This window comes from Thunnus maccoyii, chromosome 2 (assembly GCF_910596095.1).
Source record: "Thunnus maccoyii chromosome 2, fThuMac1.1, whole genome shotgun sequence".
NCBI lineage: Eukaryota > Metazoa > Chordata > Actinopteri > Scombriformes > Scombridae > Thunnus > Thunnus maccoyii.
This window is the reverse complement of record NC_056534.1, coordinates 11,189,375-11,250,322: the sequence shown is the minus strand read 5'-3', so window position 1 is coordinate 11,250,322 and position 60,948 is coordinate 11,189,375. Positions and strand designations below refer to the sequence as shown.

General features: G+C 39.9%; 5 protein-coding genes and 2 non-coding genes across 11 annotated transcripts in view; 5 read left to right on the top strand and 2 right to left on the bottom strand.

Annotated features, from left to right (window-relative positions):
- Nucleotides 1-323: 323 nt before the first annotated feature.
- brat1 (BRCA1-associated ATM activator 1) lies at nucleotides 324-9,626 on the bottom strand. 3 transcript variants are annotated; one of them, XM_042432538.1, is made up of 12 exons: nucleotides 9,142-9,626; nucleotides 7,861-8,009; nucleotides 7,581-7,728; nucleotides 6,530-7,001; nucleotides 6,330-6,440; nucleotides 6,108-6,199; nucleotides 5,917-6,020; nucleotides 5,621-5,810; nucleotides 5,191-5,264; nucleotides 3,794-3,878; nucleotides 3,387-3,673; nucleotides 324-2,666 (listed from the first exon to the last, which is right to left on the bottom strand). In XM_042432538.1, exons 1-12 carry the CDS (start codon nucleotides 9,257-9,259, stop codon nucleotides 1,758-1,760), a joined length of 2,739 nt encoding a protein of 912 aa, XP_042288472.1. In that variant the 5' UTR covers nucleotides 9,260-9,626; the 3' UTR covers nucleotides 324-1,757. The 3 variants fall into 3 exon arrangements, with proteins under 3 accessions (XP_042288472.1, XP_042288481.1, XP_042288488.1); XM_042432547.1 differs by having other exon boundaries at nucleotides 5,917-6,017; XM_042432554.1 differs by having other exon boundaries at nucleotides 6,330-6,437.
- Nucleotides 9,627-9,742: 116 nt separating this feature from the next.
- eif3ba (eukaryotic translation initiation factor 3, subunit Ba) lies at nucleotides 9,743-18,608 on the top strand. Its single transcript, XM_042432560.1, has 19 exons — nucleotides 9,743-9,939; nucleotides 12,127-12,319; nucleotides 12,424-12,543; nucleotides 12,634-12,691; nucleotides 12,841-12,969; nucleotides 13,057-13,214; nucleotides 13,737-13,868; nucleotides 13,979-14,045; nucleotides 14,135-14,181; nucleotides 14,277-14,487; nucleotides 14,581-14,653; nucleotides 14,755-14,877; nucleotides 14,984-15,062; nucleotides 15,292-15,430; nucleotides 15,545-15,670; nucleotides 15,932-16,009; nucleotides 16,439-16,547; nucleotides 16,636-16,748; nucleotides 18,040-18,608. Exons 1-18 carry the CDS (start codon nucleotides 9,840-9,842, stop codon nucleotides 16,734-16,736), a joined length of 2,043 nt encoding a protein of 680 aa, XP_042288494.1. The 5' UTR covers nucleotides 9,743-9,839; the 3' UTR covers nucleotides 16,737-16,748; nucleotides 18,040-18,608.
- On the top strand, nucleotides 15,117-15,198 carry LOC121888846. The gene has a single exon (XR_006093338.1). It is a non-coding gene; the product is annotated as a small nucleolar RNA SNORD60 (small nucleolar RNA).
- Nucleotides 15,730-15,817, top strand: LOC121888836. Its single transcript, XR_006093335.1, has one exon. It is a non-coding gene; the product is annotated as a small nucleolar RNA SNORD60 (small nucleolar RNA).
- A 5,936-nt stretch (nucleotides 18,609-24,544) lies between the features above and the next one.
- Nucleotides 24,545-33,822, top strand: LOC121911223 (carbohydrate sulfotransferase 12-like). The gene is made up of 6 exons (XM_042432525.1): nucleotides 24,545-24,739; nucleotides 28,610-29,263; nucleotides 29,482-29,624; nucleotides 31,520-31,648; nucleotides 31,811-32,003; nucleotides 33,186-33,822. Exons 2-6 carry the CDS (start codon nucleotides 28,715-28,717, stop codon nucleotides 33,456-33,458), a joined length of 1,287 nt encoding a protein of 428 aa, XP_042288459.1. The 5' UTR covers nucleotides 24,545-24,739; nucleotides 28,610-28,714; the 3' UTR covers nucleotides 33,459-33,822.
- A 208-nt stretch (nucleotides 33,823-34,030) lies between these two features.
- On the top strand, nucleotides 34,031-49,508 carry ern2 (endoplasmic reticulum to nucleus signaling 2). 2 transcript variants are annotated; one of them, XM_042432513.1, is made up of 24 exons: nucleotides 34,031-35,047; nucleotides 35,935-36,052; nucleotides 36,142-36,175; nucleotides 37,006-37,078; nucleotides 37,225-37,297; nucleotides 37,969-38,091; nucleotides 38,193-38,294; nucleotides 38,936-38,995; nucleotides 39,144-39,360; nucleotides 40,084-40,162; nucleotides 40,338-40,488; nucleotides 41,777-41,928; nucleotides 42,123-42,311; nucleotides 43,166-43,301; nucleotides 43,786-43,890; nucleotides 44,007-44,094; nucleotides 44,620-44,809; nucleotides 44,987-45,083; nucleotides 45,251-45,450; nucleotides 45,578-45,725; nucleotides 46,202-46,329; nucleotides 46,622-46,745; nucleotides 46,834-46,901; nucleotides 46,996-49,508. In XM_042432513.1, the coding sequence occupies exons 1-24, from the start codon at nucleotides 34,958-34,960 to the stop codon at nucleotides 47,176-47,178; spliced, it is 2,928 nt and encodes a 975-aa protein (XP_042288447.1). In that variant the 5' UTR covers nucleotides 34,031-34,957; the 3' UTR covers nucleotides 47,179-49,508. The 2 variants fall into 2 exon arrangements, with proteins under 2 accessions (XP_042288447.1, XP_042288439.1); XM_042432505.1 differs by having other exon boundaries at nucleotides 44,004-44,094.
- Nucleotides 49,509-57,623: 8,115 nt separating this feature from the next.
- Nucleotides 57,624-60,948, bottom strand: part of gna12a (guanine nucleotide binding protein (G protein) alpha 12a) — a 24,215-nt gene continuing 20,890 nt past the window's right edge. For both annotated transcript variants that reach the window (XM_042392224.1, XM_042392234.1), the window contains one exon: nucleotides 57,624-60,948. This exon is cut by the window's right edge and continues 499 nt beyond it. The gene's annotated coding sequence lies outside the window, so the exon portion shown is untranslated.

Genomic DNA, 60,948 nt, shown 5'->3' with positions numbered 1-60,948 from the left:
CCTGATTGAGATCTTTGTTTTATGCATTTAAATGTGGAGGTTTGAATGTTATGGTCTGTATTGTAATTATTGTATCTGTATTGTGTTTGTGTTTCAGGGATGGGGCGGTGGGGGAGATGTAGGACAATAAGGGGAGGAATATTTTGTTAATAGTGTTATTTAAGTTGCATGATTTGAAATAACATAAATGTGATGAATTTATTATCAAATCCAAATAAAAAATACATATACAAAAAAGGTTTATTGCAATTCTGTCTTAAAAGTGACAAAATGGAAACAAACCAAAATCTAGACAGGTAAAAAATTCAAAACAATTAGAACAATTTCATTTAAATTGTATATTTATTCATAACAATTAATGTATGTATAAAGAAACAGATACACAAAGTTTTAGATCTCAGTAGAAATGAACAACAATGTCGCTACCGGTCAGGACATGATCATGTGAGAAAGAGTTTGTCAGGAATTGTGTCGAGTAGCAGAACCTTTACTCACAAACCAAAGAATGTGGTTTTGGTTGAGTTCAGTTTTGGTGAATTTCAAATGTAATTTATACATTTTTTGAAGAGAAAAAAATCTATTTTTCTCCGTCTCGAGAGGCTGTTGACATGTTTCAGCTGCATTTGTCAGTTTGTCCATCTCATCTGCATCTGACAGAACAGATGTGTTTGGGTTTTACTGAATACACCAGCTACACCTGCTGATCAGACAAAAGCTGCTGCTGCTATTGTGCTGCTATTGCTTTGCGTGCCAGTGTGTAACTGTGCCAAACGTCCGCATCCATGCGTGGAAGCCCAGTAGAAAGAGCCAATAAGCTGCATTAGTCTGGCAAGCTAACGGTCAGTAATGGAGAAATACAGCTTTGGGTTTCCAGTTGGATTCAGTGCTGGATCAGGTCGGGTCAGTATGGTCAGATTCCAGTTTTAGAACACAGCAGAACTCGACTGTCGAGTTGTGGCTGCCCTCTGCTGGAAGTAAAGACAACTGAGTGTAACTGTACTTTATCATTGAAATCATCATCATTGTATTGTATCATCAGTGTAATATATTGTTTGCTTTTTCTTCATTATATCATGAAAAAGCAAACAAACATCTTGCTTTTTAATTTTATTTAATGATGAGGTTTTAATCAGATGGCCTTTTCATTGATTAATTTCTTTCAGCCAATAAATGGTGATCATATTGTGTGTTCACAGTGCAAAAATGTTGACATCACTCAGCCCTAGAGTCCAGATCATGTGGCTTCCCAAAACAACACAGACAGATCTATCCATCACCACATACGAGGGCGGATCCAAAAGTTCCCAGAATTGTTAAATAAAACATTATAAATCATGTCTCAGCACATCTCCCACTCTCAGAAACATTTCCTGTAGTCATATTTCGTAACTGTGTCCAGAGCCGGCTGCAATTCTTCATGGATTTCTTCCCAATTTTGGTTTCAGCAAGCTGTAGGAACACGCTGCCTAACAGCAAAACCCATAACTACAACCTACTCCAGTGCCATTGATGACTTCTGCAGATTTTAGGGTCCCCCCTCGCACATGTATGTATCAAAAATACCAAAACAGCATAAAGTCATACAGTATGAACCCTGATTGAACAGTGTAGTGTTTGTTACTGATGACAAACCAACATGTTGCTCTACTCACAGAATAGTTTTGTGAGGCAGAAACCGCTTTTCACTGCATATCGATTTACAGTAAATTACCTGAGAAACAAAAGATTTTTCTTATAAAACAGTGTATGTGTGTGTGTCAGTAACAGTCCACTATGACCTCTTGCCCTTCTTCTGTGTCTGGATGTGTGTGAGCGGCACTAGCGGTCAGTATGTCCTGCAGCAGAGAGAGGAGGGAGTTGTGGACGTGGTCACTGCTTTGAGTGAGAACGTCCAGCCTCTCGTCTAACCCCAGAGACCTCAACACCTCACACACACTGACACACGCACCATCGCCTCTATCGCTCTCACCCTCCTCTTCTGCTTCTCCAGAGTCAACCTCGCCTGTGCAGGCAGCGATGTCTGCCTCTTTTGTCTGATTGCACTTCTTCCTCTCCAGTATCTTTCTGATCTCCTGGCCCCAGCCCCATCCAGGAAGCTCACATGACACTCTGGCGACTGTTGCCATGGCAGAAGTTGCATCCTCGGCCCCTTGCGACAGGGGGCAGACTGTCTCTCTGAGTGTTATCAGGAGTCGACAGGCCTTCAGACCCACAGGTCTATCGCAGTCAACCAGACCGCTCAACAACGCTGAGAGGACTCCCTGCTCGACCAGATTGCTCAACACGCCGGCTGAATCTGAACCCTCCATGTTTGTCCGTTGAAGACTGTGTGTGTGAAGTGTGTAGGCCTGGTCAGACACCACAGCATAGGGGTGTAGAGAAGCAGGATCTGTGTCTGAACTCTTCTTGTAACCCCGGTGACCGGAGAAGGCTTCGTCCAGCAGCAGCTCAGCAAGCTGCAGCGTGTGAACCTTGACCTCCCAGTCCAGGTCGACGCTGCCTTTCGAGAGGACGGAGCGCACAGAGTTCATGAGGAGAGACGACGATGGAGGCGTGTGTGAGGAGCGTGAAGAGAACCAGGCGATGAAGTACTGTACGACCGCCCGCCTGGCGAAGCCCTCTGTGTCCTCAGAGAGAATTTCCAGCAGCCGGCTCACGATTTCAGTCTGACAGAGACACAGACAGAGATGATTATTAATGAATAAAAGTCAACATTAATGTATGTAGCAGCTGAAAACATTGTACCGCCATTTTATCTTTAAAGGCCCAACACAAACACTGAATTCTTCACTTCATTCTGTCTGATTTGTCTCTGCACAGGTTGAAGTTGGGTAGAGTTACACTGGGAATTACATGACAACACCTCCCTCTACGTACCAGTTACAATCATAATGGTTTAAGTTTGTTCCATCTTAATATGTGCAAGAGGAAGATGTCAATCAAGCTCAGTCTACAAATTCCCACACAGTCTTGAGAAGAGGTCTAATCAGGTAAAATAACACCTGTGGGGGTGTAGAGCCTTTAAATTGAACTTGCAAGTTGGATATATTCAAGTCCAGCAAATCAAAACCCACTTTATAACTATTACAAGACATGATACATTGAATATATAGATAAAGTAGTATATCTAACTTCCTCAAAATTGGACTTAAATGAAGCTATGGATCAGCAATACCTATGACTACATGGAAAATATGAAAACCCAGTATGTACGGAAGGTTGAACACGACAAAAACATATGAAAAAGTAGAAAGGAAGAAGCAGCTTATGTAAAATCATCCAAAATCTAACACAAGTGGAAGCAGAGGAACCAAACTCAGATATTGTCTATATGACAGCAAAGTTCTTCCCCTGCAGAGAGACGCCAACGGTTTTTTTCTGCCTACCTGCTCCTGAGTGAGCGCTGCCCCCTGCTGCCAGCTGTGTGCCAGCGTCTGTGCCAGTGCAGAGGTGGCGCTGGCTCTCACATAACTCTCCGGATCCTGCAGCGCCTCTTTGAGGAGAGGATTGGTACAGCAGCCACCCAGCAGCGCCTCAGAAGCCCTGCATGACTCCTCCTCAGCTGACTTCAAGAAGACACGCACACCTGCCAGCTGTCCCAAAAACTCCACGGTTGAGTCTCTCACCTCCCAACGCATGTCACACACACGTTTCTGCACAACCCTGATGAGATCTAATAAGGGTTTAGATACAGTATAATGTTATTAACACAGCAGGATGTGTTCACTATGTGGATTCATCACACAGAAGAGTATTTATGAGCTTCTATAAGGAGGCTGTCGGTGTACATTACCTTGCCTGAGCTGGTCTGTTATAGAGGAGACATCTGCACAAACACTCATCCACTTTATTAAGGCCTTGTAGGACTTGTGAATCACCTGAGAAAAAGAGTTCAAAGATTTAAAAAAACAAACACATAAGATAATTCATGATTCACAGTTCTTTTAGCTAACGTTTCTAAACCCACTAGGCTAGTTATCAGACTGTAATCACTTCATCACTGTGACTGTGTGACTTTATGTGGAGCAGGCAAAGTGAGACACTGAGACAGTTTGATACACACAGTGAAAAATCCAAAGCATGGTGACACACATAGTGAGACACTTCACCACTTCCTGCCACAGGACGAGGGCAAGGAAAGTTTATTTGTATCACACAGTTCAAGCAACAAGGCAATTCAAAGTGCTTCACATCAAATATAAAAGGCATTAAGACAAAATGTAAAATCATTTAAATATTTGATTTCATTACATTTAAATAGAATTTAAGAGATAAATGGACAAACAGAAAGCCTTTATTTAAAAAAACTGAGAGTTGCAGCAGACCTGAAGTTTTCTGGGAGATATGAGAGAAATAAAAACTGATTGCTGAATACTAGTTCTATACTAGCAAAAATTATTTTCATTATCAATTAGTCGTTAATGTCTGTGTAACGTCAGAAATTTCAAAACAATGTCTGTCACAATTTTTCAGCCCCCAAAGTGATGTCCAGAGATTCATAATTATATCAAACTGAGAAAAGTAGTAAATTCTTATGTTACAGAAGCTTTAACCAGCAAATTTTGAGTGTTTTTTTCCATTAAAAAAAGACATTAATTGATTATCAAAATGTTGATTCATTTTCTGTCAATCATTAATGGACTAACTGTTTCAGCTCTTGTATGTACAGTCTTTAGGTAACATGATGACAACTGAGCAGACTTCATTCACTGATGGAGGCCATGAGATGTGGTTGAAAGGTCTGGAAGAGGCTGGTGAGTGGACCTTTAGTAAAGATTATTTTGTTGTATGACTGTTCCACTCTCAAATATACAGTAGAGCCTCTTCACATGAGAGTATGTATCTCTAAAAGGGTTTAAAACTAAAGATAAAGAAGTTTTTTCTCATAATATTATGACTTTGTTTCAAAACTTTTTTTCCTCAAAATATTTAGTTTTACTTTTTCCTACAATATTATGACTTTTTTCCTAAAAATATTACATCTCCGCAAAATATTTGACTTTTTCTTTTGTAATACTAAGTTTTTCTTCTCTCAGACTATTTTCGACTTAAACCCCTTAAAATCTCTTTGAACATGAAGTGAAGGACAATCAGTGAGTGATGGTGTCTTCTGCTAGAATGTCAGTGACAAAATAAAATAAAATATGTTGTATTCAAGTATTCATGGACACAAACACACACATAACTTACAGTGGGGTCAGAATCAGGATTGTCCAGATATTGTATCAGAACCGTGAACACCTCTTTCATCTTGTCCTTCGCTCCTGAAACAAACACAAGATGGAAGCTACGTGTTTCATCCTGTTACACCTTTACAACAGTCACCCAAATATATATAATAATATTCATTTTTTAATTTTACTTACTTCCTTCTATTTATATTTTATTTAATTAGGATAAATTTACTTTAATACTTGTATTCAGTACCACAGAAGTGTCTTTTAATCTTTGATAATGCCCTGATGAAGCAAACAATGTCACATATAATTCACCATCTACTTTATTTGCAAGTACTGTTTTTTCCATTCTGTTCTCCATCAAAGTTCAGGAAAAGTGCTTTGGGAAGGAAAGAGGACTTCTCTTTCTATTTCTATCATCCCACATGTTCACACAGGTTTACCTGGGCTGCTGCCGAGAGCTGTCAAAGCCTCTAGAGCACATTTCTGAACCTTGCCGCTGCCTATCACATTCCTGTAAACTTCTCTGCAGCCGGTGGATGAAGAGGAAGAGTCACCGCTGCAGATCCTTAACAGTGACAGAACTGCAAGTACGACAGAAACCGGAGGACATGTGAGGAGGACGTCAGGAGGCTGAAGGAAAGAGAGAGGGAGAGAGAGAGAGAGAAGGAGAGGTTCATGTTTGACTCTTTCCATTCGTAAGAAATACACCTCATTTCTGTTTTCCTTACTTTCTTACCATGAGTGTGATCTGTGGTGTGTTTGTCAGACAGATACAGATCATGGAGATGCAGGAAGTTTTATTCTTCAGCTGCTCCACCATTAAAAACCGATGCTCATCTGCTGCAGGAACAAAGAATATATTTACTTATAAAAGACGCTAAATAATAGATTTCTTACTTTTTCAATGTGTAGATCTGTGTGTGTTACCTGCAGTATCTGTGCCCAATAGAGTCTGACCAGTAATAATGTTGAGGGGTAACAGCAGCATCCTCACAGCCTGAGCCGTGTGGACAGTGTCCCTGAACAGAGGAAGAAGAAGAAATGAGCACACATGGGAATTTGTAAATAAATACTAGTTTGCTAAAACTTCCTGTTAACAGAAAACAAAATCTCTGCAGACAGAACTTGCAATGGTGAAGGGATGCTTACAGACGGCCTCTGCGGAGAAAAGCAGCTGCAGCGTGAATGAGGTCGGCAGGTTTGTTGATGTTCAACATGGATGAGAGAAGATGGGCGACGCGTTCATCGGTGCCGGAGCTGCTAACATGGAGAGAGTTTTAACACTGAAAATGCTCATTATAAGGACCGAGGGTGTCTTATGTTGTACAGATTGTGAGATACGGGGGTACCTGTTTGCAGCCAGAATGACGTCCATCAGCGGTAGTGTGAGCTGACTGTAGCCTGCTGTCGCCAGTTCCTTCAGAGAGTCGGCGACTGTCTGGAGCAGCGTGTCCCAGAGGGGAGGCCTGGCCTGGGCGAGGAGCAGAGCCAGCAGTTTGAGGATCTGCAGACTCTGATGGAGCTGTGTGTTTTCTTTGGGCACCAGTGACTCCTTTAGGTATTCTGAGATCGCCATGACAACAGCAGTGTACCTGGTGCTGGCTTCCATGGTGAGGGCTGGGTGTTCTGGGTCCAGAGTAATGGGTTCTTTGATACAACCGTATGTCCGTTTTGCATACTCGTCTTTTTTATCAATCCCGTTACATCGTGCAGGTGAGACAGGTTGAAAGAAGAGCAGGATGTGGGCGAGCATTTGATTGGCGGCTGACGCAACAAACAGACTTGTGTCTGTCTGAAGTTGTAGAAGAGTCTTAATGAAATCTGGAAAGATAAAAACAAAAGACAGATGTGAATCAGCAACACCTCCTGCCACAAGTGGTAATTACACGACACTAGCGCATTTAATTATGTTGATATCTGAGCAGCAAGAGTATCGTACTTTTATAACGGGAAGGAAACGCTATTTGAAGGGGAACAAACTTAAACACCGATCAGGACAGAGAGGATGGAAATATGTCTTCAAATAAGATGAAATTAATTTACTTTTGGTTCTACTGTTGTGACGTTCCTCGACAGGCTTATAGCAACATCTTCATTAACAAAAAGTAGGATTTAGCAGCCAAAACAAAAGCATGGGTGGGTTTGGTATATTATTTTTATTGCTTAGAAATCTAACTTTTGTTTTTTATGAGAAAGAATTTACTTTTTGTAAAAGTTACATAGTTTTGTTTAAAGTGGAAAAAAGTCATGAAATGGTAAAATTCCCAGTTTGAACTATGAATTAGGACCTATAATACATCTTTATTCCTTGATATTTGTTGCCTCCCTCTCATCAAATTTTCTTTTTTATGATACAAAGTGTTAGTAGAGTTGGTCTTATTTCCTACATGAAAAGGTCACCTGATTCTACAAAGAAACTGAGAGCCTTTGGGTGCTGCAGCGTGCTCCTTAATCCCTGGATCCAGCCAATCCGTATGCAAGGATCCTCCCAGAGCCCTGCTTCCTGCCAGCGCTGAACATTGAAGACCAGATCCAGAACTGAGCACTCCTGCAGGAGGACATCACCACAGTCGGGTTATGTACTCAGTGCTTAACAATTCATAGTCAGCGTTGGTTGGCTTTCAGATGTTTAGTGATTGAAATTTAGTAAAAGTGCAGTACAAGGTGTCATGAGCTCTACCTGAAGCATTTTGAAGCCGTCTTCAGTGGCAGCCATTAAGCCGGAGAGTCTGAGAGTGAAGGAGAGGACGCTGGGGTCTGAATCTGTGTTGTTGATCACAGTGGATATGAAGTCAAACAGACATGGGCAGGTCTCCAGCAAAGATCCACCTTCAAGAGGAGAGAAGATATATGAGAGAGTGGTACAGATTAACTCGCAACGATAAACAGCGGCAAGATTGAGCTGTGCATTATCTCATATATCATTCAACTGGCAGAAATGTGTGTCAAGAGCAATTCAACTAATCCATTAATCGACTAATCATCGCCATGCTAGTAACTTTTCAAGCAGAAATGCCAAATATTAATTTGTTACAATTTCTCAAATGTCTGTCTTATATGTCTTATATGATACTATACTTAATATGTTAGATTTTTTTGGACTGTGGTAGCAATTTGAATATGGGCTCTGGGAAACTGTGATGGGCATTTCCCACTGTTTTATGACATTTTATGGACAAACTGACTAATCAAGGAAATAATCAGCAGGTAAACTAGTTTAGGGCTGCAACTAATGATTATTTTCTCATAATTTTCCAGAGTCAAAGGTGACGTCTTCAGATGTCTTGTTTTGTCGGATCAACAGTCCATAACCAAAAGATTTTCTGTTTACTGTCATGTCTGACAAAGGCAAGTTTATTTGTATAGCACATTTCAACAACAAGGCAATTCAAAGTGCTTTACATAGAGCATAAAAGGCTCTAATAATTAAAACCGCAAAGCATTAAATCATCACAGCTGAGAAGCTGACACCAGCAAATGTTTGGCATTTTTGCTTAGAGAAATAACTGAACCGATTCATCGATTATCAAAACAGTGACAGATAATTTTTCTATTCTATCAATTGACTAATCGTTGCAGTTCTAAATTAGTTACGAACGTAATTGTTAGTTGCAGTCCTATTTCACTTTAGTGGCTTTTATTCCCAAACAAAGCAGCAAATAATTAAAGTATTTGCTACACCATGAAACTTGAGCCTTTGGAGCCTATAAAAGTCTAAGATTTTGCATTTACCTGCTTTACCCTGTTAGTGATCTAACTACTTTCTAGTTTAGAGTTTACAGTTCACCTGATCGACTGTAGCTACAGTTTGTCTCTGCAGAAATATGGAAATCAAAAGCTCACACTTGTAAACTCTACCTTGAGAAGTCAGAGAGAGAGAGAGAGAGAGAGAGGAGCAGCCAGAGGAGGATGAAGGAAGGATGAAAGCTGACCAAACTATCCCACCAAGTTCAGTACTAACCAGCCTCGGTGAACCAGTCCAGCAGCTTCTCCAGGCTGGTGTCATCGGGCAGAGACTTCCCGGAGTCCGCCAGCACCTCACACACACGGGGCAGTAGCGACACACACTCTCGGTCCATGCTGTTAACGTGTGTGTGTGTCAATGAGCTCTCAGGCTGGTTTACAGCAGATATGTTACTGATAACTTTACTACTAAAGTGTTACATTGAAGCCTACATGGCTAACACTAACTTACATTTAAGGACATTTAGCTACAAACCAAATGATGTGTAACTGACGTAGATGATTTGGCTAGCTGTAAAACAAAATGTTTTTTTTTTCCTTGTAGTTTTTCTAAACGTCAATCTCGCGGGAAATTGTTTCGCATCTACCGGCGTCTGACTTCCCTCGTCTTTCTTCTTTCAGTGAAACATTTGGGGGTCATAAAAAGGCGGCTGCACCGTTTACTGATCTACAACTGCTTGGATAAGATGAACTGTACGTGTAGACCCAGTGTACTTCCGGTCCCTATGTTCTACAACTTTAACGTTCCGCCGCAGCGCTTCACTCGTCTGCGAGCAGGTTCCGGTTACGTTTCCGTTGCATCGTCCATTTTTCACGTAATCGCACATGGTGCCGCACCGGCCGAGGACCGTCAGCCTCTCAATTTTTTCAATTTTGCTCCGTTGTAGCGAGAAATCCGTCTCGTAGTCCTGTTAAATGCAAGATACGGTGGATATGGTGGATGACCCCGAGTACGAAGAGGAGGAGCCCTCCTTCAGCGACCCGGAGGACTTCGTGGATGACATCGAGGATGAGGGTGAGCGGCAGCAGGAAAACCGCCGGCTTTCAAGGCCTGCAGCTAACGGGCGGCGGTACCACGGATGCTATAAAGCTAGCTAGCTAGCTAGCTTGTCATTTTGCCCTCCGGAACTTAGTAATTAATAGTTGTTAGGCACACATATCTAGATGTCAAGGTGTAATTTGTAGAAATTTAACAATAACACGACAATTTTCCTTCTAAGTATCCCTAACATCAGATCACATTAACGGTTTTATCATCACGCCTCCTGAAGCCTCACCCAGACAGACACTCACGGTGGCCTTGTCGCTGTCATTTAGACAGTTTCAACAGCTAACCAGAGAGGATCAGCTAACAGAAAACATTTTCACGGTTCTGTTTGGATTATTAGAGCCGGTGAAACCTTCAGTCTGTGGTTTTGCATGAAGCAGCTGTTAACCAGAGTTAAGAAGGGGAGTTGGCTGCACAAAGCTCTCAGCTCTGCAGATAAAACGTGTAACAGTTACAAATGGCACGACTTTCACTATAATGCTCCACTTTAATAGGCTGCTTTGTTGATATTTCGTATCAGTACTCTCCTAAACAGACATCTGGGATTTCTGGAAATTTCCCAGCAGGAGGAGTAAATGCTTAATGATCCCCTCAGGACATGATTTTAGGATATACAAAAATAATCTGCTGTTAAAAAAAGAAAAAAAAAAGGTTGATATGTTTTGGGGGGTTTTTTCCCACAGAAAAGTTAAATACATCTAGTTAAAATCCTTAAAGGACGGGTTCACAGTTTTTCAAATTAGTCTTAACACAACAGCCAGGAGCCCAAACGAAACATTGAAATAGGTTTTTCTTGGTGTAATCATTCCTCTTGTTCATACTGATCAGTAGAAGATCCCTTGATAATGCACTTAACAGTTTATGTTAAGCTAATATGAAGCTTCAGCTGTCCAAATAAGTCAAATCAAATAGATATCTTTCAACATTACAGTCTTTTTAGTGCCAAAGTCCCTCTTTTTGTTATTATTACTTCCACTGCAGCTCAACAGGGAAACACAAACAGGGAATTTGAAACTAAAAAGATTTTAAATGTGGTAGATATCAACTTGATGAGACTATTTTGTCCCCTTCACTCACATTGAAAACACATTTAAAAGGGATCTCTTAATTGCAGGTATGAACAGGAGGAATGATTACAGCGAGGAAACCCCTCTTTCAGTGTTCATTTGGGCACCTGACTGTTGTTTTAAGACAGACTTGAAAAATTGTGAACTTGTCCTTTAATTTCCTTTCTGGACCACAATTGGCAGACTAGTTATGATGTCACATATGCTCGTAGGTACACACCTTTTAACTCAGATTTAAGGTGAGCGCAGAGAAACTTTCCTCCTTCAGCAGATGAATGTGAAAACAGCTTTCTAGTGTCAAACTCTGCACATGCGTCATTCTGCACAGTGAAGCTCAAACATTCAACTGAAGGAACAAAAAGCAACACTCATTTTTGAGTTGAGGTGGACTTTAATACTCTGCTGGCAGTTTATTAGGTCATTTAGCTAAAAATGAATGCAGTCTTACACATCAGCCCTGCAACAAATCCTTCCTTCATGGTTATAATGTGCAGTTTTTGTTGAGACTATTTTTATTGGGGTATTGAGTCAACTTTATGGTCATTTTGGCGGCTGTATTTTATGGTGCTGTTGAACTGAATTATATTACACTGAGATGTATTTCTGCTTTTTTGTCAATCCCATTTATATCAGAGAGGCAGGACTAAACATTAGAAACACCTCTCTCTATAATGTAGAACATTTCAACGGCACCACAATCTACAGCCTCCGAAATCACTATAAAGTTGAATCAGTTCCTCTCTAAAATAGTTTCAACAAAACCTGAACATTATAACCTTATTAAAGTAAGGAGTTCTTGTGTTAAACTGTATTATTATCAGCCAGGTGTACCTTTTATAAACTGGTGACTGGTTACAAATTATCATTCACTTTTTAAATTTTAGCTAATTAAGCTATGAGTGACTATTTTTATCATAGTTTACCACCGCTGGGATGAGATTTTGACAGATAAAATGCGATACCTTCCATTAAAATCCTGAAGACAGTAAGAATTGGGAATTACAGGCTAACATACATATCAGACAAGTGACCAATGTTGCTGTTGCCCTTTCTGATTTTTTCCTGCCCTCCTTTCTCCTCTTTGCAGAGCTTCTGGATGACATCCTGAGGGAGAAGCCCCAGGAGGCTGACGGCATAGACTCGGTGGTGGTGGTGGACAACGTCCCCCAGGTGGGACCAGAACGTTTGGAAAAGCTCAAGAACGTCATACACAAGATCTTTTCCAAGTTTGGCAAAATCACCACTGAGTTCTATCCCGAGGCTGATGGCCTGACCAAAGGGTATGATCCTGTTGTATCACAGACACATTTTGTCTCTTTCGTGTCTGCTTACTCCTTTTTATTGTTTAATTTAAGATGTAAAACAAACTAAATTTTTAATGCAGATACATCTTCTTGGAGTATGCTGCTCCTACCCAGGCCCTGGAGGCAGTGAAAAACGCAGATGGGTACAAACTCGACAAACAGCATACTTTCAGGGTCAACCTCTTCACCGACTTTGACAAGTAAGTGTGCAATATCTAACAAATGTGACAGATGCGAAGATTGTATGTTTGTGAGACAGGAAGAGTCATTTTTATTGCTAATTTTCACAGGTACATGAACATCAGTGATGAGTGGGAAACTCCAGAGAAGCAGCCTTTCAAAGACTTTGTGAGTGTCCATGGTCACCATCCCCGTTATCTTCATCTTAAATAGTTACTAAACATGCTGCATGAATTTGGTTTTGACCCCATAAAACCCAACAGCAGTACAACTCGTATATTGTAGCCTCTATTAACTCTGTACGTTTGTCTGTCCAGGGTAATATGCGCCATTGGATCGAGGATCCAGACTGTCGTGACCAGTACAGTGTGATCTACGAAGCTGGAGAGAGGACAGCCATTTTCTCCAATGATGCTAAGGAGCCAATCACAGCTGAAGAGAGAGCAGTAAGTCATTGGACTTATAGGTTTTTATTAAATATAATCGAACAGTGTTGGTTGCAGATTAATTAAGTTTCTGTGTTTTCCCTGCAGCGCTGGACAGAGACTTACGTGCGCTGGTCTCCCAAAGGCACCTACCTGGCCACCTTCCATCAGCGTGGCATCGCGTTGTGGGGTGGCGAGAAGTTCAAACAGATTCAGAGGTTCAGCCATCAGGGCGTGTCACTCATCGACTTCTCACCATGTGAGAGGTAATCAATGATGCTGTAACTGCTACAACAATCCATTAATCTGTCAGTTATTCTCTGGATTAGTTGTTTGGTCTACAGAATGTCAGAAAATGTTGATCGCTGTTTCCCAAAGCCCAAGATGCAACCTGAAATGTTGACATTTACAGTTTACTTTCATAGAAAACTAAAGAAACCTGGTCATATTTCAGAAGCTGGAAACAAATAATTTAAGCATTTTTTATTTTCTAAAAATGACTCAATGATTAATCCATTATGAAAATAGTTGGCGATTAATTTTCTAACGATAAATAATTGATTAATCAACAAATTGTTGCAGCTCGTGTCCACTTTAGAAACATTTATTAGCTATTTGATAGAAATAAATAACATTGCATTATATCTTCTTGTATTGTGTGTTTTTATGGGCATGACAAGGGTATTACATGTACAGAAAAAGTATCCTGAAGACATACAGAAGTGGTCTAAATGACGGATATCGTTAGATGAAATGTGCATTATCTGAGCTGTTGTGATGTCTTCCAGGTATGTTGTGACCTTCAGCCCACTGATGGACACCAAGGAGGACCCACAGGCCATCATCATCTGGGACATTCTGACCGGACAGAAGAAGAGAGGCTTCCACTGCGAGAGCTCCGCACACTGGCCCATATTCAAGTCAGTACACTCTGTTCGTTGTCTAAAATCTTTTTCACTGCATTGTCGTTGTCACATTCGTTTCTCCTGCGGTGTTTGAATGTGTTATAATGGTTGAAATTTGTTTTCAGATGGAGCCACGATGGGAAGTTCTTTGCTAGGATGACTCCAGACACGCTGAGCATCTACGAGACTCCTGTAAGATGATTTAACCAAAAAAAAAACATGCAGTTATATTTATATAAAGTGTTCAAGTGACACTAAAACTGTGCTTCTGCTGCTTTTAGTCTATGGGCCTGCTCGACAAGAAGAGTCTCAAGATTACTGGAATCAAGTAAGAGTCCTTTATGGTTTTCTCCTCATTATATGTCTTCTGTAGTGTCAGTGTTCAGTATGGAGATTTTGACCAGTATCTGTTTGCGTCTACAGGGACTTCTCATGGTCTCCTGGTGACAACATCATAGCATTCTGGGTACCTGAGGACAAAGACATCCCAGCCAGAGTGACTCTGATGCAGTTGCCTTCCCGCCAAGAGATCCGGGTCCGCAATCTGTTCAACGTTGTTGACTGCAAACTGCACTGGCAGAGAAATGGAGATTATCTCTGCGTGAAAGTGGACAGGACTCCTAAAGGAACGCAGGTACGCCGAGGGAGATGAAGACAGGGAAACTAGCAGAGACCTGCTGTGGCAAAAAAAAATCAAATGCTAAATGTAGTTTTCTGTCTTTTTCAGGGAGTGGTCACCAACTTTGAAATCTTCCGCATGAGAGAGAAGCAGGTTCCTGTTGATGTGGTGGAGATGAAGGGTAAGAACATATATATGTACATACACACAAAGCAACTGATTGTTTCCCATAGAAACAAGAAAGAAACTCATCTATTATCTGTTGTGTCTTTGTTTTTCCAGAAAGCATCATTGCGTTTGCGTGGGAACCCAACGGCAGCAAGTTCGCTGTCCTCCACGGAGAGTCTCCCCGAATCAACGCCTCCTTCTATCACGTCAAAAACAACGGCAAGATCGAGCTCATCAGTAAGTCGATCAGACAGACGTATTCTCTAATTAATACATCTTGTGTCTCTCAAACCATCTTGGCATCTGTAAACCTCAACTGAATGTGACACTTTGTCTTCTACAGAGATGTTTGACAAGCAGCAGGCCAACAGCATCTTCTGGAGCCCCCAGGGACAGTTCTTGGTGCTGGCTGGACTCAGGAGGTCAGTTTTATTTATCTCTGTGTGTGTGTATGTGTGATAGTGAAGGACACAAGAAGCCGCTGATGACAAACTAAATAACTTTTCTGACACCTCGTATGAGAGCTTAGCTCCTGATTCTAACTCTGATCTGAGGCTCACAGTGTTACACATTTGCAGTTGTGTGTGTCTGAACGCCTTCATGTGTGTATAACCTTCTCCTTTTTTTCTCTCTCTCTCTCCCTGTGTGCAGTATGAACGGAGCTCTTGCCTTTGTGGACACATCAGACTGCACCATGATGAACATAGCCGAGCACTACATGGCCTCTGACGTGGAGTGGGATCCGACCGGTCGCTACGTCGTCACCTCCGTCTCCTGGTGGAGCCACAAGGTTCGTGCCGCGCCGTGATACCGGCGATACCCGACTGTTCCATGTGCAAATTCATGCTGAGCTCGTCCTGTCCTTCGCTCACATCTTTCCTCCGCTTTTATTTCATGTGTGTAGGTGGACAATGCATACTGGCTGTGGACATTCCAAGGCCGTCTTCTTCAGAAGAACAACAGGGATCGCTTCTGTCAGCTGCTCTGGAGGCCAAGACCTCCAACCCTGCTCAGCGTAGATCAGATCAAGGTACCATTTTATCTATACATACTATATATATATATATATATGTGTGTGTGTGTGTGGGGAGCCAGTGATGACAAACTAAATAACTTTTCTGACACCTCGTATGAGAGCTGCTCTGCAGTTCCTGATTCTAACTCTGATCTGAGGCTCACAGCTGCAACAATCATGTGTATTCATACAACACATACTTGATATTGTTCTTTGTTATTTGATTTGTGGCTGTGCAACCTTCCTTTCCAATAACTATCCCTCCATCTTTTGCAGATGATCAAGAAGGACCTTAAGAAATACTCGAAGATCTTTGAGCAGAAGGATCGTCTGAGCCAGTCAAAGGCTTCTAAGGTTAGACTAATATTTTTTTTAACTCATCCAGGCTGTTCACATCTATATTTGACCTGAATATAGTGGAGTTTTTGAGGAATGGTGCTCTCACAACTATTTAGGCTCTTTCTGCTACCTCATTTCTAGGTTAAAACCATGTTTGTGTGCGTTTTTAGTGCAATTTTTTGCAAATTGTCCTCAGGCTTATCAAACAAGCTAGCAACACAGTTTTAATTTGTGCGTGCAGTCATCTTAATGTCTCTCATGAAGAGATTTACAAGCTCTCAAATCACTTTGTAGCATAATTGCAGTGTCCATAGAGACAGTTTTTTTCATAATTTATTGAGACTTGATGATTAATATATTTCAGTAATAAAAATGCAACAAGCTGTATATCAGAAGCATAATTAGTCTGTTACGAAGCTGAACATTTTTTATCTGTGCGAGTAGGAGCTGGTGGACAAGCGCAGGGCCATGATGGAGGAGTACCGCCTCTACAGGGAGGCAGCGCAGCAGACCTATTTGGAACAGAAGGACCTCCGCCTCGAGCTCAGAGGAGGTGAGACTCCCCTCCTCTTTTCTATTTCCCCCCTACAGTCTTTATCTTGAATTAAGAACACCACTGACATTGTCTTTCTGTCATCCAGGAGTGGACACTGATGATCTGGACAGCAATGTGGACGACTGGGAGGAGGAGACCATTGAGTTTTTTATCAACGAAGAAATCATTCCCCTTGGAGATCTGTAGTCCCCTACGCAGGTGACGCTCACACGCAGACAGTCTGATAGCTCCAGCACACAATTAGGATTTATTGTAACAACTTTGTGTAGTGTTTTTATTGTGTAGTCTGCTGCCAGTTTGATCCTCTCTGTGCTCTATTATGAGATCCTGTAACACTCAGGTCATCCTTTACAAGCCAAATTCATTGCATAACATCTGAATTTATTCTCGTGTGTGTATAAAAATACACAATTATTAGCGATTCCACATAATCTGCATCATCTTTTGGCATCATTAAAGCAACATGAGGGGAAAATGAGAAGGTTTCAAACAGCATCTGCATTGTATTGTGAATTGGAAACCTGACAACCACTGTTGGTGCGTCAGTGCCTCTTGCTGATGATTAGGACAGCCGCTTTTTCAGAAAAAAGTTTAAACTAATGATAACCAACTCAAATTTTTCAGTCCACGTAGCCTAATCCTAAACTATGTTGTGGAATTAATGTTCAGTTTCCTGCTCGGCTGCCTGACTGAGTGATAAGCTGTGTTTTTCTGTAAGGCAGCAAACAGACTCACCTTTATCCACAGTTCTTCCATCTACGGTGCCAAATCCAAAGTGCTTCCACACATCACTTCTCCAGTCAGCACAGCTCACTAGTTTTCCTCCATTTTGTTTTAACAATAGATTAGTTTACAGCACTGAGGGCAACAATAGATCAGAGTGACGGTGCATTTTTAGGAGACACCTGCTGGAGCACAAAGCTCAGCTTGTTGCACTTATACACTGTAAATCATTCAGTCAGATCATTGCCAATCCAATGTTTAATTTTTTTCCAACATTCAAACAGTAGTTTAATTCAAATATAAAGTGATAAATGAAGGATGGGTCATATGGCTGAAATCAATATCCGCTTTTCAGATATTTATATACACAGATTTGGCAAACATCCTCAAAATTTCATATGAATAATAAATGTCCAATGTAATGCATTAAAGTAGTTTTAAGGTTCATTATTAACCTTACCTTATTAACCTACTGGACATTTTTCTGGAGGTTTCATCTACTTTGAACAAATTATGTTGGTTTTTAATAACAATGTGGTTAGAAAGTTATTTGATACAAAATAATATTCAACATGATTTTACACAATATAAAGGTACAAATAATTTAAATATTATACATTCATCTCATTATAGAACAATGTACATTCAAGTTGACTTGTATGTCGTGGCTCATAGTTGGACTGAATAATTATCTCTGTTATTAGCACTCAGACGACACACACACATCCTCAATCTGTATTTAACTCGTCCTCTCTCTCTCTTTCAGTCCATCCGTTTTTGTGTGGAAGGAGGAGAGAAGAACTGTGTCATTGATTGGAGGACGACGACCACGCTGTGAATCTTGGGGTTCATCTCGAGCCTCAACATTCAACCCTAGTGACATCATCAAAGCACGCCTTGCGGATCAGCGGCCACATTGAGGAACAAGAGACGATACTTTCAATTAAATATTTTCTCTTTGTCTCTCATTACCATCCGCCCCATTTTTATTTCTCTGTGGAACTTGATATTTAGTAAAACTGCCTCCTTTTTTTCTATTGATTAATTGGAGTCACTCGGTTTCTAATCTGAGCCCCATCTCTTATTGGAACTGTATCTGGGGGTTGTTTCTCAAATAGCCTTACCATGCTAGTGTGTTATCACAGGGCAGCACAGAGTGCCGTACCAGTGGTGGGCAAAGGTGTTGTGATGAAACAAGTAGCCTTGTTAGTAAATGTGCTGATGTGGCGCTATAGTGGCCTGTATCCTCCTCCTTTCAGACTAGGCTTTCACACAGGGAGGGGGTGCGCAGTGGGAATAACTTTAAATAAACATTCAAAGTCAGTACTACCTGGATCTGTCTTAGTGTTTGGTTCTTTATCATAGAGGGAAGCATCTCTTCTGCTGTCCCTGACATCTATCAGTGATGACATGATTACAGCCATGTAGCGAAATACACAGACACACACATTGATGATCTCATCAGCATTCAATAGCTGCCGTATCTCTTGACCATACTGGACAACGTTTATGCATTGAAAGCACCTTGTTCCAGTCTAACAATAGAAAAAATCCACATAATTCAACAAAATTATGCTTTTGTATCTTATTGTAAGTTTGCTGAGTAGAAGTCAAGGTAGATGCAGACTATGCACAAGCATTGAAAAAGTCATGTATGTTTTTATATACTTCATTGAACATTATTTGAATTCATCACGAATTACATATAATGACCAAACAGCGTTCACATCTCCTAGTTAATCATGTTTCAGGTCTTTTAGGTGTGATAGTGATAACTCTAATCATCAATAATACAAGTAATTGTGATCCAAAAGAAAACATTTATTTTATTAGCCTTTTATTAGTCTTTAAGTGTTGTAGCCAAAATAGGCAACAACATCAAGTACAGACAAACATAAAACACACAACATAAAATATGTCTCAACTTACATCACAATGTGAGAGTGAAACACTGCAGTTATAAGTCATAAATAAAATGTATAACAGTCATATGAAATATTACATCCAAAGGACAAATGAAGACTCTTCAAAACAGCCTAACAGCTGTCTAGATCCAAAAAAATAGGTGAAAATGTGCACATTTGCACGTTGAGTGAGCAAGAAAAATCCTTAAACATGTAGACATTGGAGGTGGATTTTAAGGGGTTATATGTGAAATTCCATCAGTCTTTGGCAGTCTGGCAGTGAACAAAATAACAAATACCTTTATAGAGTGTAATAAAAACATGTCAAACTACAGCCCAAAAAATAACAGCTGAGTTTGTGTGTCTGACACACTCTTAATAAACATTGAACAGTAGAAGCTTCACGTGCCAACAGGATTAGATGACGTTATATTGTAAACGTGTGTATAAATACACATATCCAGGTCTGAACAAGTTCTTGACCTGGCAAGTAAATAAGCAATGAGCATTTACTGGTGTGAATTTGAATTAACCTACATTTTTTTGCAGTCCATTTCTAACTGCCAGTTAGGGCTGCTATCCTGCTCATATAATACTGTCAAGATCATTTGCTAAAAATGGAAAATGATTTACAGTGTGAAATTCTGCAGGATATAATAAATAGCACAATAATGATCTACAATACATCATAATATCTGTAAATGGAGAGCATAATTTACCCCAAAATGGGAAAATAATTTGTACTGACAATGTGTATTAGCACTTTCGTAGATCAGGTTTTTTGATGTTTGATCACGTGGAAGCATTTTTATCACGCAGCAAAAAGTAAAACATGGTACACCAGCTCTATCCAAGACACACGTACCCGTTAATATTTACAAATGCAACTATGAAAGAAAGTACATACTCATGGGACTCTATTCAGGGGCAGCCAAGAATGTTTGATCAAACAAGTATTTGATTCATTTTTGTTTTGCTTGGTCTTGTATTATCAAAACTCACCAATCAGGATTTATTCAAAGTTGTCAATTAAATGAAGTAGACTGGTGTTACTGAAATCACCTTCACATTTTGCTCCTAGAGTCTAATAAGTTTGTTAATTAGCCTCATTCCTCATTTACCTTCTATACACTTTGAGGCTGTTTTGTCTTAAGAGAAGTTCATCTGTGTCATCTAACTGCTACTAGAGGTCACTGTGAGGTTTAAAGCAGCATTTATGGTGAAACTGAGATTTAAAGGGAAACTTCACTGCTGTGAATATGATGATTTCTTAAAACTAGGTCACCTATGTAGTAGAAATATGCAATTATTTTTGAAATTGGTGCCCTATGACTAGAGAAAACTGAGAAAAAGGCTGTAGATTCCCCATATTGTTCTTATAGGGGAATCCTACAACAACCAGAATGCATTGCACAAATCCCGTCCAATCAGCTACTGGCAGTGTGTTTGCTGAATGCAGAAGGTGAGAATGTTTTCCAGCAGAGCGGCTGGTAAGCAGAGACAAAGTTAGTGAACAGTGTTATATCTCTTTACTGAGGCTTATTTTCATTCAGAAGTCTGGATATATCGTATCGGTGTGCACAGATCATAATACAAATGGCGCGCTGGAGTCAGTTATGTGGATCAATGCAAACTTACTGACACACAAGCCAGAGCCAGAGCTGCCAGAGTTCATTTCAGTCTGGTTTGGGAAACAATTGTAGATGAAGGGGTTAAAAACTGTCAAAAAACAGTCAGGTTTACCAACACACAGCGTTCAGTGGTCACCAGTCGATGCTGCAAAGCTTCTCCTGCTGCAGGGCTTCTCTTTTCACTGCCACTGTGACGTAGCTCTGGTGGTCACTTCCTCCTTCGCCCTCTGTTTCATCTGATTCCACAGCACAATATTCAGCTGTGTATCATGCTGTGTCATCACTAGTTAGTAGTATAATATTTCAATGTCTGCTTTTCCCTGACGTAACATGATAGGCAGAGTGTTTAGGAGACCCACCTTTGACCGTCCTTGAAAGCACCACTTGAAGGCCTGTAGTACTTCCTTCCCCCCGCTACGTCACTGTACATGTCAAACGACGGCACTGGTGCTCTGCGCCCCAGAGACACAGAGAACATCGGCAACAACTGCAGGTGTTTTTCACACTATATCCCTAATTTGGAAAGCTAGAGATAAAATCGGCAAAATGGTCCTTTAAGGCTATAAACTGTTAGAAAAAAATATGCTTTAGGAGAATTTACTCTGCTTAGATCGTTGTGAAATCTCTTGAGGTGAAGAGCTTTCACCATAGTTAAAAATGAGGTTTGTGGTCCTTAAAGAGTTTACGCAAACCATGATTATGATGATCATGGGTTTCTTCCTCTATTCTTGTGGATAGCTAGTCTATCATTAACGCAACTACAAGGAGTTTTTTACTGGTTATGAAACAGTGTCATGATGCCTCTATACGATCTACATCAGCAAACGAGACCCTCAGCGAGTAGATTGGCTATTTCTATATAGTTATCCTAAATGCCTGCTCCCAGGTCGGATTCCCCGCAAAATCAGAAGAAACGCAGACCGGAAGAGCCTTCGATTACATGTAGCATTGTAGCATGAGGGAGTACAAAGACGTTACTAGGACGAGGGGAGGAGATTTTTCTTTGTTTGATAACGTTAAAAGTAAAGTTAGACTTGTCTGGGCTTTCCGAGAGAAAAAGAGAGACAGCACGAGTGAACTGAGTGAGCACGACGAGAGAGAGAGTGAATGAAGAGAGGGAGCAGCGGTAGCGAGAACAAAGCAGTGAATCACAGAAATAAAACGTTATTTTCTGGTTAAGTTCTAAAGCACAAATAAACACACCCACACCTCCGCACAACCCTGCTGGAAGGTGCGACATTGCCGGATTTGGTGTAAATGCAGCCTTACATGTAACCGAGGTGTATGAATGCTACTGAAAGTTATCTTTACTTCACCATCGTCATATTACAATTATTAATCTTACATAGCCACAAACAGATATGTTACCTCATCACTATGCATCCTGCAAACAGCTGTGTTTAAAAAAGAAAATAGTATTGCGTCTTTCTTTCACTTGCTTCCAAAACAAAGCTAGCACACGCCAGCCAAGATCTTTATAACACCAGGCAGTGGTGCTCATGGGAAATGCAGTCTTCATTCCAGGAAACACTACCGCTTTTGTCCACAAGGGGCTCCAAAATCAACACAAAATGAAAGTTCCTTGCTCCTTTAAGGTGAATGTCTTGTTTGACTTTTGTCATACATTTATCGAGTCATCTTTGTCCTTATCCTACTTTTTCAGAGAGTAAAATACAGTATAATTTCTTTTGTCAGAAATAAATAAACTGCTCTGAAGACTTAAGAAGTCAAAGTTTTCTAGCAGGTTGACCAAAGTCAATAATTACATTACAATTGTGAATTTCACATCCGACAGTTGCTTCTCTGACAAATTGGTTTTAAGACAGACCAGTTCTGCAGAGACTCAACATGCAGGGAACAGTTAGTTCTCGATGCGCCAGTGTCATTTAGGTTCATTAGTCTGCATGGTTAATCCCTAATGGAAATGTGAGCACAGACACAGTGAGAATATTGACACTACAGATTGCAAAGAGATTGTTAACCTCATTAACCCCCTAATGTGTGTCCTCTCTCTTGTACAGACTCGTTCTGTGTTGTTTGTCGAAATGAACTGAACAGTCAAATAATGACTTATTCATAAAGGACATTATGCTCACGTTTGTCCCCAAATGTGTTTTGACGGTCACATGCCGTCTGAACCAAGATTCAAATTTAAAATGCTGCAGCAATAGACGTCTGTGATTCTGTGGCCTGCCTTTTGGTTTTAAAAACTTATTAATGTTGTCGATTTGTCACATGCAGTAAATTATCCTTGTGAGTTAAAGGACCAGTGTGTAAGATTTAGTGGCATCTAGCGACACAGATTTGGCAGAAATAGAATATAATATTCATAAGTATGTTTTAATTGGTGTTTAATCACCTGAAAATTAGAGTCATTGTGTTTTCGTTACCTTAGAATGAGCCTTTTATGTCTACGTAGGGAGCGGCTCCTCTTCCAGGGAGGCCGCCATGTTGCACCGGCATGTTTCTACAGTAGCCCAGAACGGACAAACCAAACACCGGTGATGACACTAAATCCTACACACTGCACCTTTAAAAACAACGTGGTGAGACTGAGATGACGGTGATTTATCCAGATGTTGATCCACCAGGTCCTCAATCTTGTTGAGGAGGTCACACTGTAAATCTGATGCACTTGTGGCACCATCCAATACTTTCTATTTTCTGGGCAAAATACATTCTCTCAAATGTGCGACTTTTTGAGCAACACAGCCAGTGTGATCCTAACCTTCACTCCTGGTTCTTATGATGTGGAGACAGCCACCACCCTGTCATTTTCCCATCAGCTCACAGATGTTATAAATACTCATTAAGAGGCCCTCATTCAAACATGGATAATGCCCTGCTTAGAGTTTTATGATTGAAAAAAAATAAGAGGTGAGCATATACACTTTGATTTGAGTTACCAGAAGAATAGAAACACCTGTGATGCAGAAGACAACAACATTAAATACTACCTTACTTAAAATGTTGAGAGTGTGAGGCTGTAGCTTATGATGGTGTTGAGTTGGGCTATATAAATAAATTTGCCTTGCCTTATCTTTTTAAATTTTATCTTACAATTTTGATTTAATACCTTGTGCTAGCCTATTTTTATTTTTGACATAGACAGAAAAAACTATAATGCATAGTTTTCATCTATTTTTTATTTTTCTGGCATAAATGAGCTTCCACAGAGTCCTAATATGTGTTAATAAACACTGCTGTTTATCAACACTGACCTTACTTCATTCCTAATTCTGCAGGAGCCACCTCAGGGACCGCCTGGAGGTCCCGGAGCTTCACTTTGGGAACCACAGGACTAATGTCATAGTCATAGGCGTGGGTGGGTCTATGGTTTCACAGCCTAAATCCAGGCAATGTGTGTGTGTGTGTGTGTGTGTGTGTGTGTGTGTGTGTGTGGTATTCCTCATGTTGTGGGGACGTAAATCTGTTTACACAGTCATGTTGTGGGGACTCACCTCCCTTATGGGGACAAACAGCAAGTCCCCTCAACGTAAATCATTAATTTTGGGGTGAAGACTTGCTTTAAAGTTAAGGTAAGTTAAGGGTTATGTTAAGGTTAAGTTAAGGTTTAGGGTTAGGCATGTAATGGTTATGGTTAAGGTCAGGATAAGTCTCCAGGAAATGAATGTAAGTCAATGTAATGTCCCCAAAAGTGACCTAAATAAACGTGTGTGTGTGTGTGTGTAAAACGGGGGTATGGCTGGGTGGGTGGTATGGGTGGCTGCTATCCCCCAAATCTCGCGAGAATTTGCTCCAGTCTGTGTAGAGTGCAGACCGCTACAGTCAGTCCCGTCGTGCCCACCCGGTCTCATCACCGGGCTGACGGACACACAGACAGAGAGAGAGAGAGAGAGGAGGGGGACACCGCACCAGGCAGCCGACAAAGAGGAGCTGACCGCCCGGCACCATGGAGCTCATCAGCCGGGTAAGATAAAACACACAAGAATCAGATTTATGGTAACATTTTTTTTTATACACCGAGAGACCAGACAGGCTTTGATCTAAGTGTCGCCGTGATGCTCCCGGTGTGAGGCGCATAAAGGGAACAGAACCGGGCTTTCTTCCACCTCAAAAGAGAACCAGATGAAAAGGTTCGTGAGAGGAAGAAGAGGGAGCCTGTGGAGGAAAATTACTCCAAGCTTTTCTCTCGGCTGCTGCAGTGGAGGTGAAGGAAAGTGTCCTCTTGCATGAGAGAGAGAGAGAGAGAGGGACAGTGAAAGGGCACATTGTAACCTGTGTACTGTATAAATTAAGGCTGTTTTCCGACCGACGATCAGAAGGAGGTGGTGGTTGTTAGTTTACGAGAAATAATTCAAAAAAAAAAAAAAAAAAAAAGGAAAAAAAACCCAAAACAGCCCCTTTTATAAACAAAATTGAAACCGTATTGAAAACAAAAACAGTGCTAAAACCTGCTCTGCAAACTTATTATTGACACATTTTAAGTTCATATGGGAATATTTATAATAGTTTTTTTTCCCCTTTTGCGCGTGTTTGTGCGCACGTGTAAGGCGTGTGCCAAGAGTTTGTGGATGTCCTGCTTTCTCAAAATAGCCCCATGCAGTCAACGTGGAGTTTAGAGTTAAAACGTGGAAAGACATACCACAGAGAAAAGACAACAATTTTCTCTGTCAACATATGAGCTGATGGATTTTTTTTTTCCTGCGTTTCTCTTCCTCCCTCCTCAGACTTTCTTTTTCTTACTTATTTTATCGGGGGCCGTCATTTTTTCCAGGATTTTTCCCCAACAGCAGATGTTTTTATGGGGTAGACAATAAGGGGGTGTAAACCCTCCAGCAGGCTCTGAAGTGAAGCTGCTTCCACCCCCACAGCCCCGTTTGTTCACATCTCTGTGACAGCTGAGCGCCCAGAGAGGAGCCCGAGGTTCCCACGGCCCCTGGACCATTTCACACTCAAAAACACAAACATACCATATAGCATGTAACAGTTACAGCAAGTTACACTTTAAAAGGTGAGAAAAAAGACTAATGTTCATCACGAGTTGAAGTTAACCCTCACATACTGTTCATATTCTGACTCATCATTAATCTCCTTCTGAACCACAAATCTATTTCACATTTATAAATACCTCATTAATATATGTTTGATTAGTCCTTAACGAAGCTGTCAGAGAGCCAACAGAGTGTATTATATTCATTTATGGAGGAAAGACATTCACAGTCTCACTATATTATGGTCCAGGAGAATGTGAAGAATACAACAACATGTTTGAATGGTGATTTTTGATTTTTCTTTATAAATACGAGTCACATTTGTACATCAGCTGCACAAAATTTTTAAAAAATTCATACATTTTATTTCCATTTTTGTATATTCTGGGTTGCATTAGGAAAAGTCCGGCTAAAAGAAATGTGTACAGCATGTTTTTACAGCTATTAAATGTAAAAATGGGTAAAACCCTGAACAGTATGTAAAGGTTAAAGTCTTAAATGTATATTTTCCCAGTCGTGAATGATATTGAAATTGGAGCTACAACGATAATCGATTAATTGTCAACTATTAAATTAATCCTCAACTATTTTGATAATTGTTTGGAGTCATATTTTAAGAAAAAAAAAATCCAAATTCTCTGCTTCCAGCATCTCAAATGTGAATAATTTCAGTTTTCTTTTGTCCTCTATGAAAGTAAACTGAATATCTTTGGGTTGTGGACTTTTATCAGGACAAAACAAGAGATTTTAAGTTGCATCTTGAGCTTTTAGAAACTGTGATGAACATGTTTCATCATTTTCTGACGTTTTATGGACCAAACAACTAATCAATTAATCGAGAAAATAATCATTAGTTGGAGCCCTAATTGAGATCTTTTAACAAAAGTAAAAGCAATAGGCCTATCATAAAGTAAAAACATTCAATTACAAGTAAAAGTCCTGTGTATTGTAAGAATGTAATTAAAATATCAAAAGTAAAAGTACTTATGAACAGAATGGTGCTAGTCTAAGTGTTAGTAGTGATGGTATAGTGCAGGCTACTACTTTGCATTTTAAGGTTTTAGATCGCCTAAAAAAACATACAGTATATGATATAATATGATATGATATGATATTACTGACTTCAGCTCATCCAGCCACAACATTTTAAAATGTAAAATCTGAATCTGAAGTAACTAGGGACTATCTCAAATAATATTCTCTCAAATTAATGTTGTAGAATAAAGAGTACAATATTTATCTCTGAAATAAAGACGTATAAAGTAGCATATAATGGAAATACTCTCAAGTAAAGCTCAAGTACCTGAATATTGTGTTTAGGTGCATGAGTACTTATAGTTACATCCTACCACTGCTATACGTTGGCTAAAAAGAAAATAAAGTCTTCATATAAAACAGGAGATGAGGAAATCTTAGCTTTTGTGAAGCTGTAACTATTAAAGTTGTATTTGAGAGTTACAGTTTACTTAAACTTGATTGGCTAAACTAATTTACCAATTTAAGTGATTAGAAAAGTATTATTTTTTGTTTCTTTGGTTGTTATTATCTTCCTATAATCAATATGAGTTGATTTATAGATTAATAGGGTTGAAATCTTTATAATATGATATATATTTCCATCAATATATATCATGATATGGCAAATATATGCAAAGGTTTATTTAGACACTTGAATTAATGGAGCCATTGTTTAACACCTGTGTTTTTTTCTACAAAGACACAAGTCAAAATGTCTGCTGTGAAAAATGATTATTGGCATGTTTGAGGTTCAGTTAAAGCATACCGTATGTGCAGGTTATAATGTCAGTATGTTATATTTAGTTTTTTCCGTCTTAATGTTTTTTTTGTGTCACTCAACCATTGATTTTAGCACAATGGCTTGTTGTTGCCATGGTAACCTGGCAGTATCTGTGTGTAACCAAAGAACATGTAGGATAGATCTGTTATAGTTAACTGTTGTGTGATAAGGTGATAAAGTAACTGTTTTATACACTTATGATATGATATTATAAGTGTAATTAAATATACTTTATTGAATTGCTTTTTTGTAACTAAATGGATCTGCTAATGTTACGATATTTTGAGTTGGTGGAAGACATTTTGAGATCTTAGCAATAGTCTATGTAACGTTTACTGAACAGCAGCCACTGTCACCACAAGTGGAGGTAATGAGATAGTAGTAAATGCTAAAATGTTGTGTAACAGAAGCACCATCAGAGAAGAAAGTCACAAAACTAACTCATTATTGTCAATTAAACAGCTGCATCTACCCAAAGTTTGCTAACATTAGCCACCATTAGCTACTGGTCCAACCAGAACAAGTAAGGTTTATCAGCAAAACCCACTATACTGAGTTTGACTTTTTATGAATTTAAAAGTTTCAAAGTCATGCTTTAAGGTGTAATGTTTTAGCTGGTTGAGGTGGAGCAAATCTAAACTACTTTATAAGCTGTTGGGTAGTTTCATCTGTAACAATGCATCTTATTTGATAAACCGTGGCTTAGGAGGTAGACCAGGTCATCCACTAATCGGAAGATCCGCATGTCGAAGTGTTCTTGGGCAAGATCCTGAACCCCCCATTGAAAAAGTACAATACTTCTCTCTTAAATGCAGTGGAGTTGTAGTATAAAGTAGGATGAAATTAATTTAATAAACACAATTGTACTTAAATGAATGTGCCCTCCTCCACTGGTGAAGTATATGACACCACTTCCTGTTTTTTTTAAAGAATAAATCCGAAATCTCACTCTACTTCTGTTTTTGCTCATACCCAATATCTATTTTAACACCAGTCCGTACTTCCTTTTACTTCATTTAGGCTAAATCGCATTTCCTGTTTCTTTCAGTTGCAGCTGGCAAGCAGGAAGTGGGTCCTTCCGTGATAGATGGTGACCATGGAGCTGAGATAACCTCTTGTCTTCACCAATCACGGCTCTGGATCTAGTATAACCATGGGAACCTGGCGGGGTCTACGAGTAGCGTTCATCGTGGGGTCTTTGTTTATGATCCTGGTGATCATCGTTTACTGGGATGACGTCAGGGGCTTCAACCTCTACCCGCTGCAGGACCCCAAACACTCTTATTTTTACCCTCAGACGACGACTGCAGACCCTTCACATTCTCCCTCCACCAGCAGAGCCAGGACCACTTCCTCCTCCGTAGTCCCCACCACCACCAGCATATCCAGCACGACACGTGTCCCCGAGGACACAGGAGGAACAGCTGAAAAGGAGGAGGAGAAAGACAAGAAGAAGGGAAAGGAAACACAAGAGAAGCGGAAGGAGGAAACAAGGGAGGATGAGGAGAAGGAGACAAGTCGTGCTTCAGTCGACAAGAGGGAGCAGGAGGCGAGGAAGCAGAGCATCATGGATGTGTGTTCAGGAAAGGACACAATGGAATTTCCTGGAAGAACTCGGGCGTTTGAGCAGATCCCCAACAGGGAGCTGGATCACCTGATAGTGGATGACACACACCAGATTATCTACTGCTACGTTCCCAAGGTACAGCTGTCTTCTGTGTGTGTATTTGTGTGGGAGGCTGTTTAGTTTTCTTTGTGTGAGAAAAATAGCAAGAATGTAAACCACAGTTCTCCATTTTCCCACCAGCAATTTGCAGCTGGTGAATACACACATCCACACTGACACACGTTCATAGTCCCTCATCTCGTCTGTCTGAACATCTCACCTTTTCTTTCTTTCTATTATTGTTCTCCGTTCAGGTAGCTTGCACCAACTGGAAGAGAGTGATGGTGGTTCTGTCTCAGTCTCTGATCTCGCCCTCCTCAGGAAAACCTTACACTGACCCAGAGGCTGTACCTCCTGACCTCGTACACAACTCCTCTCTGCACCTCACCTTTGCCAAGTATGAAACACACACACAATTAAGTACATATAAATACTCGCAGTTGTATTGTGGACTTGAGTAAAGTTGATAATAATTGATCAAAACCATCAAATAGGTTTTGATATATAGACTTTTAGACAGGGATTTAAGAAAAAAATCACCCCTGAAGAAATGTTTGATTAGCCACCAGAAAAGCTTAAATTATTTTCTGGTTATTATTTTAACCTTATTTATCATTTTAACCGCTCAGTAATATTAAATGTAAATTCTAACTCCCTAAATCCTGTTTCAAATCTTTCTCCACGCTGCCTGAATATAATTCTGGTGGGAGAAATACAAAAATCACATTTTAAGATATTAAGAACTAAAAAAACATGTGAAAAATCCCTCAAAATCTACCATGTGTGTAATTTTATACAATATAAAATCCTCCTCAGGACATTGAAATTCCCAAATTTCCAGATACTGTACTGAGGACATGACTTCTGTACCCTAACAGGACTTTTTCAAAATGAACATTTTGACTTCTCATAGCAGGAAATCACCAAAAGTGACTGTGTGCGGGATTTTTTGATCTTTTCACAATCACAGGGGATGTGAACTTTGTGTGTTACTCGTCATAGTGGAAAAAGCACAGATGTTACTAATAACACTAACGATGGCTCCATTGTATTTGACAGTGAGTCAGCGTGCACAGTACCAGGATTCTGAAACTGAAGCAGCTAAACGGGTTTAATATTTTCAACAGTTGCACAGTTTAGAAAGATGGGAGCGCTTACACAAAATATTATCATTTTTACTTAATGAGTAGCAGAAAGAAGAACATCTATGTATTACATTAAGTCTTTGACAGCACTGGACCAAAATACACGACTGACGCCTATATCAAGACTAATCTCAAACGTTTTTGATTAATAAGAGCACTTTACCCTGTATATTTAGGCAACAGATCCAAAATTAGACAAACTCTCTTTCTTTAGAAAACATAAAGCTTACACACAAACCACATTCCTACAAATACACAGAGAAGCCAAGTCTGAACTAAAAATGTTTTAACAGCTCAGTAAAAAAAACATCTGGCCAACAAATCAACATGCAAAACAGGCAGACCAAAAAATGTGTCTAAACAGGAAAACTGGACAGCCACAAACACAGCACATAACTCACTCCCACAATAATAAGATAGACAAATGAACCCATAAATCGGGGTGTTAAACCAGAGGCATGAGATAACTTAACAATTCTGTAATGAACGTGAGGTTCACTTCTAAAAATTCCAGTTTAACAATTACAAGAAACATCCCAGTAATCATTTATTTATTTAAAACTTAACAAAGCTTAGTTTCTAAAACTCATGCATGTATCTAGGAGGTCTCTGCAGCAGTGTATTGTCTTTTGTTTTAACTGCTTTTCAAAGGGAATTATTTAATGAAAAGTTGCATAACACTTCGATATTGAGTTATACTAAAGCTGTGAGTTGAACTATGTGCAAGCGAAAGGAGTTATTTACTGAGTTGACACTTGGAAGAGGAGAGTGGAAACGACAGGCGGAGCTTGGTGCTGCAGTACAGGCAGATCTTTCTCTGCCCCTCGGGAGCTGTCTGTGTTTGGATATGAGTTTCCGATCCAGTGTTATTCCTATCTGCGTCGTTGTACAAGACACATATTTTTCACGTTTTAGACAGATCTGGCTCTGTTCTTGAGTCATTTAGTGACAAATGTTTTCACTCCTGTATGAAACTGAACAGACTGAACTAAGCAAACTGAACATACGGATTTTGATCCTGCAAACATCACAATCACAACTGAGGTTGCAATCCAATAACACTAACAGATGATCTTTCATGATATTTTTGCGTATGTGTGTGTGTGTTTGTGTGTGTTTGTGTGTGCGTCTATGTGTCTTTTACCAGGTTTTGGCGCCATTATGGTTCTTTGTCCCGCCACCTGATGGCACTCAAGCTCCAGCACTACACCAAGTTTCTGTTTGTACGAGACCCTTTTGTACGTCTCATCTCTGCCTTCAGGAACAAGTTTGGAAGGTGTGTGTCTGTTAATGGATGGGTAGAAAGAGAGTGTGTGTGTTTGTGTGCTTGTGTGCTGGGTCGAGGCAGAGGAACGTGCTTCACTTTTGATGAAACAGCAGTTCTATGATTCTTAAATTATTAAAGTTTGTGTTATCTGTGTTTGTCTTGGATTGTAAGACCCAACGAGGACTTCTACCGGCAGTTTGGTTCAGTCATGCTGCGTCGTTATGGTAACGTGTCTGGGAGTTTGCCAGAAACTGCAGCAGAGGCGTTTGCAGCAGGAATCAAACCGACCTTTCAGCAGTTTATCACATATCTGCTGGATCCAGAGACTGAGAAGGAGAGTATCTTCAATGAACACTGGCGGCAGGTATCTGTCTCACAAAGGCACATGACACACATGCAAGACTACATTTAAAATTTTGACTTCATTTATAAAATGTAATTGAATTTAATGAAATCCCAGATCAAAATCTGTCTCTATTACAGTAAACCCGCCACCTCTACATTTATTTTCAAAAGACCATACTAGTGTAATGAACTGAACTGAATTGAACTCTTTATTTACATGAGGTTGCTCCTGTCCCCCTTTAATTCCATACTACATACTACTGCTATGAAGTAAACACTCTGTACTAATGTTGACTCTATTTTTGCAGTTTGTGTGCAAGAAATAATTCAACCATTTTGCACTGGTGACGATGCATGAATGGATGTTAACTTGTGACATCACTGCTAATTTCAAGTTTGAAAAAACCTCACAAAGAGCAGATAAACGTGTTATTTCCACAAATGTATATCTTAATTTCTTTGTGTCAGCTGCAACTAGAGCGACCACAACACTGTTCGAATCTTATGCAGTTTTTTTCAGACTGTGAGCAGCTCTTCCTTTTCTGTCATGTGCTGCATTATGGGGCAATTGCATCCATCAGCAGCACACTCAAAACATTCAGTGGTGTGTCTGTCTGCATGCAGGTATTTTTCAGTATAGACCACTTAATTGAAGAGAAATCCTATCTTCTTTTATTTTTATTTTTATTTTTTCATGTTTTGTTTCTGTTTTTTTGTGTTATTTCTGCTTTGTAGATTAGATACAGTGTGTTAGATTAGAAGTTGGGACACACCTTCCCATTCACTTGAATATATATAAATAGAGTTGTATATACAGAGGGCGTTAAGGTTAATGATTTGTGGATGTACAGATAATGTAATACAGCATCTAAATGATGGTGATTTCAGAGAGGTCACACACACACACACACACACACACATACTGTGGTGCAGACCTGTAGAGCCATAAGAAATTGAAGTCTGTTAAAGTAATAAAAATTAGATTAGGTGCACACCGAAGAAGGCAACGTTTGGGTTAATAAAACACAGAACAGAAGTAGAGTTGTGCAACCTGTTTTTCATCTATGCTAGTACACAGTACGTACACACACAATGTACACACACACACACGGTAGAAACAGTCATGGCAGACACACAAAATCACAAACGCACAAACAGATGCAGTTTTAAAAGTTTAGACCTTGTTTTTTGTGTGTTTCAGGTTTACCGTCTGTGCCATCCATGCCAGGTGAAGTATGACTTCATTGGGCGATTAGAAACCCTGGAAACAGATGCTGAGCACCTGCTGAAGCTTCTGAAAGTGGATCATCTCCTCCGCTTCCCGTCTGGGGCTCGAAACCGAACTGCAGCCAGCTGGGAAAGGGACTGGTTTGCACAGATTCCCATTACAATGAGGAAAGAACTGTATGAGCTGTATAAACCAGACTTTGAGCTGTTTGGTTATCCCAAACCTGACAGCGTGCTCCACCAGTAGATCTAAAAGAGCCAAAGGCCTGGGCGCTGCACTGTGTGTAGAGCCCACACCTCACCTACCTACGCACAGCCAGTATATGCCTTTAAAAGATGTTGCTGTCTGTTTCATTTGTTTGTGCATACCTCAAACGACAGAAGTGCCTGCCAGTATTATTTTATTCTGTGCTTCAACCTGTCTCTGTTTGTCATTCTTTCATTTCTGAAGCACACTCATGTACAAGGTACTTAATCACAGTCTCTTTGCCTCATGTTAAAGCACTTTGAGCAGTATTTTGACAAGTCATGGGGGAAGGACTGGAGCTAAGTGTTGGCTGACATTTCTGAAGGGACATATTTTGCAGAGGAATAAAATGTTTTTATAAGTGTTTGACTTTCTTTTTCTGACTTTACTGTTGTTTTAATCAATGGTGGAAGAAGTAAAGAAGTATTCAGATAATTTTTCTGAAGTAAAAGAAGTTGCAATACCAAAATGTAAAAGAAGTCCATTTCAAACAGAAGTCCTCCATTCAAAATTTTATTTAAAGGGACATTGCACCAATTTTACACATGAAAGTCAGTTTACTAATCGCTGGGAGAACTATTCAGTGTGTGAAAACAACAATTTTTAATAGAAAGCCTACATTACAAACTGAAAAGACACAAGACAAAGGCATTTATCAGGCTGGAAGGGTTTAAAGAAAAATGGCTACTAGTTGCATGATGGGATACGTATGATAGTGTTTCTTGAGCTTGACTAGGGACTAAAAGATAGAATATCTATATAACTTTATAGAACTCTAATACTTAATTGTTTTAAGTAAAAATACGTGTCCTGCCCTCTCTCCACTTCCTCTATCTGATAAAGGGAAGAAGTACAACAGTATTTTCACCAAAATCATAATGAAACTAAAAGTGCTTTAATAACAGAACACAACATAAAGAAAACAGTAATAAGAGTTAAGATAGAAAAAGCCTTCCTATATGAATAAACCATCTAATAATCCACATTTGAGTAAATGTACCATAATTGACGTGGTGTGTGTGTGTATGTGGCAGATAATGACGTTCTCCACCACTTTCTATTGCACAAAACATCGCTCTTGTTGCAATCACAACTGCCCTGCTGTCTGTTTCCACGTGGTTCCAGGCGTTTCTTTACTCCTCCCACTTCTGCCCCTCATCCGCCATCTTATTGGCTGAGCCTCCTGTCACTCAAAGCCTAAAGCGGGAGCGGCCCCGCCCCCCTTCGCTGCTTGACAGCCCGTTGTTGACGTCACCGGTTCCGTCCCAACACGGAAATATGGAATAGTGACAAGAACGGTTTGCATTGCTGTTGTTATGGATTTAAAGCGGCAACGGTAGTTTAACGTTTACCGCGTTTGTCCGCCGCTCCTCGGGCTTTAACGACGTCAAACGGCCGGTGTTAACCGTCTGACAGATGGACGGCCGCGCTGGAAATGGACAGAGAGTTCGACCTCTGTTGTTAGTTCAATAGCTTCAGTCCTCCGTTTGTTCACAGCCATGAAACAAAGTGTTTTGGGGGTCATGGGGGCTCTGGGTCGGCTGCTGCTGTCTCTTCTCCTGCTGTCCTGGGAGGGCAAACTATTTCAGGTGAACTTTTTTTTTTTTTTTTTTTTTTTAAACTTGTTGCCGTTTCGGTTGTTGTTGTTGTTAATATGTTTGCGTCTTCAGCTATTTATGCGCAGTTGAGACAACAACTGCCTTCCCACTGCGCTTCTGTGTCTATTTCAGGCTCGGAAGTTGCCATGACATGATAGCATGTTGAAAGTGTTCAGTTAGCTGGCTGGGTAACGTTAGTCCAAATTGCCCGAAGAAAGTTAATACAGTGTGTGTGTGTGTATGTGTATGTGTGTGTGTGTGTCTGCCTCGCTTTCCTTTTGGGGACGCAAAGAAAGTCCCCACAAGGGTTATGTTAAGGTTAGGGTTAGGGTTAGACCAGTAGTGGTTATGGGTTAAGGTTAGGATAAGTCTCCGGAAAATTAATGTAAGTCAATGTAATGTCCTCTGAAGTGACTCTGTGTGTGTGTTTGTGTGTGTGTGTAAATGCCTCCGAGCACATCTTGTTTGCCTTTACCTCAGTCTGTGTTACCAGTTACCAAGCCTTGGTGGGTAAATAAGGGAGCGGTGAACACACACACACGCACGTACACACTGAGACAAACATACACAACTTCTCAGCACACGGTGTGTAATCTTGGGAAGGAGGAGGGACAATAAGGATATCCTGCTACATGAAGGAACACGGTGTAATTATTAGAGCAGAAATGTACTGCGGGGCTGGACTGTCAACTCCAGCCAGGCAGATGTGACACACCCACTCACACACCCACTTTCTCTCTCTTACACACACACACACACACACACACACACACACACACAGACAGACACACATGCTGTGCTGAAACCTCTGATACATGACACTGTGACTGAACAGTGTCAGACAGCTGGTCTAAAGTTTCTCTCTCTCTCTGTTTTAGGTTGGAGGAGTCAGATCAGTCACTCTCCCAGAATCCCTCCTGTTCGTCTCGACGCTGGACGGCAGTCTGCATGCTGTCTCTAAACAGTCAGGAGACATCAAATGGACCCTACGAGAAGGTTTATATATATAGACTTTGACACTATATCCTAATTTTATTTAATTTCAAAAAGTTTTTTTCATATGATTTCTGTCTTGTTTGTTTCAGACCCCATTATTCAAGTACCTGTCTACCTCACAGAGTAAGTAACACATACACATAAATATACACATTCACTCATGCACACTACATTTAGGTTTCTTGACTTATTTTTGGATCAGATAGTTCCTGCTTTAAATCATAATTTTGTAGGGCTGCAACTAATATTATTTTCATTATTGATTAATCTGTCGATTATTTTCTTGATTAATCGTTTAGTCGTTTCGTCTATAAAATGTCAGTAGAAGGTGAAACATGTTGATTACTGTTTCCCAAAGCTCAAGGTGACATCCTCACATGTCTTTTTTTGTCCAGAACAATAGTCAGCAACCCAAATATATTCCATTTGTTATTCACATTTAAGAATCTGGAACCAGAGAATTTTTATGTTTTTTGTTAAAAAATTACTCAAAACACTGAATTGATCATCAAAATAATTGATTTACTTTCTGTTAATTGACTAATTGTTGCAGCTTTAATTTTGCTAATTTTTGTATTTTATTCAGGTAACATTCTTGCATGGCTGTTTTGTGTTTAGACAACATTTTGGGGCATTTTATGTGCAAAATTTATTAAGTAAATTTTATTTCCTGGAATCGAACCACGGATGTTGCGGTTATGTAGCACATGTCTTAACCAGTAGGTTATTGTTGTGTGCCTAGACAACACTTAACATCTGAGAAGTTTGACTCCTTTTTTAAATAAAAACAAGTTTTTGTAGCAAACAAGTCAAGGTAAGGTATTGAAAAAGTATTAGTACTGATATTCAGGTATAATATTGACAACAGGCTTAGAAATGTTCAAATGACACCCATACACACACCTAATCTAATTAATGTATGTATTATGGGGTTTTTGTTTGTTTTGTTGTAGGCCAGGTTTTCTTCCAGACCCCAACGATGGCAGTTTGTATGTACTTGGTGGAAAGCACAAGGAAGGCCTGATGGTGAGGAATACAGTGTGTGCGTGTGTGTGTGCGTGTGCGTGCGCGCGTGTGTGTGTGTGTGTGTGTGTGTGTGTGTGTGTGTGTGTGTGTTTGTCTTTGTGTGTCAGGTTTCATTTTTTGACCCCATTGTTTTGATTTATCTGCAGAAACTGCCCTTCACCATCCCAGAGCTGGTCCAGTCAGCTCCCTGCAGGAGCTCTGATGGTATCCTCTATACAGGTGAGACCTGTATGTGTGTATGAGACTGTGACATATGTAGAGACATGTACAGTGTCCAAAAGTAACTTTTTGACTCACCTGTCAAGGGGACTGGTAGATGAAAAAATCCAACGGCCAAGCATAATTTTTACCTTTTTGTGTCACATATACTCACTCCTTGTAAATGTTATGGTATTTAATTAACGGTAGCAAGCAGCAGTGACAGTTTAGCAGAGAGCTGTGATGTCAAGTAGCTGATGTCTCATATGGTAAACAGTCCCACAAAACTAGGAGCACTTGAGACGGTCTGTGGCTGGCGTTCCTTCAGACTGTCTCAAGCACTCCTACAGTTTCGCGGCACTGTTTAGATGCATGTGGTGCGTGTGTCTACACTGTAGAGGGACAAACATGAGTAATTTCCTCTGAGCCATCATGCCAGATATTTTATTACATGATCATGTTGTTACAAACATTTACCTGCCAGTGTGGCGGATAACCTTCTAAAATCTACCCGCATTTGGCGCTTGGCAGTTGCTCATTTCAAAACCTCGACATGTATGACCTACTCAACCTACTGTGAGTGACACAGTTGTGAGATTATGAAAGACAAGACACATAAATTGTTAATATACATAAATTGTTGGTTTAATAGTTGTGTGTGTGTGTGTGTGTGTGTGTGTGCGCGCACACAGGTAAAAAGCAGGATGTGTGGTTTGTGGTGGATCCTGAGACAGGCGAGAAGCAAACCAGTTTAACCACCTCGTCTTCTGAATCCATCTGCCCCAACACTCCTCTACTCTACATAGGACGCACAGGTATGTCACACAGGTGCACACTTGCATGCACACTTGCGTGCACACACTGCTGAGGTGTTTTCATATATCTTAGCTCAATATTTGGGAACTTTGTTTTCCAGAATACATGGTTACCATGTTTGACACCAAGACACAGGAGCTACGATGGAACGCTACGTACAATGACTACTCTGCTCCACCTTATGATGAGAAACAAGACTACAGTACGTTTCTGACACACATGTCCCTGCACATACTCTCAGTTACAGAGACTGACATGGCAGGTTAAATATTAACTGATAACACTCTTGCAGAACCAGCTTTGTGACATGTTAGAGCATTTACCAAAATTATAAAAACGTGTTTGGATGCCTGTTTGTCAAGGACGGGTGCATCTGAAGAGAATGGATATAAAATGAAAGAAACAAAACCCTGTGCACCTCCCTCAGTCATAGTACTACAGCTTGTACTGGAATGAACAAATCATATTCATATATGTTATAGTTGTCAGTTTCTATGTATAAAGTTTAAGGTTGAGATGTAGATTTAAAAATGTAACTTTTTAAATGTATTTTTCTAATAACTCACTACCACCACCCCAGACTTGGGATGGACATTTTTCTTACTTTTTAAACATTAAAAACAACACAAAAACATCACAGGACATTACAACATTTGACAAATGACACCTAATATTTGCACAAGAATAACCAGATAAAGTGGTCCAAGAATTACCTGCAGTGACCAAGGGCTTCACTTCTGATACCTGAAACATGAAAAAAAGTGTTAAACCTCTTGAAAAAACTCAACGCTGTCACATTCCACCTCGTCCAAAACTGACCTGTCCTACCTGCTTCCCCTCCAGAGATGGCCCATCTTGTGTCGAGTGGGGATGGTCTTGTTGTGACAGTTGACAGAGAGTCAGGTAGGGAGAGATGTAAGATTACTTTTACTGTACTGTTTACTGTAAGATTTTATCTTGTAGTTGTGAGAGTGTGTGAGGTGTTGAGTGTGTCGTTATTTCCATCTCTGCCCTCTAGTAAAACTGTAAGTGCTCCATTTTTGTCTTCCAGGTGACGTTCTGTGGAGTCAGAACTACGGGTCGCCCGTCGTGGGGGTCTATCTGTACTCTGGGGACTCACTTAGACACGCCCCCCACCTGTCCCTCGCTATGGAAACGCTACAATTCCTCACCTTCTCCTCTGCCAACGACCAGGCAGACACACACTCCACTTTGAAGTGGAGCTATCAGTTTGTGAAGGAGCAAGCCAGCGCACAAACACAACTTGTGTAAGAGAAACTGTACACACACGCATATGCAAATGAAAGAATAGAAACTTGTTCAGTCCTGCAGTGATAACCTCTGTTTGGGTTCCTGATGATAGTTATTCATCTAAGTTGTAAGTAGAAGCTCACAGGAAGCACAACAAAAGAACAGTTTCCCAACCTGCTGTTATACCCACTATTTGTTGCAAGTGTTTTAAAATTTAAAGTGATAATACTCAATAACATCTCCTCATATCTGAAAATAACAAACAAGGCAGTCTGTTATTTTCTGTATCAGGATACCTCAGGATATATTATCACACTTCCACGTTTGCTTACCACAAGCAAAAAGATAAGCTGTGTTCAAAGTATTATCATTTTTCAAAGATTTCTTGTAGTCAGTTTAACCCATGGTTAGGTCTGTTGTTGTGCACTGATGTACAACAATTATTAAACTGTTGACTTGAAGCATGTTTGAGGAGTCCTGTTCCATGATTTTAAGGAATCAATGTCCTGTAAACATACAAGTGTGAACTGAGAATCAAGTCTGTATCTCCATTTCATAGTTATGGTTGAAAATTGATAATTGCTTTGCTGTGGAAATCCCAAAATCTAAAAACACAATTTATCCAGACCATTTGGGGAAAAAAAAAAGTTTTTGAGTCGTTCTGCTGACAGACACACAAACAAGCAAACATGAAAACATAACTTCTTTGGCTGAGGGAATGTTTTTTATGTTTCTTTAAGACCGACTCTCTACGTAGGAAAACTGGACTCCCACCTCTATGCCTCCACCTCCCTTGTTCACCAGGGAGTCTCGTTAGTGGTGAGTTCCATTATTAATCGATTTTGATCACATACCTAGTTTCCTCTAACATCCAAGTCATGTGTTTGTGGTGCTACTCCCCCTTGGTTTAACAGAACAGTAACAATATATCAGATCAGGTGTAGATAATAAGATAGTTGTTGTGATTGATTTGTGCCTCTTGTTTCCATGGCAGCCTCGGGGGCTCACCCTGGCACGGATCGAGGGACCACTGACGACTGGAGTGACGGAAAGAGAAAGAGGTGAATGTGAGATCACGCCTTCCACTGATGTGCGCTATCCACCAGGAAGCACGAACAGCCGGAAAAACCACTGGCTGCTGATAGGTAAAACACACCCGCGGGCAGGCACACATACACACACACACACACACACACACACACACACAAACACATGTCTGCGCAGGTATCCTTGGTAGGACATTGCATGCCATTGACTTCCATACATTGCGGACAGCCTAACCTCCACCATAACCCTAAAATTAACCATAACCAATTCATGCCTTCCCTAACCTTAACCTAACCATAAATTCACACGTTACCCCTAACCTGAATCAGGACCTCAGAAATGACGTTTTGCCTCATTAGGACCGGGCTTTGGTCCCCATGAGGATTACTGGTCCCGACAAGGTCGGTGTTTATACCGGAAAAGGTTCCAGTGAGGTAACAGAAACACAGACTCACACACACACACACATAAATACACACAGCCAGCTTACCTCCATTACTGGATGTTCCTTAGATTAGTTTGTTGGTACGTAGTAAGTTAGTCAGCAACAATTATTCCAGGGAGGGAAATATACATCAACAACTCTAGAAAGTTGGATGGCTTGTGTGACCAAACTATATTTTATGTATTAATAAAGTAGTTTATTTCACTATTAAAGGGAAACGTCACAGATTTTACACATCAAAGTCTGTTTACAATCTTAGGGAGTACAGATGCCTACTTGAAAAAAGTTGCATAAAGCCTTTTTGTGGTTCCACTCTGGAGTTAGAAAGAAGTGAAGTTACCAGACCTCTGCAGACTTGCTCCTCATCTCTATTAAAGCTAGCAGCTCAAGGCTGCATTAGCCACCACCAGCATAACACACCCGAATCTCTGACCAAGCTCTTGGCAGACGAGTTGCATTGTGGCTAATGTAGGCACGGGGTTTTGACAAGGAAGAAGAAAGCACAGGAAACCAGTATTATATGTGTTTTTCATACCTTTTGGGCAGAGAAGCTCCTGGTCACATTAATAACCTTGGTTTTGAGCAAAAACAAACTAATATGGCAATAATTTTAGATTAGAAAACCTCACTGTATGTTTAGCATCTCTTAAAACTGCATGCAGAGGCATAGAGAGGCATCCCTAATTTTATTTATTGGTGAGGAAATAGGAAAAATGTAAAATTCTACAAAAAATATTACTCAAGTTTACAAATCTGAACATTTTGTACAAAATCAAGCTATGGTAAAAGACACCATAGCTTTATGTTATAAAGGCAGCTTAGGGAGAAAGTTTGCAAATTTCCTACATCAAAAATGTATCGACCAGGCAAGAAGGAAACCCCAAGCTTGACACAAAAACAGACACTGTAAATGTACTGTATCTGTGTGTTTATGTGTTTAGGTCATCATGAGCTCCCTCCAGTGGCCCACACCACCATGCTGAGGGATTTTCCAGTCACCCTGCAGCGTTCTGGTGAGGCGGTCATCCCTCCTCGACCGCCCGGCTCCTCTGCTTCCCCAGTCTCCTCGGCCTCCTACTACCACCAGCGCTATGTGAGTCACAACTTTAAACTACTTCTGTGTCAGCACTGCAGTCGTTGGTTAAAATTGCTAAACGCCCCTTTAATAACCACTTTCATCATAAACTGACTTACAGAAAACAAAGTAGAAAAAGTCCGATAAACAAAAGTGAATCCTCACAGTAATCTTATTGTTCCTGCTCCCTCTAATCATATTGTGTCCTTCAGTTTCAAACAGATGCTGGTAGCCATAGAGACAGTGATGCTAATAGAGGAGGTGCGGATGGGAGGACATCAGGACAGGCCCAGAGGCCGGCTGCTGTGCTGCCTGTTTATTTGACTCAGGACCGTCTGACTCTGGCTGTTCTGACCCTGCTGCTGGGAGGATGGCTGGCCTTCGCACTCACCTACCCCGCTGTGAGTTTGTGTGCTGTTAAGATGCAGTTTTTCAAATTTTATTCTTGAGTAAATAGTGACAAGCTGCATGCCCCTAAAGAAGAGTGGTGTATTCAGTTTGGTCTGTTGAGGCTGCTTTCAGGGGAGTAGTTTGCGTGGAAACCTTCAAAATGTCTTTTTTTTAAAAATGGATTTCTGGATGTATGATGGAAGTAGCTCCATGTGATGTCATGTGATTTACATTTGGCTAAACTTAAACAAGGAAAAGAAAGATATGCCCTCAAATGGACCCTGAAATGCAAGATACATTCACTAATACTAAAGCTGCTATAGTTTCCTTTATATTTACACCAAAGCTTATCACTACACACACTACTTTTTTTCCCTTGCTGCTTAAATTGCTTAATTATAATAAGGTCAAGTTTATTTGTAGAGCACAATTTTATACAAATGCAATTAAATTGGCTTCACACAGTGATGAAATCACTCTAATGATAAACTTACTAATAGTGCCTTGTGTGATATGAACCTTGTCAGCATAGAAATATTTCCAAATTAATGCATTTATCATCTCAACTAATGGTTCATAATTTGTTATGAAAAATTGTGATTATTGAGGGACATGCACCTCAAATGCCTAACATGTTATTGTGTTGAATAATGTAATTTAACAGTTCAATGCTTTTTCCTTCACAAGCTTTGAGCTGAATGTTAGTTGCTCTGTTTATATAGACACTGTTGCAAAGAAGAGTTTTATAATCTTATAATCTTTCTCAAAGACTTGTATTTATATATCCTCCACAATATTTTCAATACTGATCTCAAACTTGATCAAGAGCATCAAATGTGATTTATATCTGTGTGATTTTCTCCAGCGCGCAGCCCAGCAGCTGAAAACTCAACAGCAGCTGGAAGAGGCTTTTGAATCTCGTCTCCAGCGCATTCAGACCAACATGCAGGCACCTGTCTCTTCAGAAGTAACCCTTTCTACCGACACAAACCTCTCAAGTGGTAAGTAACTGATAGAAGAAGTTCTCTCTTAATCCTCTCCCACCATTTAACGACCCAGTGATTTAACATTTTTCTTTGCATTGCACCAGAGAAATAAAGGATTATTCAAATGCACAGTATAGTGTTGAAGCTGCAGTTTTCTCATAGCTTTGAAATTTTAAATATAATATTCAAGCATTGATTTTCTATGTAATAAATGGATTGCATTTACATAACGCCTTTCTAGTCTTCTGACCCCTCAAAGTGCTTTACACTACATGCCAACATTCACACATTCACACACACATTCATACACTGATGGCAGAGGCTGCCATGCAAGTTCCCAACCTGCTTCCTGAGACTACCTGGGGTTCAGTATCTTGCCCAAGGACACTTCGACCTGCAGACTGGAGGACCCGGGAATCGAACCACAGATTGGAATAAATATAAAAAATACAAAAAAAAAATGCATAAATACTGTACATCCTCACTTTTCTGTGTCCAGACTCCCAGCCTGCACCTGCTGACCCTCCACCGAGTCCTCACACTCACAACAGTAGCACCTCAGATGTCGATAAAAATGGCACCAGTGGGCAAAAATCTGCAGCAGGTAACACAACAAACTGTGTTTGTGACAAACTGTATATTATTTCCTTCTGTTCCTCACTGTTCAGGTGAGACTTAATTTCTTGCTGCTTTTTTCTTCCTTCCGGTCACTGTCAGAAGGAAACAGTGAGGAGGTGCAGGTGGGTAAAATCTCCTTCACTCCATCTGACGTCCTTGGACACGGCACAGCAGGAACTTTTGTCTTCAGGTATGGTGCATCAGTTCATGGATGTGTGTGTGTTTTTAATTGTGTGTCATACGTTAAAAGAGTGCTGTTCCATTAGTTACCTTCCTTGCTCAAAGGACCATATCAGTGGATTTGCATATTTTTATATGATGAACTACAAAAAAAGCACTCTTTATAACTTTATATTACTTTATATATTTGATATTTGTTTACATTAAATTTATTGCAGAATAACCATCAATTCATTATTGCAGTGTGGTAATGCAGGGACCATTTTGAAAACTATCCTTATTGATGTATTCAACTGTTGAAGCTAATCAATGCAAACCAGTGCCTTCCTCAAAATAAAAATGCAGGATATGCAGTGGAAAATGATCAGCTATAGCATAAAGCATGCATGACTCTGGAGTTAATGAGCTAAAATATACAAAATCTCTGATATTTAAGCATGCAGTTTCTATAAAACTGTCAACAAACTTCTTTTTCTCAGACAAACTACTTTTGTTGATGTTGATGTGTTTTTATCGCCCTTTATCGTGAACGTAGGGGTCAGTTCGATGGACGTCACGTAGCGGTGAAGCGAATCCTGCCAGAGTGTTTTGAAGTTGCCGAGCGGGAAGTGCAGCTCCTCCGAGAGTCTGACACACACCCCAATGTCATCAGATACTTCTGCACGGAGAGAGACCGCCTCTTCACGTACATCGCCATCGAGCTGTGCGCCGCAACCCTGCAACAGGTCAGTGTTTGTCAAAGAACAAAGTACTGTAAGACCTCATTAGTGCACTTTTTACAGCTGTTAAGCAGTTTATATTCAGCATCTGGTCCTTAAATGTTATTAAAATGACAATTTTTTTTTTTCCTTTTTTTGGACCAAACTAACATATACATTTTTGTGTGTTTTTTATGTCTGCAGTATGTGGAGGATCCATCTTGCTTTCCTAAACTGAATCCTATAACGCTGTTGGAACAGACTATGTGTGGCCTCTCACACCTCCATTCACTCAACATAGGTACGAGATAAACGCATACACAAATTTTTTTCTGAATTACTTCCTCCAGAAACATGGTATATCAGTTCTGCATACAGCTAACAAATGTTTCCTCTTCCTCTCTCTCCACCCACCTGCCTCTCTGAAATCACAACTTCCACTTCGCCCTCCATCATCTCTTCCTCTAGTCCATCGTGACCTGAAGCCTAGAAACATCCTCCTCTCTGGTCCCAGTGCGTTGGGTCGGGTCCGAGCTCTCATTTCTGACTTTGGGCTCTGTAAAAAGATCCCAGATGGTCGGTGCAGCTTCTCTTTGCGGTCCGGCATACCGGGAACTGAAGGTTGGATAGCTCCCGAAGTGCTGCGAGATACTCCGGGCAACAAACCGGTAGGATGCACACATGTATAAAACACAGCAATGAAACTCTGAACTATACGTTGTTATTTTTTTCTGAAGCACAGCATAGACGTCTATATTGAGTCTGTATCTGAGCGTTCCTCTCTCCTCTCTTCAGACAGCAGCAGTGGACGTGTTCTCAGCAGGCTGTGTGTTCTACTACGTGGTCAGCAGAGGGCAGCACCCTTTTGGCGATGCACTGAGACGTCAGGTCAACATCCTGTCAGGAGAATATTCACTTGCACATTTTATGGAGGATATACACGGTGAGGGCTGGTTTGTTAACACCTGAGATATAACGGTTATAGTGTTTATTCCTGCACAAATAATTAGCTTAGATGTGGATTTGTCCCTCCGGGAATCTGCATCTTTGCAGTTTAATCAACGTCTCGTACAAAATCACCTCGCTTATTTGCGTTACATGATGGAATCCAGAGCCATCGTCTTGAATGCAGGTCAAATCAGACCTCAGTGAAACAACCATATATGCTTGGGCCCTAAATATATTCTTACCCTCAGTTGAGCCTCTCAGGCAGCGCTGTCTACCCAGATGAGTCCTTCAAAAAATTCAAATGCATTCTTGCTTACTTGCAATTTTCAAACATTTCTGTAATGCAAAATTTACACAAGAATAAGGTCTCAGGCTGCATTTTGAATAGTAACAATCACAACAAACTGCACAATTGTGATGAGAAATGCCTGAAAACAATATCTATCTCTCTCTGGTTTATTTCCAAATCAGATGACGTCATAGCGCAGGATCTGATTGAGAAGATGATCAGTGCTGAGGAAGAGTCACGTCCCTCCACCGCCTGTGTGCTCAAACATCCGTTCTTCTGGAGCCCTGAGAAGCAGCTGCTCTTTTTCCAGGTGAGTTAAATGAGCTCCCTGTGTTCATTTGGTTTGTAGATACATTCACAAAGCCTGTGCAACTACAGGTCTCATGCATTTTTAAAAGTCATTTCTTGCTTTTTTAGAAAAAAAATCTAAATTTTTTTTTTGTTTTTGTGATAGTCAACACTGAGCAGGTATGAGTATATACCTGGGTTGTGTATTTTTCCTTCTTTATTGGCTTTGTTAGCTTTTCTGTCTTTTTGTCGAGCCTCAAGTGTCTTTGTGTAGACTCTAGAAAGTATTTTTTTGTGTATGTGTATGTATTTAGGATGTGAGTGACCGTATAGAGAAGGAACCAGCAGACAGTCCAATTGTGGTCAAACTGGAGACTGCAGGAAGAGCAGTGGTCCGAACCAACTGGAGGATGCACATCTCTGTGCCTCTGCAGACAGGTACACACACAAACATGCCCACATAGTGTAAGCAGGATAACAAAGCCATAAGTGGTTTTTTATACATTTTTTCATGTATATTTTCCAGACTTGAGGCGGTTCAGGACATATAAAGGAAACTCAGTCAGAGACCTGCTGAGAGCCATGAGAAATAAGGTCAGTCTGCATGCTTTTGTTGGTTTTGATGCAAGCAGAAACATCTTGACACATTCGGTATGTTTCTGACCTTTTTGCACTCTGCATGTTACAGAAGCATCACTACCACGAGTTGCCACCGGAAGTGCAGCAGACTCTCGGCGAGCTGCCCGAAGGGTTTGTCAGCTACTTCACCTCACGCTTTCCACGGTTACTGATGCACACTCATGCTGCTCTGCACATCTGTGCCCACGAGAGACTGTTTCACCCCTATTATCTGTCCCCCAACGCCAAATAGCAGTCACATGACTCTGCACACAAACACACACACATACTGTACACACACAAGTCCTCTTTGTGTTAGCAGAGGAAATCCCTGACAGTGCCTTGTTACTGCTTTTGTAAAGCCCAAACTGGTTTTTAGGGGAAGATACAGTGCTGTGGAAAAGTTTGTGTATCTCTTGAGTTGTTTTATATATTTATTTAATTTTGTTTTTTTACAAATTTATCATCAAAAATTATTTTACATTTAAACCAGAAAGCACAAGTGCATACCTCTGTACAAAGGCTGCATACATTTAAAGGGCAAATCCACGTTTGTTCCTCCAAGTTTTTCCAAATGGAAACACCCACTTAGCCGTGAGCAAAAAGCAGTGACGTGGGTTAGAGTGCTGATGACCCTCCACCCCACACACACACACACACAGCTCACTGACAGCGTCTTCCTAACATACTCGCTCACTGTAAGTTAGATCACAAAAAAATTGTCCAGATATACTACAGGCGATGTGTGTGAGATGTTTATTAATACACCGGACGGAGCGGAGGGACAGACAGCTGCTGAGTGCCGGGAGCTCTGGAGGAGAGAGCTGGGAGTAGAGCCAGAGCTTCAGGACAAATAACAACCGCAAGTCACACCGGATTCTGCTCTGATCTGGAGCCATTTACTGGCAGGAGAAGAGCTCTGAGTTTATTTTTTAAACTTTGAGCAGCAGTAACAGTGCGTGCTCCGTCTGTGTGTGTGTTAACACGTTTAGCAGAGCAGCAGTAACAGGGATCACTCAGTCTGTCTCTGTAGCTACTGGCTAGGTGGGTTAGGAGGTTTATATCAGTTTATATGTAGCAGCGTCATCATGCAGAAACCTACGTCGGGTCACATGGAAAAAAGTTTTTAGAAGAGCTTAAGAAAATAACATTTTGACACTAAAACATACGTACTTCGACTAAAATTTGAATTTTCTGATTTGAATACATATTGAACAATAATGTGAAGCTACAGAATGATATAAAAACCTCAAAAACTCAAAAAATAATGTATCCACCCTTTAAAATAAATTTGGGTCCTTAATTTGGGTCCTCATCAGAATAATCATATATCACATAATGAATGACAATCATGAGATTCAAGTGTCAGATTATTTTCAGCATGTGTCCTCCACCACATTTATTTTTACACATCATGACAACCCATGAGCTCTTTGACAGATTTTACTTTTTAAAAGAGATTTCACTTTTACCAAAAGTTAGTCTAAAGAAATCTGAAATTTAAATGTTTTTTGTTACTATTAAAATAATAACAAATTGTCCTTTAATTTTATGGATTTATAAATTTCAATTAAATGAAAAAGTGTGTACAAAGGTACTGTACACATCATGTGTCATAACCAGTGCAGCTCAGATTTCACATTTAGTGAGTTTACCTTTTTAGCCAATAAAACCAGATAACATGTCTGGTGTTTCAGAATTCTGATTTAGAAAATAGCAACATATTGGAAGGTGACATACTGGAGTGTCAAAGCTCATCAAACTGCATGTGAGGTGCACAAACTTTGTCACAGCACTGTAACCAACACAGACACTGGACAACAGGTTTCCTAAATAACGTGTCTTGCTCTTACAGGTACAGTGTTACAAGGCTGCATTGTCATAGAAGAAATCTTTGTTATCCATTTTAACAGTTTACTTTCCCCTTTGTTGCTGCTGTGTTTCTCACAGTTCTTCTGTATGAAGTGCAAAAGACAATATTTTCTTTGCTGTTTTTATATATTTGATGTGTGTGTATGTGTTTACGTTACTGCTTTACTGAAAGTAGCTACACTGACTGAAATGTATTTTCCACTGAAAGCAATATATGGAGCATAATAGTAAAATATTCATTTACACTGTTCAAATGTGGGGAATGTGCACATGCTGTGAAAATCCGATTGATCACCAGTGTGTTCAGGCAATAATGCAAAAAGATGTATTGACATCTTTGTGATGTTTACCCTTTTTTAACTGAAATGCAGTATGTTTCATAGGTTCACCTCTCCTGAGTGTTATTGGCATTGCCTGAACTTTTGAACCTCATAAAATACCACAAAATGCTCCATGAAATCTCCTCCTGTAACCACTGGATGACGGTTTGTTCATAGTTCTGCAGTAGAGTGAATGATGAAGAACCAAACTTTTGTACTTTTTTTGAATGAGTGAATTAAATTGATACTTTGAGTGTGCCAAAGAACGAAATAAATCGAGTCCTGTCTTCAGTTTTTACACCCAAGATGGAGAAGAGTAAACAGTACTATCAATTCTTACTTGTTTTGTTCTCATCTGTGGTTCTCTGCTCTCAGTTTTTCCCCAATGCAAACAGGAAGAATAAACTCAAAATAACCATTTTGTTGACCTCATTATTACTGCGAACACTGTAGACAAAGTGAGTATGAGACAGTAGTGAAGGTAAGAGTAAATAGTAAATGGACTATACATGTATAGCACCTTTCTAGTCTTCCGACCACTCAAAGTGCTTTTGCACTGTGTCACATTCACATGCTGAATGGATACAGGAGCTACCATGCAAGGTCCCAGCCTGCCCATCAGAGGGAACTAATCATTTACACACATTCACACACTGATGGGACAGCCATCCGGAGCAATGTGGGGTTAAGTATCTTGTCATCCGCCGATCTTCAGATTAGCGGAGGACCTGCTCTACCTCCTGAGCCACAGCCGCTCACAGAGGAGAGGATAAGACTCACTGCTACTATTACATGAAATAAAATTTTAAAAACTAAATGTGTAAATGTTGAAAGTTTGGGGAATTTGTTGGGGAGATCAGCTTCATTTTAGATGAGTTGAGTTTTACTTTTGCTCTCCACTACCTGTATCAACTATATGATTTAGCAGGTTTGTAAAACATTTAAACAGAAATTTATCTTCATCCCAAACGTATATTATCAAAACAGGACCAACAGTGAAGGTCTCAGTGTAAAAATCAGTTATTAAGAGGTCTTGCCTTCCTCTGCATTCATTCAACACTGTTAGACGACTTACAGTCACAATAATATTAAAAGACTTCATTGTGTTTCTTTTATAATTAGTGACAAATAGAAAACTTGAAGTTAATTAAGACATAACTGTTCATCTTCACCAGCTTTATCTTCAGTTACCTCAGCTGATATCGCTGAGAAAGATACATAATGTGAGTATTACACCTGTAATAAAGAATCTAGGTGTCTCAGGCTTTATTACAGCGGGAGTTACTTCAGGCCATATATGATGAACATCAACATTTTCAATGTTCAACAGGCGCCATAAGGGATAAAATTAACAGAGACTCGTTAAGAGTCTACAGACACACAAACGGTTCTGAGGCTACATCATGGATGTATAAAGTGGACTGGATACAGCGTTGGAGGCGGGGCTCCATTCATTTCTATGAAAGTTGCTCAGTGGCACATGAAGCCAAAAAAGTTAGACTTCCAGGTATAAAATTACCTGCATCTTCCAGGATCATGTGGCCCATAGAGCAGGCGCACCAAATACTTCTGCCGGCCAAGCTGGCTAACTTCCGGTTTAGCCCTCTGCTAACTTGAATGGGGTTAAAATAATTAAATCGTGTGGCTCTTCTAGACTTTTCAAATTTTATTGGACTAAATGGATCAAATTCTAATAGTCATTTTGCAGGGTTGTGACACTCAAAAAAATGTATCTGCTGATTTACAGACAGGGAAAAGGTCTTTTGGGGCCAGTGTGCATCATCATCCATGTGTTTACAATGTTCAGCATCTTAGTTTAGCATGTTAGCATGCTAACTTTTGCTAATTAACACTAAACACAGAGTACTGATGGAAATGTCATTAGGTTTGCAGGTATTAAGTCATAAATCAAAGTATTAGACAAAGTGAACATTTACCTGATGGTGGCACTAGATGAAAAAGATTAAAGCTTTGACATAATTAGACATAAAAGATAGAACATAATAAAAAGATCAGATAAAGCATTCCCCAACAAGGACAAGGTAAGACCTATGGAGCATTAGTTGAATTGCAGAGGGATTGAACAATTTAGACTAGCAGTTAGTTTTACAAGCAGGTAAAACAGGCAACAGAGAAAATTCACTTGGAAGAACATGTCCAGAAGAAGCCAAGATATTTTTGGCTTTCTGGAGGATTTATTGGTTGTAAAAATAAATCAGCTCTCTTTGTTTCACTCCGGTGAAACTTTGAACAGATTTTAACAATGCTGTTCAGGCTGTTTCTGTCTTTTACTGTTGGGCTGTAAAACCGGCAGATAAAAGAAAAGCTCAAAAGACTCAATAAAAGATTGATAAAAAATGACAGAGGATGACGAGACTGACAGGAAAGGAATTTAGTTTGCCGAAAAGGTGAATTCTCTGTTGCTTCACAATAATGTCAGTGTTCACATCAAATTTAAGGTGATCATCGAAATTAGTAGCCAAATATTTGTATGATTTAACCAATTCCACTCTTTCATTATGTGTTATACACTCTTTGGTTGCATCTCTCTTACATCTAAAATCAATAATCAGTTCCTTCAAGTCCAAGAAATTGTTATTGCACCAAGAAATAAAATCAGTGAGAGCATTGTGGTTTGATTGTGAACCTCAGAGAAGCGACAGCAACGCAGTGTCCTCAGAAAATTTCACCAAATAGCTGCCCTTCTGAGTGCTCCTGCATCAGTCCACATACATAATAAAGAGTAAGGGCCTGTGGATGTAGTTATAGTGTCTGAGAAACCCTCTGCTCTCTGTCAGTCAGGCTGGAGAGGGACATTAAAATCACATAACAACCTTTCAATTAAAAGATGCAGCTGCGTTAGCAACCTAGAGAGGACCAGGAGGTTTAGATCTATCATAAAAGAGACTGTCTTACTCATGATGACAGGTCGCACATTCACAGATGGTATCAGAAGATCAGAGGAAGTAAAGTTTATGTCTGAATGTGTCAGACACGACACGTCATGTTGAGTCATATTGTGTAATTGACTCACACAACATCTGGCAAAAATGTAGATTCTGTGTAATTTTTCTGGAAAACTAGTTAAGGAAAAAATATTGACACTTGGAAAACAAAAGTTAGTGTTTGAGTTAATACAAAACAACATAAATCACTTTGTTAGCAGACAATCCAATAGATGGATTCTCTTTTGTTTTTGTTTTGCTCTTTTGTTCTTCTGTTTAATCAATTGAAAAAGTCCCATTTAAATTAAAGGAGGACTGTACCACGAAGCAAGTTCAACATACTCAGGATATCTTTTCGTTAGCTGGCTTCAGTGAGCCTAACATCAGTCGTTCATGTGAAAGAGGAGGGGTTGTTAATTACGAGCGACATCATCAGAACCGTGAATGAAGTACTTCATATGATAAGAGATGAAACGGTGATACCAAGTACCTGTAGAAAACTTCTGCTTTAGGAACATATTCAAGGTTCATATTCAACGATGTGAAATGTAAATAACAGCCTGTAATCACACAACAGAGTAAGAAGATATAGAAACACTAGAAATCATTTCCACATATTAAAAGTAGGTTTAGGCTTAAAATACATGTATGTTAGAAGCTGTGTTTTAAAACCAGAGTGGAAATAGAAAGCCTGGAACAATAAAATATTTCTACTGACATATAAAAATATATATTGGTCTTTTCTAACTTTTTTGTGAGAGTTCATTGTTGAAATCAGCTAAATATTCAGCTATGAATTTGAAAATCTTTTAGAAAACACTAAGCTAACTAAGCTAAGCGCAATTGCCCCAAAGGATTACACTGCAGCCTGTTTCACGGCCGCCGGCTTAAGCGCTCTTGCTCAATACTGGACCAATTTCAAAAATTGTTTTCCCCATTAGTCACTTAAACACAAAAGATGGGAAAATAGGGTCCAGGTTGAAAAATCCCAAAGTTTCCCTTTAATTTACCTCTCTTTCTGGAACTGAAAACTCTAGAGTTTCCCTCATCTCAGGGTTAGCAAACAAAACGGTTCTTTCTGGAATACCACCTAGGTCAAAACCTGGTATATGGCTGTATGAAACGCTAGATAAAAACACTAATTTCAACCTACAGATACAGGAAGTGGCGACACCCGGCCAAGTCCAGTGATGAAGCTCATCAATCAGTCATTTAGTCACAGATATGTGTGTTTATAGGGCTGGCCCCCCTGTTGCGGTCCAGCCAAAAAAAAAGTAAGAATGCAAACATTTAAAAATGACCACATTTGGTCAAGAGTAATATTTTCTCCTCATGCCAATACCACTAAACTGTTATTCATCCCAAGGAAAAATGCACTTCCTCTGATGAGTTTTATAACAGTATTTTCAGTATAATATCTTGAGACCTTGTGAATGAGCTGAATATGTGAATGAATGTATCTGATAAGTACTAACTGTCCATGAGTGACTGGAAAAGACTAAAGGCTGCTTAAGATTCATTCTAGGTCCAAGATTTAAAAAAACAAAAGAGCCTAAGTGCAGCATCAGTAATGTAAAATGTTGCATTACTCCTTTTATACCAGTGGGGGGAGACATCTGACTTGTTAATGTCTCTTTTATTCTTACAAACTACAGTATGTTTTGAAGATTTATGAATTGTTCAGAGATATAAAGTAAAAGTTTTAAGGTTATATGTATGAAGATGTGTTAATCATCATCTATCCATGTGCATCTGCTATACATCTTCCCTGATTAATAAACAATCTGTCCTCAAGGCTTTACGCAAAAAGGGACCCCAAATAAGATGCCAGGCATCACCAAGTTAATTCCACTGTCACTTTGAACTAAAACAGAAGTGTTTTAATGATGTGACAGCCTGCGTCATGTCCAGATCATCAGCTAATGACCCAGTGGTTGTTTATATTTCACTCACTGTATGATTCAATCTTATTGTCAGCTCCTGTGTGTGTGTGTGTGTGTGTGTGTGTATGTGTGTGTATGTGTGTGTATGTCTGAGGGGCAGAGACAGAAACAGAGGGAGTACTTGGCTCATTATTAAATATCAGAGTTCAGCTGTAGGTCCAATCAAAACGGCCTTAGGGAAACATCAGCTTAACCAGAGTCATGAGACCAAATTCACTCACACACATGCAGGCGTATACAAACTCAAACCAACACAAACACACACACACACACACACACACACACACACACACTCATTCACACACGGAGCTATTCAGATAAATGTGTGTGGTGTCACTCAGGTCTGTGTATACTAGACTACAATTTCACTATTGTTTATATCTAACATCTATTATATTGAATAATTCAGTGATATAATATTATTGTAATAATTACTGATCCATAACCTTTAAACCTTAGATTACAACTAGAAAACGGCTACATTTTCTTAGTTTATGGGAGTTTGCTGACCAAACGACTCACTCGACCTTATATTACAGTGGGGTGTTGCTCGATGTTTGGTAGGTGGTTGCTGATGTGTTGCGATCAGATGTACATCGCTTTGGATAAAAGCATCTGCTAAATGAAATTGTAAATTGTGAAATTGTAAATTGCTATGATATTTAGAATTAGTGTGAGTTGCTGGGGGTGTTGCTAAGGATTTGCTAGGTGGTTGCCATGGAGTTCTGGGTGGTTGGTAGGACATACAAGGTGGTTGATATGTTGTTTCAGGTGGTTTCTATGTGATTTATATGGTCTTTGGGGTGTTGTAGGGTGTTAATAGGCAGTTACTTGGATGCAGGGTGGTTGCTAGGCGATTGCTAGTGTGTTCTGATTGGTCTCTTTAGTATTACTAGGTGGTTACCATGGTCGTCTGGGCAGTACTAGGTGGTTGCTTCTTCTAGTGTCATTAGCCACAGTTTAAAGATTAGAAGTCATGTCTCTGATCACAGATGTGGACATTTTGAGTGAAAGGAAGTTTAGCTTTACATGTCTTCTATTGTGTGTCTCTGTGTCGTGTGTTATAATTAGTACCTGATTAATGTTCGGTATGATTTTTTTTATACTAACATTAGTATTTATTTCTCTTTTTATTATTGGTCTGCATGCTTATAAATTATCTCAATAACTTTGTTATTTAAAATCTTGTATTATTTTTAGGGGGCCTTTGTAACATCTGTTCAGGGATTACAGATGTAAAAACAGCCTCTTGACTAACTTTGGCACATTCACAGCAATGTTTATTAATGTGCTCTGTCCCTGTTAAATACACCAATAAATAAATAAATATAATAAAATTAACTTAACTTTTTGATATTAAGCTTGTGTTGTGAAAATAGGTGGATTGACAGTATCCTTGTTTTGTTTTGTTCAGAAACCACAGCAGCATGCACAACCAGTCTGTAGCAGTAGAATAACATCTGAAAACCTCGGGATGGGTAAAAGTTAACTGTGAGGAGCAACTGCCAACTTTCCATGTGCTCAACTACAATGACCAGCACAGAGGTGATATGGCATGTGACAGCATGTCCAAACACACTTACTGCTTTTTGTTTACATACCTGCAGGAAGCACAAAGGAAACAAAAAAATCTATATATATAAAACGGAGGGTGTGGTGGCAACTTATCTTTTCAGGCACATGACTCATGAACAAAATTTACTGGCCTGGAGAGAAAAGAATGGCACAGTGAAGGTAAAAAAACATGAGCAGGTTGCGTTAAAGGAGATATTAAATATATTTGGTTACTGTGTGTACACAGTGCACAGTTTATATCCAAAGGCTCCACACAGAAACAATATCTCCAGTTAATGACTCAGAAGCACAAGAAAATTTGTACAATTAAAGTATAAAAATGTTTAAAATGTTTTTCACTCAGTAACATGCACATTTACATGTTACAATAGAATATAATAATCTATAAATGATCAAATTAATCATTTCAGTGACAAAAGTATGATTAAAGTCAAATGTTTGTCGTTGTCAGGAAAGCACAAGGAATTCAAATATCCTGCACTGATTCTGACCAGGGCTGCAACTAACGATTACTTTCATTATCAATTAATCTGCTGATTATTTTCTCGATTAATCGATTTTTTTTTTCTATAAAAAGTCAGAAAACAGTGAAAAATGCCTGTTATAACATCGTGGAGCTTATGGTGACGTCTTCAAATGTCTTTTTTTCCCATCAACAGTCCAAAATCAAAACATCTTCAGTTTAGTGTCATAAAGAAAAGTCTCAAATCCTCTAATTTTAGGGCTGCGACCAGCTGATGTTGCAGTAACGATTATTCGATTATACACTGAGTTGCTAGTTAATTTTCTGTTGATCGACTAATCGACTAATCTTTGTCGCTCTAATTCTGACAACAGTATATACTTTAACATAATTCAACATACACACAGACAACTACAGGCTGCACACAACACACACATGCTGCGGTGCAACTTGAGGACAAAATGTCCTTTGCCTCTCTGCCTCAATAAACGAAGGCTTCCTTATGTTTCAGAGACCACTGGGGATATATTTTTCTGCTCCCTGCTTTTTCCTCTCATCTCCTTTGTAGGATACCGCGGGAGGTTGGTTTGGGTTTCTCTGATGTGTGTGTGTGTGTGTGTGTGTGTGTGAGGGAGGAGAGGGAGGAGAGGGGGGAGGAGAGGGGATCGAAACAGGCAGAGGGATGTCGTTCTTACAGTCACTCCATTTTAGGATCAGGACAGGAAGTGGGCCCAACAGAGGAAACATGACCTCCCCCACCCCCCCCCCCCCCCTCCCTCCCTCCCTCCCTCCCCCCCCTCTTCTCCTCCCTCCCTCTATCCTCTTACTTTTTCTTGTATTCCCTCTTCCTCCCTTTGTCTGTCCCTCCCCCCAGTCTGTGCCTACCCATTCACAGGGTCATTTCTGCCTCTCTTTCGGTTCCAGAGATGCAGCCCCTCTATGCTGGTCTCACGTGTTTGTACGACTTTAAACTTGCATTCTACTCACTTCCTATGTAAATAAATCTATGTTAACCAGTGATTTCTAAAAACACAGCTAAAACTCTGCTCTAGTTGTTTCTGGGCTCCCCTCCCTCTCTCTTGAGACTTGCAGTCTGTTATGTATCAGAGCTCCTCTGATTAAAAGCCAAAGCAAAGGTCAGACTCTGCTGGGTAACGGAGATATCGCCCAACTTCAGCTTTACTCTCATGCCCAGCGGTCTGATAGCTCAAACTGATGAGCTTCATATTACATTATGTGGAATGAGAGCCTACGGTAAGCCTCCAGGCTGTACATCAGTATAACATTACTTATCAGGAGCCTCAACTCTAAGCTTTCTGGCTTTGTAAGAGAGCTCCTCGTGTTCATAAATACTGATTAAACTGCCCCAGGACATATGAAGAACATACTTGGATTTATTTTCTACCCTCCCTCTCTCCCTCATGAACTCAAAAAACATTTTTTAAACTCCCCTGCCATCTCTCTCTACTTTCTGCCACTTTTCACTTTTCGACTCAGAAGGTCTTGACCCGTTGCTTTGCCATATACACACTAAAACACACACACAGACGCCCACACTGAGAAAATAAAGAAACAGCATGTCAGCAAACGGCAGTGTATTTCACCACAGAGCACAGAGCCAAGGCACTGGGAAACAAAAAAACAAAAGCAGACCAAAAAAAAAAAAAAAAAAAAAAAAAAAAGACCAAACGGGTAAAGCGAGTGAGAGACCTCCCTCCCTCTCTTCATCCTCTGCCTCCATCCTGTTCGCCTTTCAAAGTCTGCCGTCTGTTTGTTTGTTTCATTGCCTTTTTTTTTTTTTTTTTCTTTTCTCCAGACGTTCTCCTTGCTGGTCGTTTTCTCGCAGACACATCCAGTGCAATGACGACGTGTAGAAAAACTCGTGTGAGTGGAAAAGGTAGGTTAGTTAACAACGACAAAATGCTACAGCAACGTTACAGTTACAGTGATACTGTTAGACAGAGTGGTGTTTGTATTGTAAGGTTTTACACACAGTGTCGGTCAAACACAGTATTCTATGTACAGGAAGTATGAACATGCACAAAATGTCGCTATGCAAACACACACAAACACATATAAATTACACAGTTTAATACAGTATTATAATAAAGGCGTGTGGAAGTGCTCATAATTAGCCTCATTCCCCTCAAGGCCATTTGGACTTAATACTCAGGGTGGGAAGAGCAGCAGCATTGTCCTACTGCTGCGTACCAAAATCTACATCATGTGAATGCTGGGAATCAAATCTCATTTCATAGATTCATAGACATATTAGAGAGAAACTGATTAAGATTAAGAATCCAAAGGCTCGACGATATGGGTTCAAATTGTGACTTATTTTAAAAAATACATATTTTTGATGTGCTTGCAGTTATCCATTAAAGTCATGTAGCAGGAAACCTCAAACATAGTTGTGGTTAACAGTTTACCACAGATCTAAATCAGTGCACAAGGAATATTTAGCTGCAAGTCACCATAGCAACAGTACTTCATGCAACATTAACTCTCACTGGTCAAACAGGCATAAATAGTGCTTTCATTAGTGAATTATCAGTAGATTATTATTTTTGATTGATTCATTGGTCATTTGGTCTTTTAACCTGTATTTACTGATTTTCTGGTATTTTGGAGGCTTTGTAACAAGTAAACTGACATATTATCACCAAATAAAGTCGAAATGGCGGACGTGTTAGCAACCAGTCATTTATTTACACATCTAACATGAGTCATAATTTGGAATGTTTTTGGCCACCTCGTGATCAAAAGTCAAATATTAACTCTCCTTTTAGTTTTAGTTTTGATCTCTATCAACTCCTGAGGGGAATATCCGGCTCTTTAGCTGCTAAATGCTCCACTACGTTAGCAAGTTGCTAACTGTCTGTCGTTTGGTGCTGGACAGGTAGTGTACAGTGCGTTTACAAGAGCTTTTTTTTTGCTGAAAACAGCTGCCTGCTGCAAATGGAAACCAGGTTAATGAAAGCAGTGAGAGTGAACCAAAACAGAAAACTTGTTGGGGTAAAACCGAAACAATGAGCTGAAAGACACCGTAGAGCCGAAAACCGCAGAGTTGAGTCATAATTCTCTGTAAATTAATCAGTACAAGGGGCCCCTTTACATTACGCTGTCATTTTTTTCTATTGTTAATATAAATATATTGATTAGTGCACCTTTGAAATGTCCAAAAATAGTGAACACAATCCCTCAGAGCCCAAAATGACATTTTCAAATTACTAGCTTTGTCTGACGAACAGTCGGTGTTCATTTTATAACCAAACACAGAGAAAACCAGCAAGTTGAGCACATTTGAGAAGCTGGAACCAAATAATAAATTGATTAATAGTTGATACATTTTTTTTTGGCCAATCGACTAATCAGTTCATCAACAAATTTTTTTAAATTTTTTCAGCACTAGACCTAGCTAAGAGTTTAACCATCTCCAACAAAGTTAAAATAATTCATGGGGGATTATTTATTGTCTATATAGTCTATTGTATTACTCGGTGTTCTTCTTAGCAACACGCTCAGAAGAGTTGATAGAAAATACCAGACAACTTGGGTAATCCTTTATTTTACGAGTCTGTAATGTCCTAAAAAATTTCTAAGAAGTGAACGTGAAAAATGTATTTTTATTTGGTGCTAACTGTAGGTCATAAAAAAAGGAAAGAGGTCAATTTGTACATTTTATTAATTACTTGCTAGCGTAACCTTGCAAGACTTTTTAGTCAAAGTCAGCTGTGAATATGCTAAATGGGAAATTTGTCTTTAGGGAAGCAATTCAACATATATATAGAGAGAACTACATTTCCAATAATGAATGAATAATGAATGATTATTTACTTATTATTAATTTGAGTTTTAATGAAGCTGGTATTTCAAGGAAATTCATACTTTCCCGTGTACTTACAGAGACTTACAAGGAGATTACAGACCCGTAAAATGAAGCATCACCAACACTAGTATAAGTTTGCTAACTTCACTCTGTTTTTGCTCAGTGTGACTTGTTTCGGTCACTTGTTGCTGTTTTGTGCCCACCCTTCCCACCCTGACTGCTACAGAAGTCCAAAATGGGACATGCAATATGGGAATAAGGTCATTTACAGTTCAACCCTGTCATTCTCTGCTGTTCCCTTCACGTTCACAGGACAAAAGCTCAGGACCAAATAGTGTAACCGAACCCCTAAGCCTTCTTGTAAAAGGGGATACTTATAATATGCCTCAGGTTGAGTCTGGGGTAATGTGGTACATCTACTAGGATGTTGGTGAGAAGAGAAGAAAACCATAAGAAGAGAGATGAACCATGAATTCATGCAAGACCAGGAGCTGTGTGTTTCCGCATGTGCGTATTTTCCCAAGAAGAGTCTCTAATTTAACCGTCTACTGTTTCTGCTGGAGAGGAACAATCTCTCAATTGTGCCGGGGAGGAGAGGAGAGGAGAGGATAAGTCTTACTATCTGCAGCTGTTCATCTCTCCTATGATGGTGGGACGAGGGGAATAAATACAAGCAGGGGAGGAGAGAGAAACAGAGAGAAGACAGTACAGGAGAGAACGAGGAGTGTAAGAGAGATAATCTCTTTCCTCTGTTAAAGTTCATTGACAGGAACACTTGTGCAACCTTATCACATAACACAGCATATGACCAGTACGGGCCCAAACCCTCACCCCTCTCCCTCTGTCACGTGTATATTAGGACAAGACATTCTTCAGCTCTCTCTAAACTTTCTTTCTTTTCACTCTCTTTCCCTCCTGCTTCTTGCTCTCGCAGCTCGAACTTACTGCATTTCAGCCGGCAGCAGTCTGACTTGGTTTAGTGACAGGGTTGTCATAAGTCTTATATACATCCGAGAAAAAAACACTTTCAGTGCTTGTGTCATGTAGTGGGTGCTTTTCTCTATTTTTTTTCCTTT

Coding starts and splice junctions, on each gene's coding strand:
- brat1 (XM_042432538.1), bottom strand. CDS start 9,259: ATGGACCGAGAGTGTGTGTCGCTACTGCCCCGTGTGTGTGAGGTGCTG. Junction 6,441..6,529: donor GTCATTCTGGCTGCAAACAG/GTACCCCCGTAT, acceptor TCTCCATGTTAG/CAGCTCCGGCACCGATGAAC. Junction 3,674..3,793: donor AACAGACCAGCTCAGGCAAG/GTAATGTACACC, acceptor AACCCTTATTAG/ATCTCATCAGGGTTGTGCAG.
- eif3ba (XM_042432560.1), top strand. CDS start 9,840: ATGCAAGATACGGTGGATATGGTGGATGACCCCGAGTACGAAGAGGAG. Junction 14,488..14,580: donor GGACTCCTAAAGGAACGCAG/GTACGCCGAGGG, acceptor TGTCTTTTTCAG/GGAGTGGTCACCAACTTTGA. Junction 16,548..16,635: donor CCGCCTCGAGCTCAGAGGAG/GTGAGACTCCCC, acceptor TCTGTCATCCAG/GAGTGGACACTGATGATCTG.
- LOC121911223 (XM_042432525.1), top strand. CDS start 28,715: ATGGGAACCTGGCGGGGTCTACGAGTAGCGTTCATCGTGGGGTCTTTG. Junction 31,649..31,810: donor TTCAGGAACAAGTTTGGAAG/GTGTGTGTCTGT, acceptor TTGGATTGTAAG/ACCCAACGAGGACTTCTACC. Junction 32,004..33,185: donor TCAATGAACACTGGCGGCAG/GTATCTGTCTCA, acceptor TGTGTGTTTCAG/GTTTACCGTCTGTGCCATCC.
- ern2 (XM_042432505.1), top strand. CDS start 34,958: ATGAAACAAAGTGTTTTGGGGGTCATGGGGGCTCTGGGTCGGCTGCTG. Junction 38,092..38,192: donor ACTCTACATAGGACGCACAG/GTATGTCACACA, acceptor TTTGTTTTCCAG/AATACATGGTTACCATGTTT. Junction 45,726..46,201: donor TTTTATGGAGGATATACACG/GTGAGGGCTGGT, acceptor TTTCCAAATCAG/ATGACGTCATAGCGCAGGAT.